This window comes from Nylanderia fulva, unplaced genomic scaffold (assembly GCF_048542155.1).
Source record: "Nylanderia fulva isolate GAGA-0341 unplaced genomic scaffold, ASM4854215v1 Scaffold139, whole genome shotgun sequence".
Taxonomy (NCBI): Eukaryota; Metazoa; Arthropoda; class Insecta; order Hymenoptera; family Formicidae; genus Nylanderia; species Nylanderia fulva.
In genome coordinates this window covers 229,333-301,421 of record NW_028189611.1, presented here as the reverse complement: position 1 = coordinate 301,421, position 72,089 = coordinate 229,333, and the positions used below count along the sequence as shown (strand labels likewise).

Here is a 72,089-nt window from a genome sequence, read left to right as displayed (position 1 = left end):
GGGGAAGGGACTGGAACTGAATGAGAAGAAGTCGAAGGTGATGAGATGCAGAAGGGGGGGAGGGAGGTTAAAAAAGGCTAGTTGGTTTTGGAAGGGAAAAAAATTAGAGGAGGTAAAGGAGTACAAGTATTTAGGATATGTGATTCAAAGGAATGGGGGGCAAGAGGGACAGGTAAGGGACAGAATAAAGAGAGGGGCAGCAATTATGGGACAGGTATGGGGAATAGGTAAGAGGAGATTTGGGAATAACTGGGGGAGGAGGTTGTGGCTCTTCGATGAGTTAGTGTGGACGGTTTTAGGATACGGGGTGGAGATATGGGGATGGGAAGAGAGAGAGGGATTGGAAAGGATACAAGAAAGGTATCTGAGATGGATGTTAGGAGTGGATTGGAGAACGCCTGGATATATGGTAAGGGAGGAATTGCAAAGGGAAAAGATAAGGACAAGGATGGGAAGAAGAGCATGGGGATATGAGAGAAGGTTAGAGGAGGGTAAGGGAGGATGGTTGGCGAAAATATGTTTGGGGGAGATTAAAGAAAGGGCAAAAAAAGGAGGGGAATTGTCAGGGTGGGAGAGAGAAAGAAGGGAATTTTTTGAGGGTAAGGGGATGGGATTAAGGGAGATAGAGGAAAGAAGGGAAAAGGGGGAGTTCAGATGGGAAGAAGTTGAGGAATGGGAAGGAAAGGAACAGAGGGAGGAGAGGGTAGGAAAAATGATAAAATCGGAATATAATAAGTGGTACAAACAGATTAAAGGGGAGGGGATTCCGGGCTATTTGAAGAAAGGGTGGGCGGAAGGTAGATGGAGGAGGATGGCAAGGTATAGACTGGGGAATGAAATGAAGGGAAATAGGTATTGGGAAAAGGAGGAGGATAGGAAGTGCAGGATATGTGGGAGAGGGTTAGAGACGTGGGAGCATGTGTGGGAGGAATGTATGGATTGGGGAAGGGAAGAGAGCTGGCAGGAAATGGTAAAGGAGATATTAGGAGAGGAGGGGGAAGGGGAAATATGGTTAAAAAGGTTAGAGGAAGCAAGAGGGAAGGGGGAAGGGGAGAAGGAGAAGGAGGTAAAAGGAGGACAGGGGGATGAGAGAGGGTAGGGATAAGGGGGAGAGAGAGAGGGAGGGAGTGAGTGTGTGAGTGAGTGTGAGAGAGAGAGAGAGGGAGGGAGAGGAAAGGAGTGGAAGAATAACGGTAACCGGAAGCGGAGGTCCAACATAGGCTAAGTAGAATGTAAGATTGCGTAGGTTAAGATAATTTAGAATAAGAAAGGTTAGGGAAAGGCGGACGTGTGTGTGTGTGTAGGTAGGGTAGAAATGCGAGAGAAGATGAGAAAGGCGGCGAAGAGGAGAGGCGTGGCGAAAAACATGTAATTAGATTAAGTTATAGATATAAGTTTAGGCTAAGGAAAAAGGGTAAAGGAAGGAAAGGTTTGGGAACGCTCCTGTAAAAAAAAAAGCGCCTTGTAATCCCCAATTGGGGCAGCAATAAATATATCTATCTATCTATCTATCAACCATTGCATCCAAAAGAATTATGGAATGAATTTCAAGTTGCAATGTCCGAAGATTACATACGACGATTTGGACGAGTCATTGGAATAAAAAAAGCTTATGCTCAAATCAATCAATTACTTCGCAAAGAAGGTTGGAAACTTAAGCAATTTCCAGAAATGAAACAAATAAAGATAAAATATGAAGAAAAAGATGCAGAACAATTGCAAAGAGAAGCTTTATGTGGTCAGCAACAGTATAGCCAGTTAAATTATGGTCAAAAAAATGTTGTTGATTATGTTTTAACTCTTTTGGCAAAAACTAACAGTCAACAAAAAAAATGCTTATACATTGACGGTCCAGGAGGTTCAGGTAAAACTTTTGTTTACACAACATTATACTATTTACTCAAATCTCAAGGCAAAGTTGTTAATACAATGGCTTTCACTGGTATCGCTGCAACATTACTACCAAATGGAAGAACAGCACATAAAACTTTAGGTTTGCCCGTACCTCTTTTTAATGATTCAACATCGAATATAAAAGTTCAATCCAAAGAAGCTGATTATTTAAAAAAAACAGATGTTTTTATTTGGGATGAAGCACCAATGGCACCGCGATATGCTCTTGAAGTAATGAATTGTCTCTTACAAGATTTAATGCATAATGATATACCATTTGGAGGAAAAATTGTTATTTTTGGTGGAGATTTCAGACAATTATTGCCAGTAAAACAAAATGCCACACGTTCTGAAACTGTAAATTTATCAATTAAATTCAGTTCATTATGGCAATATTTCAAAATTTTTTCATTAACAGAAAATATGCGTATTTTACCACATGAACAGGAATTTGCTCAATTTTTATTAGATTTGGGTAATGGTTTTCTAAATGATCAGTCTAATAATATTGAAATTCCATTAAGATGTGTAGCAAATTTAAATGCAAATATAACGAAAGATACATACGAAGAAATAATCAAACACAATCAGTATAGACTTGCAGCAAAACGTGTTATACTTTCTGCAAGAAATGTTGATGTGGATGAATTAAACAAACAAGTTGTAAATTTACTTGATGAATCAACAGAAAGAGTATACACAAGTATAGATACTACTGAAACTACTGATGATATTAATGATATTAATGAAGCTATTTTAACAGAATATTTAAATACTTTAAATCCAACAAATCTTCCACCTTATGAACTCCGATTAAGAAAATATACAATTATCATGTTGATTAGAAATCTGAATATCAGCGAAGGTTTGTGTAATGGAACAAGATTATTAATTTTAGAATTTGGAAATAATTTGTTAAAATGTGAAATTCTGACTGGTGATAAAAGAGGAGAAATTATCTTTTTAAATCGTATAACTTTATACTGTGAAGATGTTTACCCATTTGTATTTAAAAGAAGACAATTTCCAATTAAATTATTATAGCTTTTGCTATGACCATAAATAAATCACAAGGACAAACATTTGATAAAATTGCAATCGATTTAAGAAAAGATGTTTTTAGTCATGGACAACTTTATGTTGCATTTTCACGAGTTAGATCTTGGGAATCATTAGAAATTTATTTAGGACAAGAAAAACAAAGTAGATTGGTTAAAAATTATGTATATACAGAAATATTTCAATAAGAATGCTGGTATTTTACAGTGTAAATTATAATTACTTTAAATAAATTATAATAGTAAATTTTATATTATATATACATATTTACAATTTTTTAATTTTATATTATATATTATATATTTACAATTACAAACATTGTAATGATATATTTATCATTACAAACAGATATAAATTTTAATATATTATAATATAATATGTTTTATATATTTTTATTTCTTCGAAAGTGCATTCTGTGATGAAAAATGCTTTTTGAAAATGGATTATTCCATATTTCTTCAAGCATAACTCTGAGGATGCATTTTTACAATAGTAATTGTCGAATTACTTTTACAAAAGTAATTGTCAAATAAAATAATAAAAAATAATTTATTTTGTACATATATGATAAGAAAAATTATTGAAACAATAAGTTAGAATTCAATATTTAATATAAAAATATCTAAAAGAAAATAACAAAAGTATTTTAAAATTAAACATAAATTAATTTAAAATTATATTAAATATTATTTAATTAAATATTTATAACACATGATATTGTAGTATTTGTAAAATTAATAGAAAAAAAAGAATATAATGATACAAACTTTATATGTGCATGTTATATACAATTAAAATCAGAATGTTAAAAAAATTAATTTTTTATAAAAAATATTAAATTTTAAATAAAGAATTTAACATATATATAATAGTAAGGTATAAATTATAATATTGATAAGAATATTTGTTTATATTCATGATATAAATAATATACATTAAAATATACATAAGTTTTTAGATTTACAATTGTAATATATAAAAATTATATTTAAGATGATAATTTAACAAATAGAGGAATAAAATTTAATTAACGTTTTAAAGTAAAGCAGATACAGTGAGTATCAACAGATGTAAAACATAATATTAAAATAAAAATATTTATTTGCTCATATATATATATAATAATACATAGATCAAAATATAAAATTTTAGTTTTGCAATAATATACAAATTATATGCTGTAAAAAAAAATAAAATATGTAAAAAAATGGAGGATCATAGAAACACATAATAGAGAAGATGAGAAAGGCAACGATAGCAATAAAGATGACATAGAGCGTAGGAGAAAGGTTATTTAAACAGGATTTTAAACAGGAGAAGATGAATGAAGATGTTTGAAACCTTAATAGCAAGCATAGCATATTATGTGGAGCAGAGATCTGGATATGGAAGATGGAAGAAAAACTAGACAAAATAAAGAGGAAATATGTGAAATGGAGATTAGACAGAAGATTGGACAGAAGAACGCCAAATTACATAATAATGGAAGAGACGAAAATGAAAGAAATAAAAATGAGAGCATTGAAAATGGAGATCAAGTATGAGGAGAAAGCAAGAAAATCGAAAAAGAAAATATACAATAGAATGTATAAAAAAATGGAGAAAGAGTAAAAGAGGAGAAGAAAGTAAATGAGAAAGAAAAAGAAGAGAGGTATTGGAAGAGGTAGGAATTATATATTAAAATAGATAAGTTTTAGTTTTGCAATAATATACAAATTATATGCTGTAAAATATCGAAATAAGATAATCGCATTGGCGCGCGCGAAGCGCGCGCGACGATCTAGTTATTCTAAAAAAGGCATGTTATTGACATTGTTGTCGCTTTTCCGCGATGCTGATTGGCTGTCTCGATTTGTCGTTATGCGCTAGATTCATAGCATCGAGCAGCTATTGAGAAAGTTAACGGTTTGAAAGTTGTCAAAATAAAATTTATATATAAATTTTATATAAATATATAAATATATTATTTTTTGTTCTGCATTCATTCGTGTATTCGTACACATTCAGAAGATCATATTCATATGAAATATGGAATGCATTTGCTGTCATTCAACCTAATGCTATTGTCAAGAGAACAGCAGAGCAGAATATAAAGTAAGCAAATTTCCATTATACCTATACATAATTTTAATTCACCAAATTTCTATTATGTACATTATCTTAATTTTCCGAATTTCTATTATGTACATAATTTTAATTCATTGAATTTCTATGATGTACATAATTTTATTTCACCGAATTTCTATCATTTACATGATTTTAATTCATCAAATTTCTATTGTGTACATAATATTAATGTCTGAATTTCTATTATGTATATATAATTTCAATTTACCTAATTTCTATTACGTACATAACTTTAATTCCTGTATTTTTATTATATACATATTAGAAATTCGGCAAATTAAAATTATCTACATAATAAAAATTTGGCGAATTAATATTATGTACCTAACAGAAATTCGGTGAATTAAATTTATATAATAATAAGAATATTAGATCGGCTCTTTTAATATAAAACATACAATATACATCTCCTTCTCAGCCATAGAGCCAACCGCGATGTTATTGCGAAACTTAAGCAAATTAAGGAATCTGAGAATTTGTATCCTATGGTTGGAATCTCAAGAATTCTCCTTGTTCCTCTTTTTAACTACCCCTGTAAAGAAATAGGCGAGAAAAATATTGGTCCCAAAGTTGGCTAAATCGGGAATCAAACCCGAGATCATTATTGTGTGTTAGGATATGTACAATTTACTTTTGATTTCGTTTTCTTTTATTACTGACATTATTTTGAATTGAGTAATACAACACGAAAGCTTTCTCTCTATAAAGTTTATATATATATATACATATATATATTTTTTTTTTCTATTGACTGTGTCTGATTGTACTCTGTGTTCTACAATAAAGTATATTATATTTTATATACTTGTTAATATCTGAATATTCCATAAGCCATACATAATCTAACAGGTTATGGGCCCAGATTTTCTTCTGAAAATTGAAAGTCATAAGTAGAGTTCTGATAATTGGCAAAAAGCAAAGGTAAAGTCGAATACATAACCTTGCAAAAGCACAATGAAAGTTGACGGTGAAAAATACAGAATTCCGTTATTTAATGGGACAAATTTTAGTAATTGGAAATTTAGAATAGAGACTCTATTGGCTGAAATGGATTTAGTGAGTTTTATAGAACAACCATATATACAGAAATGGTAGAGATATTCGACGGAGACACAGCGGAAGAACGTGCATTCAGGAGTTGCAAATTAAAGAAAATCAAAGAAATGATCGAAAATGTAAGTCCAATAATTTAGCGCATAGATAACAGTCATCTCAAATATGCCAAAGATAAGGAGACAGCTTATGATCTATGGACGGCATTGTGAAACGTTCGAAAGGAGAGGTATTGCTAGACAGCTGCTAACACGTAAGCCACTTCTGTCTATGAAATTTGATGAGATTAAAGATAAGTTAGCTACACATTTCCTCAAATTTAATAAAAGTATTCGAAATTTGTGATCAACAGGAGCTAATCTGAAAAAAAAACAGATATTATATGTCATCTTTTACTTACAATGCTTCCTGCCTATGATAATGTAGTTACTGCAATTGAAACTTTGACTGTAGATAATCTAACACTTGGATTTGTCAAGAGTAGACTTGGATGTAGAAAATAAACGACAATGCACAAAACCAGATGGAAAAGAGTCAACTCAAACATCAATTTTTGCCTCACAGTTTCAACAAAAATTCAAGAAAGGAAACAAGAATAAAACTGTACAAAAGTCAAGTAATACGTCAAAATTCCCTTACAAATGTAATTATTGTGATAAGGTCGGACATAAATACGCCGAATGTTGAAAGAGGCTTGCTGAACAAGTTGCAAAGAAAACGTCTCAAAATGCACATACAGTTACTGGATCTACAAAGCGGAATGAAGATGAAGCCTTTTGTTTTTCTGCTACAACTGGAAGCAGAAGCTGTACTGAAGTAAAATGGTACTTGGATTCGGGTGCTACTGAGCATTTGATAAGTAATAATGTTTATCTGTCAAATATACAAAAGTTGGATACGTCTGTAAAAATAAAGATAGGTAAGTCAGGAACTTATTTACTAACAAGTCAAACTGGTGAAATTCAACTTGTAACTTTTGTTGAAGGGAAAAAAATTTCAATCACAATAAATGATGTATTATTAGTATCAGATCTGCAATATAATCTTCTCTCAGTAGGGAAACTGGAGATGAATGGATTTCGTATAATTTTCGAAGATGGTCGAGGACTTATTACAAAAGGTGATACTATAGTCGTAATAGCACATAGAAATAGAACAGGTCTGTATGAACTAAATCTCAAGAAGGAAATATACGCGAATGTAAGTACAAAACAGAATCAATTAGATTTGTGGCACAAAAGGATGGGTCATTTGAATTACAAAGATGTAAAAAGAATTTAGGATCAAACTATTGGAATAAATACAAGACTTCCAAACTCATCTCAAGATCTATATGAAATATGCATTCAAGAAAAGCAAACTCACATGCCTCATGATAAAACTCGGAAAAGAGCTACACATCCTCTACAATTGATACACAGTGATCTCATTAGACCGATAAATCCTGCATTTTATCAAAATAAGAGATATGTACTCACATTTATCGACGACTATATACATTTTACATGTGCTTAAATTTTAACGTCGAAAACAGAAGTATTGCGATACTTTAAAACATTTAGCCATAGCAACTGCTCACTTCAACATGAAGACAAGTCGGTTTAGATGCGACAACGGGCGAGAATACATATCTTCTGAAATCAAACAATACTTTGAGAGCAAAGGAATACAATTCGAGTTCACTATACGGTACACTCCTTAACAAAATGGAGTGGCGGAGAAAATGAACCGCACGATTTTACAGCAAGATGTATACTCTTGAGTTCAAGATTAGAGAAGACCTTGTGGCCTAAAGCAGTACAGACTGCAGTTTATTTAATTAATCGAAGTCCTACATCATCCTTGACAGGAAAGATTCCAGCCGCTCTTTGGTACAATGAAATACCTGATATTGAAAAGCTCAGTGTTTGGATGCATCGCCTATCTAAAATTACCGAAGAAACTTACTCCAGGAAAGTTTGATTTCAGAACACTCAAATGTTACTTTGTTGGATATTGCCCAAATGGTTATAAATTATGGAGTCTAGAAGAAAAAAAATTACAACAGCAAAAGACATAATCTTTAATAAAGAACAATTTTACTACAATGGATTACCTAGCGAGGACTGGATTTGCCATAAAGGTGAAGAGGAAGCATCAAGCAATAAAAATAATACAGTAAATGAAGATAAACCTGAAAGGAATGAATACAAAGAAAGCGAGAAAGAGTTAAACAAAAATGCTGTTGAAAGAAATATGCAGCAAGGAAAAGGAGAAAAATTAAAAAAACAAGCTTATACAGAAACTCCACGTAGAAGCGAGCGAATAAGGAAAATGCCTCGTCGTTTTGATGATTACGCAATTCTTGCTTTACATGCTAAAACATATGTTGAAGACTTACCTAATGATTTTGAAGAAATTGACATTCGGGACGATAAACAAGAGTGGATGCAAGCAATAAAAGAAGAGATAGACGCAATAGAAGAAAACAATACATGGAAATTAACTAAACTACTCCAAAGAAAGAAAACACTGGACACTAAATGGATTTTTAAAATTAAAAGAAATAAGAATGGAAGCATTGAGAGATACAAGGCCAGACTAGTGGTTAAAGGTTGTGCGCAACAAAAAGGATACGACTACGAGACCTATGCACCAGTAGCAAGATTAACAACGCTCAGAATCCTACTTGCAATAATAGTTGAAAAAGAGTTCTTTGCTAATCACATGGATGTAAAGAATACCTTTTGACATGGTAATATTGAGGAGGAGATATACAGAAAAGTTTCTGAAGGATATAAAGCAAAAGATGGTCTCGTATGCAAGTTAAATAAATCTTTCTATGGCCTCAAGCAAGCTTCAAGAACTTGGAACAAAACCTTTGATAAATTTATTATAAGCTTAGGTTTTTGGCGATCAGAAATTGATAAATGTTTGAACATCTTAAAAGTAAAAGAAGCCTCCATCTATAGTCTATTATACGTTGATGATATAATAATTACTGTAAATGATGAGAAATTGATTAATTACATTAAAGGAAAATTAGAAAATAAATTTCACATAAAAGATCTCGGTGAGCTACAATCGTTCCTTGGGATTGACATAGAAAGAACGGATCAAGAACTACGTATGAATCAACGCAACTACTTGCAACGGTTGCTACAACGTTTCAAGATGGAAGAATGTAATCCGACAAAAACTTCTATGAAAGTAGGATTTATCCCGAATAGCGAAAAGAAATTACAAACTCAATCAAAGTCTTATAAAGAATTAGTAGGCTGTTTAAGTTACGTCATGTTAGCAACAAGACCTAATTTAAGTTTCTTAGTAAACTACTTCAGTAGATATCAACATGATCAAACCGAAGCACGATAGAAAGGACTGAAGAGGATCTTGCGTTACATAAAAGGTACCCTGAATATAAGTCTATGTTACACTAAAGGGAAAACAAATGAAGTCTCTTGCTTCGTGGATGCGGATTATGGAAGCGAATCTGATAGAAAATCAACCTCAGGATTTCTTATAAAGATTTTTGGAAACAGTTTTGTGATCCACAAGAAGACAGATCACAGTAGCTCTGTCTTCTACCGAAGCAGAATACGTGGCCTTAGCTACAGCATCATCGGAATTAATCTGGGTCAAGAATCTACTTATTGACCTTGGAGTAACAGATTCACCTCCGAGGATCGGAAAATCTACGAGGATAATCAATCCTGCATTCATCTACTTGCTCGTTGGGAGCATAACAGATTAAAGCATATAGATGTAAAATACAACTTTGTAAGGGATCTGTATGAGAAGAAACTTATTAATGTCGAGTATCTAAACAACCAAGGACCAGACCGCAGACATACTTACGAAACCACTTCCGTGTACTCAACTCATTAAGCTACGATTGAGACTTGGATTAGAGGAGTAATATTTTTTTTTCTCGTAAATTGAGGAGTGTTAGGATATGTACCCAAGTAGAACAAAAAGTTATTTAAATGTCAAGATAACATCAAAAACTAATTATTTTTAGAAAGTCAAAATAATATCATTTTATGCTTTTAAGGAAACATAATTTGACTTTTTTGACTGTATTTTGACTTTCTAATGATTTTTTATGCATAAAAAATTATTAAAATCTCGTAGATACTACAAAAATATTTTGCGAATTTGCAAAAATATTTTATTTTTGAAACATTAATATCCTGATTTCCTTTTATAAGATTATAAAATATAAAAACTGAAGAATATATATTTTACAGAACATAATCTCTATAAGATTTATATTCTCTCTCTTCGGCTTTTATATTTTATAATCTTATAAATAAAAAATCAAAATATAATGCTTCAAAAATCAAATATTTTCACAAATTCATAAAAATACATAATACCTGTAAGTTCGAGAAATTTAGTAAGAAGGAAGGCAAAATAAATATAATAATTTTTATCTATTTATGCTATTTTAAAATAAAAACTTTTTATTTAAGAACAGAATAATATATGGAAACGTAGTTCCATTATTTAGCGCACATAGTCAGTTTTGTAGTATGTAATAAAAATAAATTGTACACAAGAAGTATTGCACTAAATTAATAGCTATCTACAATTCTCAGTTAGTATAATTAAATACATTTAACAAAAATAAATTTTATATTAAAATAAAAATAACATTTTATCTGCATTTCTTAATCGGGAGTAAAAAAATGTGCGGTATATATATTTATATATTTAACATTATTGCGTTTGCCTTAGCTTTTCTTCTGCGCATCTTACATAATTTATAGGAAATCAAACAATCGTGCATCAACATAATTAATTTTATCTTCTATACGTATATTTTCAAATTAAACTTATATTGTTTTTGCATTTCTCAACAACTTAAAATACACTGAAAGGTACACAATTACTTGTCACAAATAAAAAAACTTTTTGAAGATTATAATCATATGCATGCGATTGTTTAATTTACTAAAACGTTTTTAAAGCATATCAATTGCACTCATTTTTCTCTGATTACTTGTAGAAAACCAACGAGAAATTTTGATTGAACCTGTGTAACATCACATGACGGAAATTTTTTTAGCAATGGCACCTGAAAAAAGTAATAAATCAAAGTTTTTATTTCAAATATGAATAAAGATATATTAATAAAGATACGATAAAACAAAATTTCATTGAAAATTTACATTGAATTACTGTAAGAATATTTGTATCTTGAAGTTTTATTTTTACTAATCCTGAACTAGAGTAATTAATAATCCTGACAAATAAATTTGAAAATATTTTAGCCAGTAATTTTCCTACAGGTATTGCTTCCTTGCCATATGATTTTCAATATGTGTGAATTACATTAGATAAAATATTGAAACGCAATGTCATTGAAAACCATATGTCAGCATATGCTAATAAAATAAGTAAAAATGTTTTCTTTACTACATTAATAAACATAGATAATTACAAAATCTACATAACATATATACTTACAAAAATTAAAATAAATGCAATACAAATATATAATATTAAAAATATTTTTTGTGACTAACAATAAGTAATAAATAGAAAAGATGACGCAGAATGTGTTGTAATCTGAGACTATTTTTACAAATATATTAACTTAATGCTTTTTGTGCAAAGTGAAGTAGAATATATATAGTATTGCATGAATTTTTGGTTTCACTATTTTCTCTAATATCCACACATTGAAAATCATATTGCAATAGAAAAAAATCTGTACATCTCTTATCTTGAGTGTCATTTTTCTCAAAAAATACTTTGTGTTTGCTGGGATAATTTAACATTCTAATAACCTTAATAATATAAATATTAAATTAACTTACCGGTTTCATGATCACTTCACTTATTGTCAGACGATTTTCTATCGTAATGTGAGATGACAAGATAAAGTTTATTTGCTTTTTTCATCTTTTTAGACGCTATTATTTTGCTTCTTTCACCTCTTTAGACATTCATTTACTACTTAGACACTTCATAAACAATAGACGCAGTCTCTCACGTGGGTAACGAAACGATGATACGGATGATGCAATGCGCGAACAGTAGACACAGTGTGCGTTCCGTGTTGCGCATGAAGCGCGTAGAGTGCACAGAAAGTCGTTCCGAGTTAGCTATTGCGCGCTTCGAAAGCGCTTCGAGAGAGCTATGAATTCCCTAGAGTGTACTAACCGTACTGAATTCTTAGCACTCCTCCCAGCGCATTGACTGCTGCTCTTTCGACTAGAGGCAGTGGATGCGTTTGATGCGTTCGTGCGATCTATGCGCTTCTTGCGTGATTCGGAACGCACACTATATGTATATCGAATCGGCACTGGAATTGCTGTAAAGTGGTACGATGGGTGATAAATTGCAAGAATTTCCAGTTTTATTAGAAAATGAAGTCATTAGTTTATTTTTAAACAAAGCCGACATTGAAAAAGCATTAAAAGGTAAAATTTAAGAACGATATAATTAATAATATATTAATTAGAAAATATTAGGTTAACTATTGTATTGTTTTCTTATAGATCAAAAATTTTTATTAAGTCTTATTGAGAAGGAGCAGAGCTCCAAAGAAAATGATAATCCAGAAGATGAAAATGTCGACAAAAACGATACCGGTAAGATTTTATTTTTTGACTTTATTTTTGTGTCACCGATGTCTCTAAACAACTCTTTAATTTTTTGTTATTGTACAAGTATGTTTACTCAAGTTTAATTATAATATATAAATGTTAATATTTCTTACTTAAAATTTGTGTTAATTTTTAATTTAACATTTTTTTTTTAGAGAAGAAGATGTTTGTATGGCCAGACAAAGCTGTACTTTTACTACTAGATATGTACAGAGAAAGAGAAGAAGATTTCTCTAATGGTTTAAAGCGCAGCAATAAAATTTGGGCGGAAATTGCTGCCCAGATGAAAAATTTTAACCCAGAGTATGAAGTTACATCAAACCAATGTGCCACAAAAATGTCTGGATTAAAACGAACCTATAAAAACATTGTTGATCAAAATAAGAAGAGTGGCAATCACAGAAGTTCGTGGGCATTTTTTTCGGTAAAGATATAGATATTTATTATTATTAGTAGAAATTTATATAGTATACGTTTATTTTATTTTTTGTATGCAATATCTTCACATGCGTGTAATGAAATTAATATGTATATTATTTGTGTATTATTTTATACATTGTTTATATGATGTACTAGGTTATGGATTCGATATTTGGCAATAAAGCCTCAACTAGAGCTCCTGCAATTGCCACCAGTGACGGTCCATCAGACCCAAATATCGAAGGATCGTCATCATCTTTGTCATCAATCACTGAAACCCCTGAATTGAAAAGTAAGTATTTGTATTTGTAGTAATTTTTTTTTAAGTATTTGAATGTGTATTTGTAAATTTGTGTCTCGGATCTTAGGGTCAACGTAATAGTTGTTTTTGTATTATGTATTACAGGTCCACCGAGAAAGAGAAAGCGAATAGAACATGTTGTGGAAGAGTTCATTGAACGTATTAAGGTTGAAAAGGAAGAAACAAGAGAAGAAATGAAAAGAAGAGAAACAAACCAAGAAAAAGTACGCGAAGAAAAAAGAAAAGATCGTGAGAAGAGACATAACGAGCAAATGGAAGTGCAGAGATCATTAATCTCCATATTGCAGCAATTTTTAAATAAATAAATGCGGTTTGTTCCATTTCCTAGTAAATGATATGGATGTGTTTGTAGCGTTTTCAACTGGTACGGATTAATCCGTTCCGGATTTCATCTCTCCAATAGGAGAGCTTGTTTTATTTAAAATAATAGTTTACAAAACTATTTATTCTATAGTTTTGATCAGTTATGAGTTTTAAGTTCTGTTTTTAAATTTTAAAAATTTGTTCTTATGTTATACTTAATGAGCATATAGATTCCAAAGATGCAAGGATATTTTTTAATGTATTTCTTAAAGTATTTTTTTAACGTATTGAAGTATTCTGAAGGTGGTTAAGAAAAATATTTAGAATAAAGAATAGTTTTATAAGATTAAATGTGATAATAGCAATAATAAAATAAAAAATTAAACATAAAAGACTGCTTGTTTATTACATTTATTTAGAAATTTATAATTTACAATCATTGTACATTTATTCCTCAATCAATTGAAGCTTCATTTGCAATTCGTTCATTACTCTCATTCTTGTAGCATTTCCTAGTTCAGTGTTATTGTTGCGAACAGGTTGTTGTAATTCGTCCTGGTCATAATGTTGAATACCAACAGTTATTACATCATTTTGTAATATGCATATGTTATGTAACACACAACATGCTATTATAAATTGTGGAATTTTTTTGACGTTCGTCAATGGTAGACAATCTAACAGTATTCTAAAACGCAGTTTTAACTGCCCAATTGCACGTTCAACCACCATTCTCGTTGCTGACAAGCAATAATTAAAGTTTTTTTGTCTGTTTAACAAATGTCCATTGTCTCGAAATGGAACCAAAAGGTGTGGATGTATGGGATATGCAGCATCTCCAATAATATATGAGCCATTAGGAAAATATAGGTCAGGTGTCTCAAGAAAACGTGCTACGGGGGAGTTTCTAAAAACTCTAGCATCGTGCACCGATCCTACTTCTCCTGCATAACAGTGCGTGAAAAGGCCACGCGAATCACACACTACTTGCACGTTTAAAGATGCAAAACCTTTCCGATTTATATATGAAACAGCATCAATTGATGGAGCTCGGATCTTGATGTGGGTACCATCTATGGCACTAATCACTTTTGGGAAGCCACAAATGCTTTCGAATTGTTCCATAATATTGGCGGCAACATCTTCATTCGGCCACTGAATAAATCTAGGTGCGATGCAATGAAGTGCATACACAACACGTTTGACAGCTCTGAAAGCAGTTGCTTTGCCAACTCCAAATTTAGTGCAAACTGATCTAAAACAATTCACAAAGTAAAAATTAAAAAACTTGTCACAAATACAAAGTATTTGAAGTTGTGATTACTCATAAGCCCAATTCAGACTGCACGCAGCAAGTAGCAAGCATTGGAGCCAATGCTGCTCGTCCCAAATCAACACTGTTGGATTTTGGGCGCACAGCATTGGCTGCTGCTCTGATATTTGCTGCATACAGTTTGAATTAGGCTATAACGTTTTGCTAATATGAACAGAGAACTCTGTATAAAGTAGGATTTACTAACCTGTACGAATCAGGAGTAGCCATAAACCAAAGGGCAATATATAATTGTTTTTCTGCTGAAATTGGTTTCCTACCAGTTACAGTGGATGTGGCATTTAACGCTGGTCCGATCAATGATAAAACCATTTCGAATGTTGCCGGAAACATTCTAGAAAGTTAGGTTATGTTATAAGTTAAATTATATAATTTAATAAAACCAAATGAATAAGATTCCAACTTGATAATTAAACAATATGTTATATGGTGACACGCTTACCTGAAATGTTCTTTAAATACGGTATTGGAATAATTAGGAATCACGCGATCAACATACTCTGTAATTTTTTCCGTGGCAATCATTTCTCCACGTGATTTGTCTATCATTAGTATAAGATACAAAGTTTTCATGTCACTAAGCGAAATTTCATCTTCTTCACTGTCACTCGATTCGGAGCTATCACTTTCATTGTTTAAAAATATCAATGAAGAAATAATTGTTGCTGATGAAATTCGATTATTGTATCGTACGGCGTCCATTTTCAATTCGCATAGATCGCTTAGGAAATCGTTCCGAAATTCTCAAGCACTCATGCACTTCACGCGCGCATTGAAAAAACGGAATGATTTCGAAGCGTTGCGCATCAGTATTGCAGTCTATGCGTTTCATGCGCAACACGGAACGCACCCACAGTTGTTAAGATTAGAACGCGAGACACTGCGTGATAGACTGCGCGCATGCGCCGCATTTCATTTACAAATCATATTCTTATCACTGTCACGTCTTAGTGACCTTCCTACTCTCTCTATTCCTAGGCTAGAAAGAATGGGGCGCTCTCTATTTTTTATGAGGCAACCTGCTTACACCGGCTATACCTCAGGGACGCCGAGAGCACGGACTATATTGTGGAACTAGGGACCGAGTATTGGGACGTTGGGAATGGGGAATTCTAGTTATTAGTGAAAAAAGGATTTCCACTAGCGATTCTTTCTAAACTATCTAATGAATTTATCAATTGATCAACCGTAATTTCCCCGTTTAAATAGTTATTAATTAATCAATTCAATAACGAAAATATTATATAACTCTCGAATCTAAGGTCTTGAGAATCCCTCATGGGGTCCTATTATTAAACGATTATTTAATTTACTTGAGTTATCTGTTTCAGTGAAATCTCGCATGTATCGTGTGCAATGGATCAGGAATGTTATCTAAACAGACGAGAAATTGGTCTAGATCGATGTTTCCCTCTAAAACGTCTGTTAATAGGGCGATAATTATACTTATTATTGTATGAATTCCTTCGTTAATCAATTTTCGATTTTCTTCAATAGTAAATTCTGATGACATTTGAGAAATGATTCAAATATTCAAATAATTAGCGTATTGATTGATTTTAAATGAGATATCCGGACACTGTTCTTCCAAGAATTTTATTAGATCCTGAGAGATTTCCTCCTCTATTTCCGATACTAAATCGCACAGTTCCGTGAATAATGACGATTCGAAAAAGTCGTCGTTGAAATTGTAACGGTTCACCTTTCCCGACGCCGCGGATCGGCTCGCCGGTTCCAGGATTCGGGAGGAAGGGGGAGATTCAGACTCGCTTATTCCTTATTAACAATGCTTTGGTTTATTCAAAAAGAAACAAATAAACAAAATGTTTGTTGGCATAAGCCTAAATAGAGAAACTTATTGACTACTCGGTATAAACAAAATGTTTGTTGGCATAAAGCCTTAAATAGAGAAACTTATTGACTACTCGGTATAAACAAAATGTTTGTTGGCATAAAGCCTTAAATAGAGAAACTTATTGACTACCCGGTATAAACAAAATGCGGAGGCGTGTAGCCTGTAGCGGTGTCCGGAAAAGATTTACAAATTACCCGGTATAACTTAGAGATATGGTGTACGGAGGCGTATAGCTTATAACAGGAAGAAACCGGAAACCGGGAAACCCGGCGTAATGACGAGAAACCCGTCACCCGGTGTATAGCAGGAAGAGACCGGAAACCGGGAAACCCGGCGTAACAACGAGAAACCCGTTGCCCGGCGTGTAGCAGGAAGAGACCGGAAACCGGGAAACCCGGCGTAACAACGAGAAACCCGTTGCCCGGCGTGTAGCAGGAAGAGACCGGAAACCGGGAAACCCGGCGTAACAACGAGAAACCCGTTGCCCGGCGTGTAGCAGGAAGAGACCGGAAACCGGGAAACCCGGCGGTGGCGGCGGCGCGGTCAGCAGGATAGCCCTTCGGCGCTCCTGCTGCACGTCCGACCGTTGGACCGAGACCCCCGGCCGAGGGAGCCGGACCGACGCCGCTGGGGCCTGGTTGACAGGCGGCCCCTTTGGCTCGTCAGCCGTTCCTTCACTCTCCTCCGAGGAGGAGATATCACCAAAAAGCGCTTTGATGGTCGGTTGACTCATCGCAGCAATATGAGCCGGGTCATTGACCCGGCCCCCCTTATATACCCCTACGGGGGGTCTTTGAATGCGAGAAAACCGAATTCCCCCTGCGGACCCTAGCGGCGGGGGGTCGGACCTCGTGGCCCGTCTGTGTCGGTGGTTAGTCGCGGGAGCGCCGCGAGATGGCGCGCGGTGCGCTGGGGGGCCCGTAGCGGCGGGCTCGGGCCTTTGCCCGGCGATCTTATCGGCCGAGTCGGGAGGTTGATACAGGGAGCCGCGAGATGGCGTGGGGGGTATGGCGCTGGAGGAATCACGGCGGCTGGCCCTGTCCTACGCCCCGATGGTTTCCTCGTCCTCTTCCTCGGATGCCGCCTTGAGGTCCTGCACATGGATGTGGCGGTGCCATCGTCCTCGGGCGTCCTTGAGGTCAACGATTACGGGGGATACGATCCTCCGGACAGTCATCGGTCCGCTGTACTTCGGGGCCAGCTTGGCGTTGAACGCGTTGGCCTTGCTGGACAGGGGGCGGTCGCGTTTCCAGACGCGTTCGCCCAGCTGCGGTCGCCAGTCTCGTCGCCTTAGGTTGTACGGCTTCTCTTGCCGCTGGAAGGCCCGGGCGAGGTGGATTCGGACCACCTTGTAGGCGTCCTCCAACTGGGTCTGGCGGGTGCTTGGTCCTGGTGCTGGTGCGGTTCCTGGTCGATCCTCTGGATGTGGGCGGGCGAGCTCTCGGCCGTGCAGAATGTAGGCCGGAGTGTATCCGGTGGCCTCATGTCGGGCGGTGTTGATGGCGAACTGTAAGGCGGGGATTCGCTCGTCCCAGTCTTTGTGCCGCCGGCCTACGTACTGGCTGATCATTGTTTTAACCGTACGGTTCGCTCGCTCTACCGGATTGCATTGCGGAGTGTACACGGGGGATGTCCGATGTTGTATCCCGTAGGAAGCTAGCAAGGCCTTAATGCGTTGCGCGACGAACTGAGTTCCGTTATCGGACACCAGGGCGACCGGACACCCGTGCCGGTATATCAGGCGGTCGGTGAGTGCTCGGGCTACGGCTACGGCGGTGGCTTTTCTAAGCGGGACCATCTCGATCCACTTACTGAACCGGTCTTGTATGGTTAATAGCCAGGTATGGCCGCTAGTGGATCGAGGCAGGGGACCGATCAGGTCTACGGCGGCTTGTTCCCATGGTGCGCGGACGGGGGTGGCCATCATCCGTCCAGCCGGTTGTCGTTGACTGGCCTTATGCCGCGCACAATTAGCGCACCCTCGGACGTACCGGGCAATTTCCCGAAACATGCCGGGCCAGTAATATAGCTGGGCCACCCGAGCCAATGTTTTGGAAATGCCTAGGTGCCCGGCGGCCGGGTCGTCGTGCATTCGCTGAAGCAGGGCGGGTCGTTGGTCTGTAGGCACGCACTGCTTCCATTGCTCTTCGGCTGGTGTTTCCCGGAAGTCCAGATCGTGGAGTATATGCCTGTACAATCGTTGATCCTGGATTTTATAGTCCGGGTGATCGGTCGGATGTCTCCGTACTTCGGCTAGTTTACGATGGTACCACCGGCATTTCGGCCGGGTCACCGCCAAAGCTTCCGGGAGGCGGGAGAGGGCATCTGCCACCTGGTTAAGTGTCCCGCGCCGGTACTGGATGTCGAAATCATGTTGTTGTAATTCGAACATCCAGCGGGCTAGTCGTCCGGTAGGGGCCTCGATGTGTTGTAACCACTTTAAAGCTTGGTGGTCGGTCACGACGGTGAATCGGTAGCCCTCGAGGTAATCCCGCATCCGGCGTATACCCTACACGACAGCCAAGCACTCTAGTTCGGTAGCGCTATAATTCTTCTCGGCTGCGTTGAGGGTCCGGCTGGCGTACGCGATAACCCGCTCTCCTTCGCCGAGGTGTTGGGTTAATACGGCCCCTAACCCGTGGGCGCTGGCGTCGGTTTGTAGTAGAAATGGTCGCGCAAAATCTGGACAGGCGAGGACAGGTGCGGTGGTTAAGGCCTGTTTTAGTTTCCGGAACGCGGTTTCTTCTTCTTTTGCCCAGGTCCAGCGCGCTCTCTTTTTAGTGAGTCGAGTGAGAGGGGCGGCGATAGTGGAGAAGTCAGCGATGAATCAGCGGTACCATGACGCTACCCCCAGAAATTGCCGAACCCTGCGGAGGGTCGTGGGGGCAGGCCAATCGGTAATGGCTCGCACTTTCTCTGGGTCCGTCCGGATTCCGTGCCGATCGATAACGTGTCCGAGGTACCGGAGACTTGGCCGGCAGAAGTGACACTTTTCTGGATTGAGACGGAGTCGGGCGTCACGGAGGCGGCGAAAGACTTCGGCCAAGTGGCCTAGGTGCTCCTCGAAAGTACGGGATGCGACAACTATGTCGTCCAAGTAGACGAGGACGTGTGGCTCTAATTCGGGTCCTAGCACGGTGTCGAGCAGCCGTTGGAAAGTGGCCGATGCTGAATGCAGTCCGAATGGCATGACGCGGAACTGCATCAGCCCTCTCCCTGGCACCGTGAAGGCGGTTGCGGGGCGGCTCTCCGGAGTTAGTGGCACTTGCCAATACCCGCTGCGTAGGTCCAACGTGGACAAGTAGTGTGCGCCTCGTAGCTTATCCAAGGTGGCGGCAATGTGAGGCAGCGGGTATGCATCTTTCTCGGAGGCCGCGTTTAATCGGCGGAATCTATACAAAATCGGTAGGTCCCGTCTTTCTTCTTTGCCAGCACTATCGGAGAGCTCCAGGCGCTGGTGGAGGGCTCGATGACTCCTCCGGCTTCCATCTTTTGGACCTCTTGGTCGATCACGGCTTGCATGGCCGAATTACGGGGCCGATATCGTTGTTTAATGGGCGACCCCGGTTTTAGCCGAATTTGGTGCGTGGCTTTGTCGGTCGGGCCGCGGACCGATTCAAACTTTGGAAGTTTGTTATTTAGAAAGGCCTGTAGCCTTAGCGCCTTGCTGGTAGTTCCTGGGCTGATACTGGCTGTCGCGATTCCATCTTTGGTTGTTGTCTCGGTGACAGGTCTGGGCGGCGGGCGCAGCTCGACTCCTAATTTCACCCAGAGGTCTATGCCTATTAGTACGGCGTTGTCTAGTTGTGGTAGTACGGAGAAGCGGTGGCGGTACGATTTTCCGCGTAACCTGACCGTTGCTTCGATGGTCTCGGCAATGGGGACTTGCGTCCCGTCGGCCAGGCGTATCTGGGCTGCCTTGAGATCTGGGCTAGACGGTGTGCGGTTGATTCGGCGGGCCGTTTCAGCGTTTACAAATGAGATCTCTGAGCCGGAATCGAGGAGGCCCCACAAATGTTGTCCGGCGATCTGGATCCGGAGGTGCGGTCTCGGGTTGTATTTTAGGTCGAGTCGGGCTGGACGACGGCCGCGACGTCTCCGGCCCGCACCCCGTTTCCCGTCGGGGGGTGGCAGTCAAGGGTGAGGACCCCGTCCTTGCCACATCTCGAGCAGAATTTCTTCGGAGGTCGCTGGCAGTGCAGGCGTGTATGTCCTCGTTGCTTGCACCTCCAGCAACATTCCTCCCGACTGTAGACCGCGGAAGCTACGACCGGGGTGTGGCTTTGCGGCACGTCCCTTCGTCGTTCCTGTCTTCGGCGGTCGGCCTCTTCGTATTCGGTGGCTCGGATGCTCAGATCCCCGACGCTGAGCACGTCCGCCCGACGGATGTACAATTGGTACTCCGGATCCATGTTTTCGTAGAGCTGTTCCAGTTGGTCTAGGGGTGAATATCCCCCGGCGCGCCGCATCATGGTCAGAACCTCGGTGGCGTACTTTTGGAAGGACTCTTTAGGGCGTTGTTGACGTCCCTGGATCGTCCTTTTCATCTGTCTCTCATACCCGCTTGGTAGGTATTGCTGGCGGACAGCTTGGCGAAAGTCGGCCCAGCTGGCTATGGTATCGCGGATGTTGCGATACCACAGCAGGGCGTCTCCCCGTAAGAGTTCGGGTAGCCCTAACAGCATCTGGGCGTCGGTGTAGCCGTAGCCCAGGCACAGCTCTTCCGTACGCTCGAGGAATGCCAGGGGGTCCTTGCCCTCGAAGTGGCACCCCCATTTTCGGATCTGATCCATGATCCTGGCCGGTTCAACAGGTGTCGGGGTGGTAGCTTCTTCGTCTTTGGTTGGGCTTCCGGTGGCCATTTCGACGTTGATAGTGGGCACAGGTAGGTGAGTTCGAAATAGCGCGGGGTTTTGCCCGACAAATCGGCGGAGGCGTCGGCGGACCTCGTCTAAAGTTCCTTGGCTATCGATTCCGTGTCTTTTGGCCAAGGCAATAGCTTCGGATTTTGATAATTGATTTACCCACGCGGGCATCTGGATAGGCCTAAGCGAGTCGGGATCTCCACTGGGCAGGTCCCTGTTCGGGCGCCATGTAACGGTTCACCTTTCCCGACGCCGCGGATCGGCTCGCCGGTTCCAGGATTCGGGAGGAAGGGGGAGATTCAGACTCGCTTATTCCTTATTAACAATGCTTTGGTTTATTCAAAAAGAAACAAATAAACAAAATGTTTGTTGGCATAAAGCCTAAATAGAGAAACTTATTGACTACTCGGTATAAACAAAATGTTTGTTGGCATAAAGCTTTAAATAGAGAAACTTATTGACTACTCGGTATAAACAAAATGTTTGTTGGCATAAAGCCTTAAATAGAGAAACTTATTGACTACCCGGTATAAACAAAATGCGGAGGCGTGTAGCCTGTAGCGGTGTCCGGAAAAGATTTACAAATTACCCGGTATAACTTAGAGATATGGTGTACGGAGGCGTATAGCTTATAACAGGAAGAAACCGGAAACCGGGAAACCCGGCGTAATGACGAGAAACCCGTCACCCGGTGTATAGCAGGAAGAGACCGGAAACCGGGAAACCCGGCGTAACAACGAGAAACCCGTTGCCCGGCGTGTAGCAGGAAGAGACCGGAAACCGGGAAACCCGGCGTAACAACGAGAAACCCGTTGCTCGGCGTGTAGCAGGAAGAGACCGGAAACCGGGAAACCCGGCGTAACAACGAGAAACCCGTTGCCCGGCGTGTAGCAGGAAGAGACCGGAAACCAGGAAACCCGGCGTAACAACGAGAAACCCGTTGCCCGGCGTGTAGCAGGAAGAGACCGGAAACCGGGAAACCCGGCGTAATGACGAGAAACCCGTCACCCGGTGTATAGCAGGAAGAGACCGGAAACCGGGAAACCCGGCGTAACAACGAGAAGCCCGTTGCCTGGCTAGGAGGTCCGGAACAGGACTGGTGCCGGCTCATCCGTCGAGCCGGCTTATATACCCTGCCGGCGGTTCCCCCACTCTACATCGAGGCTGTGGTGGGGGTAACGCCGGCGTCGTAGTGGGGCGCCCCTGGGGTAGGGTGACCCGTGTATCGCTTATGTTTTGGTGTTTAGGGGCGCCTTAGGCGCCATAGCTTCAAGTGGCGGGCGGGTGATCGGCCCGCGAGGCGTTAGTAACGGCCACGCCGTTACAAAATCAAAAGAATTAGATAGTTCTCCAATTGAGGGTTCGATCTTTGTGCCTGGGAAGGTTCTTTCGTTCGTAAAAAAGGTTTTGTCAAGGGCTTGTCGCTGAAGCCAACGTAAGGTAGATGCGGCGCGGTTAGCACGATACTTTTTACCTGCTCTACGATTACGTTTCTTTTGATATTCGATCTTCTGTTTTCGCGTCTTCATGAGGCATAGAATAGTAGTGAGGTATCAAATTTAATAAGGGGATATTGTCAGAGAGATATTAATAAGGAAAATGTACTGATGGAGAATGCATCAGTGTCGTATTAATATCTTTGTTAATTTACCGTTGGATCTCGTCAATTGTATTTAGGTAGACAATAGGAGAATAGTTACATATTTAAATAATTAGCATATTGATTGATTTTAAACGAGATATCCGGACACTGTTCTTCTAAGAATTTTATTAGGTCCTGGGAGATTTCTCCTCTATTTCCGACATTAAATCGCAAAGTTCTGTAAATAATGATGATTCTTTTGGCAAGGATTCTATTCCGGAGTCAAGGGGAACTCTTTTGTCTGAGATTGGTGATAACTCTTGGAAGTTGGGTCCGAGATCAAAATAATTAAGTGTTTCTTCTATTAAAAAATCGATTGAACTTGTTAGTTCAGGAGTCGTGAATTCAAGGGAATTAAGAGGTTGGTTGATTGAGGGTTCGATCTCAATATGAGGGGGAGTTCCTTTGTTCGCTGCGAGCCTATTGTCAAGATTTAGCTGAATAGATGAAATCTTCAATCCTTTTATAGTTTCCGGAGAAAAGGTAACTTTTTCACACGATTTGACGCGAGGTTTATTATCTGTTGACCGTCGCCCGACACAACGTAGAGTAGATGCGGCACGTTTAGCACGAACCTTTTTTCCTGCTCTGTGTTTTCTTTTATTCTGACGTGCGATCTTCTGTTTTAATGTTTTCATTTATAATACGTTATGGAATAGTAGGAAAATGGTTATCAATTTAATATAAGGGTACAATTGAGAAGGATATATTGGGAGGGATTGCGTTTATTGAACCAATTCAAATTAACTAAGGAATTTATTAAAATAATGTTTGTTAAATTATTGATCTCCTAGTATCATTTTATTAGGAAGGGGAGAGGTGAGGAAAATGTCTACAATACAGTGCAGCGAGGTGCACGACATAGACAATGGCGCTCTTAGAGGTGAGGGAAATGTCTACAATACAGTGCAGCGAGGTGCACGACATAGACAATAGCGCTCTTAGAGGTGAGGGAAAGTTGGTGGGAGAAAGGTCTTTGGTGCGTTATTCCGAACTCGGTGCGATAGAAATATGAGAAAAAGAATGAAAGGAATCATTAGAATGATAACAGAAGATTTGTCTTTATGTTAGAATCTAATATTTATGTAATTTCTTATTGATAGGATATTTGGAAGGTGATTGGATAATGATTTAAATAAATCTACGCGACCTTCGAAACTCGTTCGAATTTTTATGTAATGTCGGAGTGTCGGATGATCTATGTGATTAACAGAGTCCTACCTTTAAGACGACAAACTCTTCATAGACCCGTGATGTGTTTGGCCAGCTTCGCTCCCTCGCAAGGACCTCGGTCGTGGGGCTTATGGCGAAATCAAACGCTCGGTCGTACGATGCTCTGAAGTTCTTTATTCGTCTTTTAATCCGGTTACAAATTGTGCGTGATTAAAAGTTAAGAAGTCAGCGAGTTCGACGGCTAACCCGTGACTTGAACAATGTATCAAGTTACAAATTTACGCTGGGCTACAGCAGTTAAGTGTCGTTGACAAAGTTATATATTCCAAGATTCGCGTTATAGATCGTTATGATAATTTTAGGATGGTACGAAATTGTTGCTACACTTCTTGGCTAGTGACAATTTAAAATGTACACTGTAACTTTCTATGATGATATGCGGTCCCGTGATTATGATGAAATGCCGTCGTTCGGCCAGATTTTCTAGGGTTTATATACCCCTCGAAACCGAAAAATCTTGGTGTCGAGTGCGAATTTTTGGGTGGGAGGATTCCCACGAAAACGCTTTTCCAGTTAGATATCATAATAAATTTTCTTATAAAAGAAGGGGTGGTTTGGGAGTCCTGAGAAGGCAACGAGTGAGCTTTTCTTATGACCAAATATAGTCAAAAGAGTCTATCATGACCATATAAGATGATAGACGACGAGAAAATCTAAGAGAGAATAAGTCGTAAAAGTCTATGATTTGTTGGTTCTCGAGGTTCGTGACGTGCAGGTGTTAGCATCCCGAAAGACGCGGGGTTGCTTATCGTATTAAGATTGGGGGCGGTCCGGGCGACAAAGAAAGTTCAAGCGGTAGCCGCACGTTCTATTGTTCGCTTGCTAGCTTCTATACGTTTCTGAAATCGTTCTCTATATAATTCTCTGCTATATTCTAGTTGTTGCAATTTTTATATAATGAAATAAAGTTATGATTGCTAAATTATTGCTAAGTTATGATTTCAGAATGTGATATGTTCTTATACATATAGTTACGGTGAAATGTTGTTATATTCATGGAATCCTTATTTATGTAAATATATTGAAAAAGAAGAATAACATCTCTGATACTAAGTTGCAAGAATCTGAGTAGTTTCAATCATTAATAATAGTGATAAAGATAGTAAGGTTCCATAAATATAATTACAATTGAGGCGCATCGTTTTCGTTATCTTATAATTTAAAGAAAAGATTTTATGGAATATTTTATGACAAATAGTCGGTCATTAGAATTTATCAATTTTTATAATTCATTCACCATTGTGTGATTAAAATATTTATTCAGACGATTCATCATTCTAATTATTCCATAAATAAGATTATACAATTTCAAACATGTTGATTATAGGATTCACACATTGATTAATAGATTTGCACACATTGATTATATTTCGCATTTATCGTTCATACCGTTAGGGTTGTAAGAGATGGCGACGTCTAGTAATTTATAGATATACGCTTGTTGTGTTGGATTGGTCGCGTTGCTAGTCCCTAGACTAGTTACAACTAGAAGATTCCCTATGCCGGTATTACTAACGATAAATAATAAAAACGTCTAACTCTAAGTTAAATCATTTTCAAAATAGTTAATTATATGGGTTCTCGCAAGAAATTATGTAAAAGCGAAAAATTTTGGGTTTCGACCAATGGCGGGACGTCACACCACAATATAATCATTTTTGTTAAAAATATTTTATATCTACATAACACGATATTTAAAGCCTAATATGTACAATTATGATTATCCGAAATAATCTAAGTTCAAATTATCGTGAATGAGGCCAAACAGCATCTCTAAATTTCAAAATCATAATTTGATCAATATTCTGTCATGATCAAAATATGACTATTATTAATCATTATGATGTCATTTTGATATCATTTTGATATTATTGTGACGTTTTGTTCTGCTTAGGTACAATTTACTTTTGATTTCGTTTTCCTTTGTTACTGACACATTATTTTGAATTGAGTAGTACAGCACGAGAGCTTCCTCTCTATAAAGTTTATATATATATATATATATATATATATTTTTCTATTGACTGTGTCTGATTGTACTGTGTTCTACAATACAATAAAGTATATTGTATACTGTATTTTATATACTTGTTAATATCTGAATCTTCTATAAGCCATACATAATCTAACATCGTGTTTTATATTAAAAGAGCCGATCTAATATTCTTATTATTGTTTATTTGCATCTGGGCCTAATTACGACGCTTTCCGGGGGTAAAAGCATTGAGAAAAGTATTGTTTCGTAAGTGTCTGAATAGCTCAGTTGAAAGAGCATTCGCCCGGCAAGCGGAAGATCTCGGATTCGATTCCCGATTTTAGCCAACTTTCGGACCAATATTTTTCTCTTTTATTTCTTTACAGGGAAAGTTAAAAAGAGGAACAAGGAGAATTCTTGAGATCCCAATCATAGGATACAGATTCTCAGATTCCTTAATTTGCTTAATTTTCGCAATAACATCGCGGTTGACTCTAAGGCCGAGAAGGAGAAGGTGTATATCGTAAATTTATATACATAATAGATATTCGGGAATTAAAGCTACGTATACAACATAGTAGAAATTCAGAAATCAATTAGAACATAATGGAAATTCGAGAAATTAAAATTATGTAATATTAATTCGGCGAATTAAAATTATCTATATAATAAAAATTCGGCAAATTAAAATTATGTATAATACATAATAGAAATTCGGGAATTAAAATTATGTCACATAGTTATTTCGTTTTTATACTATCATGTTATTATATCATATTATATTCCAAGATCAAATTTTTGTTTTTTAAAAAAGTTGTGATTTACTTTGTTTTAAGAACATAGCACTTGATAAGGGCCGAAACTCACGGCCGAAAAGTTGTGAAATTCAATAAAATTACTTATTTTCCTGAGTTGGTCGATTAAATCACTACCATTTTTTAAAATTATGTCCCTTTTAAAAAATGCATTCTCGCAAGTTATTGTTGCATTAGTATTGTTGCCACTTTTCTGCGGTGCTGATTGTTTATCTCGATTCACTTTGTTGTTAAATTGAAAGTATCAAGTTTTGTCATCGCCAAGATTAATAATTTAAGAGTTATAAAATGAAAAGAAAAACAATACCAATAGCGCGCGCGAAGCGCGCGTTGTGTTGTCTTTTTTTTTTTTTTTTTATAGTCAGGAAATTTGCCTAAACCAAACTTCGCCGTCCTGACCCCTGAGGGAGGGCCAGGAGGCTTTGTGGTGGATTCCCGCCCGTAGTATCCCGAAGGACTATCGGACGGGGTACCGATTTAAAACCTGACTGAAGCCCCTGGTCGTATGGGTATTGTCCACCGCGGAACCGCGTTTGCATTACTTCACGGTGGACACCCGACCGGCGTCCTTTAGGAAGGACACATCCCCCGAGAGGATACTACAGGTATCCCCCCGGAGAGGACATCCCTTGCCCCGAAAGGGCATCGAGGGGAGCCGGGCTACTAGCTCCCCCCGGACTTCCCAGGGTCGACGTGCAATGAGATCGGGGCCCCCACCCCTTTCTCTGCCAACCCGGTAAGTGAGGTGACCGCAGTCACCCACCCACACACAAATAACGTCACAAGACGTTACAAAAGACTAACAATGCACGACATGTACACAATCGAAACATAGTAGGGGCCACAGGCCCAGCCCTCTAGGGGCCCACAGTAAGGCACTATGGCCAACCACAGTAAAGGTGGGAGGGTTGTTACTCCCACCTGTAACAAAAGACAACAAGACAAGGATGACATAACTTGGCGCGGGTAAAGAGGCCACGGAGTCACCTCTCGGCAACCTCCCCGGCACTCAATCACCCATCGCCGCAACCTACAACATAAACTTGGCGGGGCAGGGAGACCACGGAGTCGCCTTTCGGCAACCTCCCCGGAACTCCCCGCACCTACCGCTACACTCTACGACAAACAGAAGACAAAACCAACACTAAACACTAAACATCGGGGGCAGAACTGCAACCCGGCACAGGGGAGCCACCTCTCGGCGACTTCCCCCGGCGCAGACTGCAGTCCACCCTCGTCCATTCCGGGCTCGCAGGCCCCCCATCAGGGCGCCCCGGAGCCTGAGCACGTTCTGCAGGGGTGGTCTCCCTACCACCTTGGTGCCTCTTAGGAGGAACGCGCGTTTTCGCGCACGCCGCCGAACCCATCCGGTGTCCCGCCAGCTTCCCACGGGATGCACACAATAGACAGCGGGGGGGCGCCACACAATTAGCAGCCCTATGCCCCGTATCACCGCACCTATAACAGGCGCCACTCCTGTCAACCTCAGCGCCACATCTACTGGCCGCATGCCCAAACTCGTGGCACCTATGACACTGGAGGGGGCGACGGGCCAGATGAACGACATCCAGCCTCTCCCACCCCCCGACATCACGATACTCCCGGCAGCAACGAGCTTCCGCGCCGCTTTAGTAGGGCAGCGGATCCACAACGTACCGAAGCCCGACCCAGGGGACAATCGGATCACCCCGGCCCTGAGTTCCTCGGCACTACAGCCTCCATCCAAGGCTACCCTTTCAAGGACCTCCTGGCGACTAACAAAAGCCATTGTCCCCCTTATGCGGATGTCCTCCGTACGAGAGGGGCGACCAACTTTAACCGTTCCTGACGACTGGAACACCTCTTTCATTTTATTCGCCAGCGCATCAGCCTTTACCGGTGAGTCCTTGCCCCTAACTGACAGCAAAATGCTGCCAGTTACTCCTCTACGCATGCGCATGGACTCGATTCCCAATTCCTTAGTATTAATTTTAGTCTTAGCCTCAGACAGGACCAAGGCATAAGACTTCTCGCGGCCCCCCCCCCCTCAATCGTCAGCGAAATCACCGACGCAGAGGGAGGGGGAGGAATTCGGCTCCTCCCCTGAGCAGGAGTGCCCAAAGGAAGGACCCTCTTAATAGAGGCCCCCCCACGACGACGGCGACGTTTACTCCTTTTATTAGTCCCGGGGGCAGAGGCATCCACCGAAGCCTCCGCAAGAGCGGAAGCGGCAGAGCCCCCAGCCACGGGACCAACTGATGACACGCGGTCACCAACAACTCTTGCCCTGGGCACACGCCTGGGGGACGCTTCCGAAGAAGAGACCCCAGCCCGCCCAGTTAGCAAAGGCTTAATATTGGCCAACACGGCCGAGGATATGTCAGCCCTAAGATCGGCAAAACGCCTGTCTAATATGGAGGACAGATCAGCCATGGTGATGGGATGACTCCCAACCAAAACCGTTTCCGCCTCCATCTGTCCCGATGGCGATCCAGGAGATGATGCCGGACAAGGTCGCTTCCTTGCACCCTTGTCTCCGAAAAAATACTCCTCCCCAATTGAGGAATGGCCGCTCTGAAGCTTGCCATTTCAGCGGCAACCCTATCCCGTTCGCGCTCCAAGGCCGAGACGCGGTCTCGCAAACCCTTGTTCTCACTCCTCAGGGCCTCCGCCTGAGGATCCGCTACACCACCTACTCGGTCTGACATCTCTTCGAAGATACTCACAAGTCTCATCGAAGATACCCGAAGATCCCTGGCCACGACCTCATCAAGACCAGAGACATCGGATGCCTTCTCCACTTGCAAAGTGGACAACTCTTGGAGCCTACTAAGTTCCAAGTTTGTAACCCCTTTAAGACTTTGCCTAAAAGCCTCAACCGAAGGAAAATTCTTCCTGCCAACCGCAGCGAGATCTGGGCCCAAATTGGGATCTAAAAGTCTATTGAGGTCCTTTAAAAGGACCTCCTCTCTTTCCGCACGCAAAATACGCTCCTTAGCCTCCGCAATGTTCACGTAGTCCCCCGTTGTTTTAGGGCGACCACGCTTCCCGGTGCCGGCGCACTTACCTTTAACTTTCTTACGGGGATACTGTTTTCTCCCAGTAAGCAGTCGCTTGTCCCGAACCTGGAAGTCTGCGTCTTTCCCGTCGTCCTCCAGTGAACTCGGCGAAGAGACCGTGATGAAACTCACCCCCGGTTCACATTCACCATCACTTTCGCCACGGATCTTTTCCGGTGACCAGGGAATCTCTGAAGAAGAAGAAACCCTCACCGACTCCCCGGACCCATTCACCTCTGAGTCACTCAGTTCAATAGGGTCGAAAGACCGCACACACTTATGTGAATGGCAAAACGGTGATTTGCCATTCACGCAATCCTGCAAGAATTTCTCGGTGTGTCTGACAAGCCGAATATACGCACCGAGAAACCGAAACTCGCGGATGTCATTATCCTGGAGCAATCGGTGAATGTCGACCACAAGTTCCCTTGGGTCGACACCCCGCTTCAAACCCTCCAAAGTTGTTGTCAGCTCAATGAGCTGATCCTCAACTTCGTCCATATCCAGCTCACACGGCACTGTCACATTTCCATCCGCGGACCCAGCCGGCAAATCCGCGGACGACCTGTCATCTGATGACGACGAGGAGGGAGCCAGGCCTACACCCCCCCCACGCCGGTTCCTGATATCCGATCCCAGGACGATCGCTTCTTTCTTCGTGTCTCCCATATCTGAAAAAAGAAAAGTGGTTTTTTCTGTCGGGGGTTTTCCTTCCCCTTAGGAGGTTGCCTTACTCAGCTAACGGGGCCTCCCTCCCGGGTGTTATCTTCGGTGTTTTCCTTCACCTAGTGCAGTGGACAAGTCCTTTTTAGGGCCTGCACGCCCATCACTCCTCGTTCATCCATCACCATTCACTCCAGCTAGGGTACCTCGGGATTGCGACACCCGTACACTACGGGGATGAGTCCGTAGTGCCCCTGAGGGAGCGTTGTGTTGTCTAGTGTTATAAATAAAATAAATAAAAATTTTCAAGATTTTTATTTTTAATATTTGATATAATTAAAAATAATATTTAATAATATAATTTTTATAATAATTTAAAATAATAATTTAAAAATTCAATCAAAGTAAGAAAGTTAAATGCCAGTAAGTTTAAACCAATGGGAAAATATTTAAACGACCAACTGGTTATTATTAATAGTGTTAATTTATTTGTGCCGCAACGTTTCGACCCTGAATTGGGTCCTCTTCAGGCTGATGTTAAACGTCAATATTAATTAATATATCTTAAATAACGAGATAGTAGGTATTTGTTCACAATCGTGATGTTAACAATGTTTACCATGAAGTGATACAAAACGAATGAAACCTTCTTTACTTCACATGTGCACTTAAACATGCAATTTAACATTACCTGTTAATGTTAAATTAACTGTTAATGTTAAATCATGTTTAAGTGCACATGTGAAGTAAAGAACGAGGTTTCATTTGTTTTGTATCGCTTCATGGTAAACATTGTTAACATCACGGTTGTGAACAAATACCTACTATCTCGTTATTTAAGATGTATTAATTAACATTGACGTTTAACATTAGACTGAAGAGAACCCCATTCAAGGTCGAAATGTTGCGGCAACAAATAAATTAACACCATTAATAATAGCCAGTTGGTCGTTTAAATATTTTCCCATTAAAAATTAAATGTTAATAATAATTTAATATTGAACAAATTTATTTTGATATAAGTGATTGAGTATATTACTGCGATCTAAGTAATGATTGAGGAAAGCGCGCGTGTCAGCGCGCGCTGCGAGCTAGAAAAATTATAGACATCGAAGAATTGAAAAAAAAGAAATTAAAAAAGAGGAAATGAGAAAGGGAGGTGAAGATTTATATAATAACAGTAATTTTTCCCAATTTTAGGACCCAATGTACGAATCATTATGTTAGATCCCAAACAACACAAGATATCCTCAGGATGATCCTGAATATATCCTAAATATCCTCGGATATATGTGGAATACATTTAGGATATATACAAATCCAAACACCTGAGGATGTTTTTTGGATCTCTTAAGGATGTCCTGCGTGGCTATATATGAAGCATTTTAAGGATATTCTTTTGTGTTTTTTATTTTTTTTCAGAAATAAAAGAAATAGCAAATAAGAAATCTTCACAATTAATTGTTGATTGCCAGTGATAAATTTTAACAAATAATAAGATGCAATTTAATTTAACCAAAAACTGGTTATTCATTTATTGAAAATATATAAGTACACACTATAGTGTGTACTTATTGGATCCTTGATTATTGGAATTTGACTGATTGGATCCGTGTTCGTATCTTGCCTTGACTGGCTGGATCCGTGTTCGTATCTTGCCTTGACTGGCTGGATCGTGTTCGTATCTTGCCTTGACTGGCTGGATCGTGTCCGGATCTTACCTTGACTGGCTGGATCCGTGTTCCTATCTTGCCTTGACTAGCTGGATCCGTGTTCGTATCTTGCCTTGACTGGCTGGATCGTGTCCAGATCTTGCCTTGACTGGCTGGATCGTGTCCAGATCTTGCCTTAACTGGCTAAACCGGGTTCGTATCTTGCCTTGATTAGCTGGATCGTGTTCGTATCTTGCCTTGATTAGCTGGATCGTGTTCGTATCTGGCCTTGACTGGCTGGATCTTGCCTTGACTGGCTGGATCGTGTTCGTATCTTGCCTTGACTGGCTGGATCGTGTCCGGATCTTGCCTTGACTGGCTGAATCGTGTCCGGATCTTACCTTGACTGGCTGGATCCGTGTTTGTATCTTGCCTTGACTGGCTGGATCGTGTTCGTATCTTGCCTTTACTGGATGGATCGTGTCCAGATCTTGCTTTGATTGGCTGGATCCGTATTCGTATTTTGCCTTGACTGGCTGGATCGTGTTCGTATCTTGCCTTGATTGATTGGATCCGTGTTCGTATCTTGCATTGACTGGCTGGATCCGTGTTCGTATCTTGCCTTGACTGGCTGGATTGTGTTCGTATCTTGCCTTTACTGGATGGATCGAGTTCGTATCTTGTTTTGACTGGCTGGATCGTGTCCGAATCTTGTCTTGACTAGCTGAATAATGCTTGGACTTTGCTCTGATTGGTCGCAGCATGTAAAATGAGACTATCGGAAAATGAATATTTTAAGAAATATTTTGTATTTTTATCAAAATGTAGTAACTTTCGAGCTTTATAACTCGAAAAGTACGCAATGGAAAAACATTTGACTATAGTGTTTTGGAAAGCTCTCGAGGTCAGCTACAAGAATATGTAATAAAAAATAGGGGGTGCCATTTAAAAAAATTGAGGTGACTTTCACGTGATCTTCAAATGAATATCCAAGGTCAAACCAATGGCATCTTATAGCTCCTTCGAAACCATACAACACATGTCTGAACCATTTTTCGATATTTCGCGTAGTTTACGAAAAAATCGATCGTATTTTTTGAAATGGCCCACCCTGTATATACACACATATATATATATATATATATATATTACTTTTATTTTGTGTTTGCTGGGATATACATATATATATATGTCCAGTGGCAGTTTCCGGTACAGAAAATAAAAATGGTTCTAAAATATTTCTCTTGCCATTTAATAACTCCTACTTAAATAAAAGAGATGTATTTTTATCCTTTCTAAGGAAAAATTGAATTTGGCAGTTTCCAGGACATTCACAGACTGGTAGATTCCAGGACATGGCAGTTTCCAGACCATTCACAGACTGGTAGATTCAGGACATGGCAGTTTTCAGGCCATTCACAAACTGGTAGATTCCAGGACATGGCAGTTTCCAGGCCATTCACAGACTGGTAGATTCCAGGACATGGCAGTTTCCAGGCCATTCACAGACTGGTAGATTCCAGGACATGGCAGTTTCCAGGAAATTTATATATTAGTAGATTCCAGGACATAACAGTTTCCAGGACATTAGATTCGGAATAGTAGTTTCCGGGACATTTTCACCCTTTTCATACTTTTGATTTATTTCAAGACATAAATATATTTAAATTAAGTAAATAATTGGAGGAAATAAATTATTGGAGAATATAAATATAGGATACTGATAAAAACTGCTAACAACAAAAATTTGCCAATTCTTTTTAATTAATATCTCAATAATTATTACAAAATTTTCAAAAAAAATAAAGAACTTTTTTCTTCAGTTTACTATACCTTTCTCCGCTCTCACGAGCGTTGATACAATTCTTACTAGACATTCTGTATATATATATATATATATATATACGATATACATATATATAAAAATGTAATTTTTACTACCTTTGTGACTTGCTATCAGTCATATTGAATTTTCATGAAATGGGCCGAATGTGATTGGTTGATCTACTGCGCATCCATGAAAATGACTCGCTTTACTTTCTACCGATATCGTTATTATGGTCCCGCCGCGGGAAAAACCCGGCTCGTCTTAACAACTAAAGTTCTTGATGTATTCCATCACGAACAACCGTTAATTTAACTTACTGAGTGTTACGAAAGAATAAAAATGCCAGCAAAACGTAAGAAAATATTTTATTAATTACGTCTGACGTGTAATAATTTACGTTATTTTCTCTGCTTGTAATAAAGCGTGGTCTACAATACGTGAAAAGTAAGGTTGGCGTAAGGATCGAGTAAGAGTAGAAAAATAAGAAGATTATTTTCGGTTTAAACAAGTTGAATTAACGGCGTAAACGAAATAAATTAATTGTATTCTTACTACTCCTACTTTTACTCTTACGCTTATGTCCTTAATCCAGCTTTTTAAACTGAAAATAACCTCCTCGAAAATATTATTACTCTTTACGCCAGGCTTACTCCACGTATTGTAGATCACGCTTATTATTTCCATAATATTTTGAAGAGTGATTTTTTAATGAAATTAGAAAGTAGTTTGTTTTTCATATATTACTTGATATAATATTTTCATGCACCTTAATCTTTTATAAAAATATTTCTTTAAAATTGCTAATTACTTCAATTTTATTATATTACGTATAATATACTTTTAATGCATATATTACTTTACTTTATACTATAAATAAATATATTATTTTTAAATAAAGGTACTAAACAGCGACCTATAAATAAGAAAAACATTGATCATCCAAGCCAATCAGTTTCAGAAAAAAATTTTAAAATACGAAATGTAGCAATCAAACTAGTAGACATTGCAAAACATAAAGAGAAGACAAGTTTAGCTAATGTGGATAATAACAATTTTATTACAAGTAGCAATTGTGAGCCAGAAATTACTTTAGATGACAAAAGAATGGAGACTTCTTTAGATGTCAGCGAAAGAATACAGACTACTTTAGATAACAGCAAAAAAATTAAAACTACTTTAAATGTCAGTGATAGAATGAAAACTACTTTAGATGTCAGCAAAGAAACAGAAACTACTTTAGAGGTTAATGAAAGAATGAAAACTACTTTAGATGTCAGCGAAAGAACAGAAACTGCTTTAGATGTCAGCGAACAAATAAAAGCTACTTTAGATATCAGCAAAGGAATAAAAACTACTTTAGAGGTCAATAAAAAAATAAAAGCTACTTTAGATGTTAACGAAGGAACAGAAACTACTTTAGAGGTCAATGAAAGTGTGAAAACTACTTCAGATGTCAGTGAAAGAATAAAAGCTACTTTAGATATTAGCGAAGAAACAGAAACTACTTTAGAGGTTAATGAAAGAGTGAAAACTACTTTAGATGTCAGCGAAAGAATAGAAACTGCTTTAGATATCAGCGAACAAATAAAAGCTACTTTAGATATCAGCAAAGGAATAAAAACTACTTTAGAGGTCAATGAAGAAATAAAAGCTATTTTAGATGTTAGCGAAGGAACAGAAACTACTTTAGAGGTCAATGAAAGTGTGAAAACTACTACAGATGTCAGTGAAAGAATAGAAACTGCTTTAGATGTCAGCAAAAGAATAAAAGCTACTTTAGATGTTAGTGAAGAAACAGAAACTACTTTAGAGGTCAATGAAAAAGTGAAAACTGATTTAGATGTCAGCGAAAGAATAGAAACTGCTTTAGATGTCAGCGAAAGAATAAAAGCTGCTTTAGATGTCAGTGAAGGAACAGAAACTACTTTAGAGATCAATGAAAGAGTGAAAACTACTTTAGATGTCAGTGAAATAATAGAAACTGCTTTAGATGTCAGCGAAAAAGTAAATTTAGATGTCACTGAAAGCACAGTGAATGAGTGCAATGATAAAGCTAATACATCTAGCAATATAAGTGATATTATAGATTCAAGTTTAATATTCATTTTAAATAAAGAATCTTCAATATCAGAAAATATGTGTGAGTTACTTTTTAATATTGATCAACAAACGCATAGCAACGCAAATAATGAATTGACTGAAAATAATTTAAATGGAAATTATATGAATAATAACAATTTTGTTGTTACTGAAAATAAAGACTCGCCAATGCATATACATAACAATGAAGAATTAATATCAATTGATCTACAAGATAAAGAGAATATAAATCAAAACATGATTAATATTGGCTCTCCTATTATTCATGCAGAAATTAAAGGTAAATTATTTTTTAAAATATTTTGTATATTAGATTAGTATAAATATTAGTGTAAATTTTTTAATAATTGTTTTTTGTATTCTAAAGACACACATCAGAAAATCAGTACGCATTTTAATGATTGTAATTCAAAGAAAATAACGCCAAAAATTACTGAAAATATTGTATGTAATAAATCATATGCTATCTTAAAAACAACACCAACAAACATTGAGATGGAACGAAAAAGAATACTTAAATCTACAACAAGAAATAAATATTCGAAATTTAAATTATCTAATGAGAAATCTACATCATTTTTAAATTTATCAAACTGTGGTAAGTGGTAGAAAATAATTTATAAAGATTTTAGATATTTTATATTTATTTATAAAAATTAATTATATTTATTAATTTATTTTAAAAATAAGATACTGGAATATGTTTTATCTGATATAGTATATATTTACATATATATCGTGTGTTTCACAACTAGAGTTCCTCTTCTTGATGACAGATTATTGAGGCCATTTGGAGATTTTTTCTCTGCGAAAGTGTCATTACTTTTTTTACAAGATTATATTTTTTGTCGCCATGGGCTTTCTTAATTAAACCTTAAAATTCTATTAAAATAAACTCTACTTGAAATTAACTGAATAACTTAATTTTATTAACATTTTATCTCTACAGAGTATAATTTACGAAACACCCTTCTTTCTTAATTAATTATAATTAGGAAACTATTGGTGCCTCGACATTTTCACAGAGGAGAAATCGTTTCCAAATGATTTTAGGACATCCTATATACTAAATTGTTTAGCTACACGATTTTAGATATACTTTTAGATATACTGTTTATATACATTTTTTATTTTAGATGATAGCAATAAGAGTTTAAAAATGAGTGAAACTCAAAATACCAGTGAATACAACCCAACTGATGAAACTCAATGTTCATCAGAAATTAATAATACAGAAGTAACGGCAAATGATTCTGATATTAATAATAATAGTATTAATGAAACAAACAGTGCATCCGAAAGCGATGAATATAGTCAATTAAAATTTAATGTTCCTGGAAATAGTGCATGTAATGATTTGGAATTAACTGCTGAAATGTCAAATGGTCCTAAAGGTGATAACAAAAAAAATTTTTGTGTATTTTGCAAGACTTTACAAACTAAAATAGCGCGTCATTTGGAAAATAAACACTGTGATGAAGATCAAGTTAAAGATTTCTTAAACTTACCAAAAGGATGTGCTGAACGTTGGCACAAAATAGCAAGCATAAGAAAAAAAGGAAACTTTATTTTCAACGCAACAAAGGACTATAATCATGGGAAATTGATAACTGTTAGAAGACCTACAAAAGAGACTAAACGGAATGGTACAAATTTTGTTAATTGTCCTTATTGTAATGGATTTTATGCGCAAAATAATTTAAGACATCATGTACAACAATGTAAGGACAATAAAAATTCAAGTTCAAGTTCCTCTCGACAAATTTTACAAAATGCTCGAAGGGTTCTTGGCAGATATCATCCAGAAACAAGCAGAAGAATGAGAGTAGAAATATTACCGGTCTTACAAGAAGATGAAATATCCAAAGCTATAAGATATGACCGTGCAATTATTTTATATGGAAATAATATGTGCAAAAGCCAAGTTCATCAACATCAGAATAATTATATACGAGCTCATTTACGCCTTTTAGGTCGTTTCGTACTAGCTTTGAGAAATCGAAACTCCGAAATTAATACTATAGCTGCTGCATATGATCCACAATTTTATAAAACAGTAATTGAGGCAATTAATGATATCGCAGAATTTGATTACAAAACAAACATGTATAAACGTCCAACTAATGCATCTACTCTCGGCACTTGTATAAAAAAGATCGGTAAAATCTTAGATGTTACATACATGGTAGACAATGATTTAATAAAACGGAAAAATGTTGAGGATTTTATGAAGATTTATGATGTAGATTTTAGTGGAACTGTAAATAAAGTGGTGATAGAAACTCATACAAAAGTAAAACGGCACAAAAAGATAGTATTGCCTCGAACAAGTGATATTAAAATTTTAAGTGACTATTTGAAAAAAAAAATACACGAAAATATTAAAGTATTATCAAAAGAATTTTCATATGAAGTATGTAAAGCACTAGCTGAAGCAACACTCATAGCCATTCAAGTATTTAATCGTCGTAGAGCCGGAGAAACTGAAAGAATTTTAATTAATGACTATAAAAACCATGAATGCGCCTGTGGACCTAACACTATATGTAAATTTTCTACACAAACCGGCACAACTCATAAATATGTTAGATTTACTATTCGCGGTAAATTAAATAGAACAGTTCCAGTACTATTAGATGCGCAAATGTTCAAAAGTATTCAACTTTTATTACAATTTCGGACAAATGCTAAGGTGCCACCAAATAATCCTTTCGTGTTTGGATTACCTAGTGTTAACAAAGATCACTATAAACATTTAAGAGCTTGTAAACTAATGCGAGGTTTTGCAAGTGAATGTGGAGCTAAAAATATTTCCTCCCTTCGTGGTACTGCTTTGCGCAAACATGTCGCAACAAAATGTGTGGATTTAAATTTATCAGATAATCAAGTAACAAGGGTAGCAAACTTTATGGGTCATCATGAACATATACACAAAGAAATTTACAGACAACCTGTTGCTAAAGTTGATATACTAGAAATGTCAAAAATTTTAGAAAAAGCTCAAGGTGTGGATACGACAACCTCTAACGAAACTGATGTAACTATGAACAATGAAAAGGATAATCTTTCTTTCAATAATCAAGGTTATAGCAACTATACTTAAACATTACTAACTATAATTAAAGATTATTTTTAATTTACTAATTATATTTTTGTTTATTAGATATAACACAGACAATTGTCGATTTAAATGAAGTATCTACTGATATCTCACAAACATTTGTCGATACAAATGAAGAAACTATTGATACCTCAGTAGAAACGAAAAAAAATAAGGAAATACCGAAAAAAAAGAAACAAGAAATAAAGCAAAAACAAATTCCGCAAAATAAAAGAAAACAAAATAACGTGATAAAAAAAATACAAACCGAACAGAAGAAGAATAAAGATAAAGGTATATTGTTTTTATATTATTTTCTTTTATTAAATAATTTTCCTTTTATTTATTATTTTGATCTATATAAGATGTATCCCCTTAAAAAGATTTTAATAACAATAAAATTAAAATTAAATAACATTTAAATTTAATCTAGAAAGAGACAGAGAGAGCAAACAAGTTTCAAATCTACGAAAGAAACGAAATATTTATTCTAAAAACAAAGGTCTAATTTATCGTAAGTATATATATATATATATAAGTATATATCAAAATTATTTGTATCAATGTGTGAATTAATAATCAAAAGTTTTTTTATTACATATTTATATCTAAATAAAAACAATTAGGTTAAACAAAATGTATATTTTAAAATATAATTTGATCTCTTTTTCTTATTCTCTTTACATTTGGATTTCATGTTTATATTATAGTTTTTTTTAATAGGAAAAGATTCAGATAGTGACATATCAGATTATGTAATGAATATGAGCTCAAACAGTTCTAATGAAAGTATAAACAGCGAAAACAGAAAAAGGAAGCGCAAAAATCAATCATGTAACTATATAATAATTAGATGTTACATCAAGATCTCTTTCAATTATTTTTTATCATGAATTATTTGTATTACAGGTCGTGAAACATATAAGAAAAAAAAACGATGGACAAATGAAGAGATAAAAAATGCAAAAACATATTTTTCACATTATACACGTAAAGGAATATTACCACCTTTATCGGAGATAGAAAAAGTTAAAATGAAATATAATGTTCTAAGAGATAGAAAAACTGATGTCATAAAAACATGGTTACACAACCAATTAAAAAAAAATAAGACTTTTGAGTAAATGTATCTACATTTAATTTTTAAGATGTATTGTTATATTTTATGGCATCCTATTTTTGATTTTTGAGTTTATTAAGATTTTGATTTTACAAATTTCAATTATGCCATTTTAGATATGCATTTTTATTTTTTAAAATAATATGTTTTTAATTTTTGAGTCTATTAACTTTTTGATTATAAATTTTAATTACTAAAATTAAGATATGTATTTTTATTTTTGAAGGCAGAATGTTTTTTATTTTTTAGTTTCTCTATTGTAAGTTTCAATTACTGCATTAATTTGTTATGAAATGTCCAAGTTTATTTCTTATTATATATATGCTAATATTACTTATTAGCAATAAAAGTTAACAATAAGTTTTCTTTTCTTATAAGTAAAGCAAAATACATTTATTACATAATATATTTAATAAAATAAGAAATTATAAAATTGAAATTTAAGTTTCACTTTTAAGTTTTGAATTATATGTTCTTGCGAAATTGTTAGAGCATTAGCGATCCACATCTGCTATAACAATTGCTAAGCTAGCCAATTAAGACAAAATGTGGTGTCGCCGTTTATAACGTTTTTGATTGTCTCGATCGATCATCTATATTGATTTATAATTAGTTATCTCTCGCCATATTGATATAAAAGTTTGTCTCGTGCAAATACACGATGTGCAGTATTATATTTTTTCCTGTGTGATTTAGATATCGCATATCTCGTTCTGTCAAATAAAAATTTTAATTTTTAATTATTAAATTCTACTTCAAAAAAACTTGTTTACATATAATTATATGTTGAGAGCTAACTTTTGAAGTAAAATCATATGATTTGAATCTTAAATTCGGATATATAATAACGTCAATAAATTTTAGTTTAGGTTTTCAAATACACATTTGCATTGAAACTTGAAGTAGTTTTATTTTATTTTAAGAAGGCTACTGGTATCGGGGATTTTGCTTCAAATAATTCTGCTATTAGAGTGAGTATTATGTTTTTAGGTTATAGAAAAATTATTTGCATTATTGAACGTACGGCATGTTCCGGGACGGATAAAATTTTTTAAATGTAATGTTTCTTTGTATTATTTCGGTATAAATTTTAACTTTCCGTTATTACATTCTACTTCAAAAGACCATATTTACATATAATTAACTGTTAACATGTTATTGATTTTTATATTAACACCATGCGAATTGAATCGATCTTCTTACATAAGAGTAAAGTTAATAATTTTGGTTTAGGTTTTTACACCCACATTTGCACTGAAACTTGAAGTAGATTTATTTTTAAGAAGGCTTCTGGTAAGTCTAAAAAAAGTCATCGAGAATTTTGTTTTATATAATACTGATATTAGAGCGACTTAATAAGTTTTAAATTCTGGAAAAATATTTGCATTTTTGAACACATGGCATATTCCGAGACCGCTACAATTTTTGTAAAGTAATGTCTCTTTGTATTATTTCTATATAAATGTTAATTTCAATTATTAAATTCTACTTTGAAATATCATATTCACATTATAATTAAGTGTTGAGAATGGATTTTTAAATTAAAACGAATTAAATCATCGGATATAAAATGCATTAGTTTTGGTTTGAGTGTTCACACACATTATTTGCTTCTGGTAATTTTAAAGTTATCGAGGATTTTTTGTCATGTAATATCGCCATGAGAGGGACGTTTTAAATTCAGAAAAATTATTTGTATTTTTGATCATACGGCATGTTTCGGGATCGACAGTTTTTTTAAATTATCGCTTTTTTGTATTTCATTATAAATTTTAATTTGCAGTCATTAATTTTTACTTTAAAAGATCATATTTACATTATAATTACGCGTTGAGAGCTGATGCTTGGATTAAAACTATGTAAATTGTTTTCGCATGTAACAGTAAAATCAATAATTTTTTGTTTAGTTTTTCACATTTATATTTGCATTGAAACTTGAGAAGTAGATTTATTTTTAAGAAGGCTTCTGGTAAGTCTAACGTTATCAAGAATTTTGTTTTATATAATCTTGCTATTAGAGCGACGTTATAAGTTTTAAATTCTGGAAAGGTAATTGCATTTTGAACATACGACCTATTCCGGGACCATTAACATTTTTGTAAATTAATGTCTTATGTATTTTGTATTATGTCTACATAAATTTTAATATTCAGTTATTAAATTCTACTTCGAAATGTCATATTTAATTAAATGTCATTTGTGATTAAGTGTTGAGAATGGATTTTTAGATTAAAACGATTTAAATTAAATCTTCGGGTGTAATGCATTAATTTTTATTTGGATGTCCACACACATTATTTGCATTAATGATTGAAATAATAATTCTATTTTTAGAAGGGCTTCTGATAAGTTTAAAGTTATCAAAACCTTTTTGTCATATAATTTCGCTATGAGGGGAACGTTTTAAATTCAAATAAATTATTTGCGTTTTTGAACATACGACATGTTTCGATATATTCCGACACCGTTTTTTTTTTTAAATTATATAGCTTCTTTGTACTGTTTCTATATAAATTTTAATTTCCAGTTATTAATTTCTATTCGAAAGATCACATTCACATTATACTTATATGAGAGAGCTAATTTTTGAATTAAAGCTCACCTACATTTGCATTGAAACTTGAAGTAAGTTTATTTTTAAGAAGGCTTGTGGTAAGTCTAAAAGTTATCGAGAATTCTGTTTCAGATAATCCTGCTATTAGAGTGACATAATAAGTTTTAAATTATGGGAAGATATTTGCATTTTTGGACATACGGCATATTCGGGGACCGCTAAAATTTTTGTAAAGTAATGTCTCTTTCTATTATTTCTATATAAATTTTAATTTTCAGTAATTTCTATTTGAAAGATCATATTCAAATTATATTTACGTATTAAAAAAGCTTCTGATAAGTCTAACGTTAACGAAAATTTTATTTTATATAATCCTGCTATTAGCGACGTAATACGTTTTAAATTCTCGAAAGATGTTTCCATTTTTGAACATATATATAGCATGTTTCGGGACCGACAACATTTTTTAAATTATCGTCTTTTTGTATTATTTCATTATAAATTTTAATTTGCAGTTATTAGCTTCTACTTCGAAAGATCATATTCACATTATAATTACGTGTTAAGAGCTGATATTTCGACATTTGGATTAAAGCTATGTAAATTGTGTCTTCGAATATAACAATCAGGTCAATAATTTTGGTTTAGGTTTTCACATCCATATTTGCATTGAAACTTGAAGTAAGTTTATTTTTAAAAAAGCTGCTGGTAAGTCAAAAGGTATCGAGGAATTATTTGTTTCATATTATCCTGCTATTAGAGCGACGTAATATTAAACTTTGGAAAGGTTTTTGCATTTCTGCGCATACGGCATATTCCGGAATCGCTAAAATTTTTGTAAACTAATGTTTCTTTGTATTATTTCTATGTAAATTTAAATTTTCAGTTATTTAGTTCTGCTTCAAAATATCATATTCACTTTATAATTAAGTGTTGAGAATGGATTTTTAGATTAAAACGATTTAATTTGAATATTCGGATGGAATGTATTAATTTTTATTTGGATGCCCACACACATCATTTGCATAATTGGTTAAAATAATTATTTTATTTTAAAAAGGGCTTTTGTGTGTGTGTGTGTGTGTGTGTGGTAAGTTTAAAGTTATCGAAGAGTTTTTGTCATATAATATCGCTATGAAGGGGACGTGTTAAAATCAAGAAAATGATTTGCATTTTTGAACATACGGTATATTACGGTACTGCTAAAATTTTTATAAAGTAATGTCTCTTTTTATTATTTCTATGTAAATTTTAATTTTAAATTATTAAATTTTACTTTGAAATAGCATATTTACATTATAATTAAAAGTTTGTCATGTAATATTATTATTTAGAGGGGGACGTTTTAAATTCAGGAAAATTATTTGCATTTTTGAACATACGGCATGTTTCGGGACAGAAAAAAATTTTAAATTATTGCCTCTGTATTATTTCATTTTAAGTTTTTAGTTATTAATTTCTATTTCGAAAGATTATATTGACATTATAATTAATTATTGGAGAATCGATTTTTATAATTAATTTATAATTAATTATTCGAGAATCGATTTTTGGATTAAAACGATTTAAATTGAACATTCGTCAGTATAATTTCAATTTGATTTTATATCATTTTTTATTAAAGTAGTTTTTAGAATACTTTTGATAAAAGTCTAAGATTATACAGATTTTTTATATAAGCTTGCTATTCAAACGAGATATAATGTTGTAAAGTTTTAAAAGCTATTTGCATACGATTAGTGTACATACAGCATGTTCCGGGACCGATAAACTATTTTTTAAATAATTTTATTTTGTATTATTGCAATATTGTTAGAGCATTAACGATCACATCTATAACAATATTGCTAAGCTAGCCAATCAACGCGAACTGTGGTGTCGCTATTTATAATCTTTTTGGTCGTCCCGATCGACCATCTATATTAATTTATAATTAATGTTCTCTCTCGCCATCGCCATATTGATATAAAAGTTTGTCTTGTGAAATACACGATGTGCAGTATTCCTGTATGATGTAGTTATCCAATCCTTCTTGTTGTGTCAAATATAAATTTTAATTTTTAGTTATTAAATTCTACGTGAAAAGATCATATTAATACATATAATTATATATTGAAAGCTAGCTTTTGAATTAAAACCATGTGAATTGAATCTTCGGATATATAATAGTAACGTCAATAAATTTTGGTTTAGGTTTTCAAATACACATTTGCATTGAAACTTGAAGCAGTTTTATTTTAAGGACGCTACTGGTAGGTCTAAAGTTATCGAGAAATTTGTTTCAAATAATTCTGCTATTAGAGCGAGTATTATGTTTTTAGGTTATAGAAAAATTATTTGCATTATTGAACGTACGGCATGTTCCGGAACCGATAAAATTTTTAAAAGTAATGTTTCTTTGTATTATTTAAATATAAATTTTAACTTTGAGTTATTAAATTCTACTTCAAAAAACTATATTTATATATAATTTTATGCTAAGAGCTTACTTTTGAATTAAAACGATATGTGAATTGAATCTTCGGATATATAATAGTAACGTCAAGAAATTTTGGTTTAGATTTTCACATACGTATTTGCATAGAATCTTGAAGTTTATTTTTAAGAAGGCTTCTAACAAGTTTAAAGTTATCAAGAATTTTGTTTCATATAATTCTGCTATTAGAGAAACATAATAAGTTTTAAATTCTGGAAAGATATTTGCATTTTTGAGCATACGGCATTTTCCGGGACCGCTAAACTTTTTATAAGGTAATGCTTTTTTGTATTATTTCTACATAAATTTTAATTTTTAGTTATTACATTCTACTTCAAAGTATTATATTCACATTATAATTAAGTGCTAATTGAGAATGGATTTTTAGATTAAAACGATTTAAATTGTATCTTCAGCTATAATGCATTAATTTTGGTTTGAATGTCCACACACATCAATGCATTAATGGTTGAAATAATAATTCTATTTTAAAAAGGGCTTTTGGTAAGTTTATAGTTATCGAGGATTCTTTGTCATATAATATCACTATAAGGGGGACGTTTTAAATTCAGAAAAATTATTTGCTATTTTGAAGATACGGCATGTTTTGGGATGTCATTTTTCTTAAATTATTGCTTCCTTGTATTATTTTATTATAAATTTTAATTTTCCGTTATTAATTTCTACTTCGAAAGATCATATTCACATTATAATTATGTGTTAGGTTCTAATATTTGGATTAAAAATATGTTAATTGTATCTCCGTATATAAGAATAAAGTCAATAATTTTGGTTTAGGTTTTCACACCCACATTTGCGTTGAGACTACTGCGAGAGAGAAGTAGGTTTATTTTTAAGAAGGCTTCTGGTAAGTCGCAAGTTGTAAGAAACTTTGGCTTTATATAATCCTGCTATTAGAGCGACATAATAAGATTTAAATTCTGGAAAGATATTTGCATTTTTTAATATTTGGCAAATTCCGGGACCAATAAAAAAATGTATTAAAGTAATGTCGATCTGTATTATTTCTATATAAAGTCTAATATCTTGTTATAAAATTTTATTTCAAAAAATCGTATTTACGTTATAATTACGTGTTGAGAGCTGATATTTGGATTTTAAAGTTAAGTAAATCTCTTTGGATATAATAGTAAAGTCATTCATTTTGGTTTAAGTTTTTTCACACACACATTTTCATTGAATCTTGAAGTAGATTTATTTTTTAGAAGGCTTCTGGTAAGTCTACATTTCACGAGAATTTTGTCTCATATAATCCTGCTATTAGAGCAACATAATAAGTTTTAAATTCTGTAAAGCTATTTGCATTTTTGAGTATATGGCATTTTCTAGGACAGCATAAATTTATGTAAGGTATTGCTTTTTCGTATTATTTCCATTAAAATTTTAATTTCTAGTTATATTTTACTTTAAAATATCATATTTACATTATAATTAAGTGTTGAAAATGGATTTGTAGATTAAAACAATTTAAATTGAATATTCGGGTATAATGCATTAATTTTTGTTTGGATGTCCACACACATCAATGCATTAATGGTCGAAATAATTCTATTTTAAGAAGAGCTTCTGGTAAGTTTAAAGTTGTTGAGGAATTTATGTCATATAATTTTCGCTGTGTGGGGGACGTTTTAAATTCAGAAGTATTTGCATTTTTAAACATACGGCATGTTTCGGGACCGATAACATTTTTTTTTAATTATCGCGTCTTTGTAGTATTTCATTATAAATTTTTATTTGCAGTTTTAATTGCTACTTTAAAAGATCATATTCACATTATAATTACATGTTGCGATCTGATATTTGGATTAAAGGTATGTAAATTATGTCTTTGTATATAACAATAAAATCAGTAATTTTGGTTTAGGTTTTCACATTTACACTTGCATTGAAACTTAAGAAGTAGGTTTATTTTTAAGAAGACTTTTTTAAGTATACAATTATCGAGAATTTTGTTTTATATAGTCCTGCTTTTAGAGTGACATAATAAGTTTTAAATTCTGAAAAGATATTTGCATTTTTAAACATACGGCATGTTTCGGGACCGACAAAACTTTCTTAAATTGTCCTCTTTGTTAATACAAAATGAAATAATTTTCATTATAAATTTTAATTTTCAGTTATTAATTTCTACTTTAAAAGATCATATTTACATATAATTATTTATTGAGAGCTGACTTTTTTTTATTAAAACCATGTGAATTAAATCTTTGGATATAATAGTACTCTCAATAAACTTTGTTTTAGGTTTTCACATACACTTTGCATTGAAACTTAAAGTAGTTTTATTTTAAGAAAGTTACTGGTAAGTCTACATTTATCAAGGATCTTATTTCAAATAATTCTGCTATTAGAATGAGTATTATGTATTTAGATTTAAAAAATTATTTGCATTATTGAACGTACGGCATGTTCCGGGACCGATTAAATTTTTTAAATATAATGTTTCTTTGGATTATTTCAATTAAAATTTTAACTTTCAAGTATTAAATTCTACTTCAAAAGACCATATTTACATGTAATTATGTGTTGACAGTTGATTTTTGTATTAATACCATGCAAATTAAATTTTCGGATGGAATAATATCGACAGTAAATTTTGGTTTAGATTTTCACATACACATTTACATTGAAACTTGAAGTAGTTTTATTTTAAGAAGATTTCTGATAAGTCTACAGTTATCGAGAAGTTTTTTATAATTCTGCTATTAGAGCAACATAATAAGTTCTAAATTATTCAGACATTTGCATTTTTGAACATACACAGCATGTTCCGGGATTAGTAAAGCTTTTTTTAAATATTGTCTCTTTTTATTCTTTTATAAGTCTTAATTCGAAATTATAATAAATACTACTTCGAAAGATCATATTTACATTTTGATTAACTACTGAAAGCTGATTTTTTTAATTTAATACGGTATAAATTGAATGTTTATATATAAGAATAATATCACTAGTTTTGATAATTTGTAAATTTGCACACATTATTTGCATTTACACTTGAAGTAATATTATTTTGAGAAGGCTTCTGGTGAGTTCTTCTAAATTTGTCGACGTTCTTTTATATAATCTTACTATTAGAATGACTTGTGTTTTAAGTTCTGGAAAATTATTTGCATTATTGAAAATACGGCATTTTCCAGGACCGTTAAAATTGTTTGAAAATATTGTATCTTAAATTTGTATTATTTCTATAAATCTTAATTCAAATTCTGAAGTAATAAATTATTCCGCGAAAAATATTTTCATTATAATTAGTTAAGTACTGATTTATTTTTGTTAATTTTTATTTAAACTTGAGCTTGGTGAATATAACCATAATGTAAATAATTTTGATTTGCGTTTTAATAAGTTTTCATTAACATTTGGAGAAATCTTCTGACATGTCTAAACTTTTTGTGTTTATTTTTTCATATAATTCTGTTATTAACTATGTATTACGTTTCAAGGTTTGCAAAGTTGTTTGCATTCGTGAATATTTCGGGATCAGTGTAAGTTTTCTTAAGATAGTGTCTCTTTGTATATGTAGAAATCTTATTTCTATATCAATAAATTTGAAATATCATATTTTATTATAATAATCTTATAATAACTGATGTTAACTAATGATTTTATTATTGCTATAATGAAGAAATATGTTTCTCTCTTTTCTCGGTATTGCAATAAAATCAATAATCTTCATTTTATTAAATTCTTATTATTTTTTATTACAATCTGGTTGTTTGAATATAACGACAATAACAACAATTTTAATTTCTTTTCATCATTTCTTACTAACATTTGCAATATTGCTTTTTTAAAATTGCTTTTAGTAAGCCTAAAATTTTGAAGTTATAAAAATATATCAAGTAATTATATCTTTGCGTTTAGAAATCATGTATATTTATGAAATGTATATATTTGTATATGCAATAATTATATATTATAAAAAATTTATTATTTTCTTTGTATAGGTATATCTTGAAAAAGATTTATGTCCTACGGCAGTTTCCAGGACGTTCTGGAACCTGCCATTTAGATACAATGGCAGATTCCAGGTCTGTACATTTAGATGTATATACATTTACCTGGAAACTGCCATACACCGAAACGTACATGTATACATTTAAATATATGGCAGTTTCCAGGTCTGTACATTTAGATGTATATACATTTAAATGTACAGACCTGGAAACTGCCATATAGTTCTAGATTAAATGTACAGACCTGGAAACTGTCATACATCGAAATGTACATATATACATTTAAGTGTATGGCAGTTTCCAGGTCTGTACATTTAATGTATATACATCTAAATGTACAGACCTGGAATCTGCCATTTCATCTAAATGGCAGTTTCCAGGGCGTCCTGGAAACTGCCGTGGGACCTAAATTTTTTCCAGGTCAGTCCTGGAAAATGCCAAATGTCCCGGAATCTGCCAATACGGGATGTCAAAAGTCCCGGAAACTGGCCCGGGACAAACATATATATATATATATATATATATATATATATAAAACATAAAATATTTGCACAAACGTAATAACGTTTTTTTTATTATAGAATGGATAAAAAAGAAGCTAAGAGAAAGTTGGAGGAATTAATGGAGAAAGAAAAAAAAATTAAAAAATAGGAAGAAAGAATTGGAGGAATTTTTAAAAGATAGTGATGAAGCAGATGATGAAGCAGATGAAGAAAGGTATATATATATTGTTCTATATATATGTTTAAATATACTATATACAATATATTAAAATATTATATTTGTATATAATTACACGTACACGCGCGCACGCGCGCGCACACACACACGACTCACACACGCACGCACGCATATATATATAAACATATATATATATATATATATATATATATATATAATATATTTTTGATATCTTTTATTATTAGAGAAGAGAGGCGAGAAAGAGACGAAGGACAGAGAGAACACCAACAACAGCAACATCAGCATTGGCACGACGAAGACGATTCCCGTACGCAGCGTCGGGCTGGAATAAGACGTGTTGAACGTGATGCGAGGTATGTTTATTAAATTTTGAATTAAATTTTGTGTATATATATATATATTTTTTTTTTTTTTTTTATCAAGCTAGAATATAATACAGCATTTACGCATACATGCAGTATAATATTGTCTCTCTAATTATTAATAAATAAATGAAATAAACAGTTATATATATGTATAAAAAAATTAAATAAATAAAATCTCTCTATGCTTTATAGATATAAATGGTCTGCGCGTAGGAAAGAATACAGAGACGAAACACGTGAAGGAAATGGAGAAAGAAGAGGAATGGAAAGCAAGAGGAGGAAGAGGAATGAGAAGAGGAGGAAGAGGAATGAGACGAGGAGGAAGAGGAATGAGACGAGGAGTAGTAGGAAGAGGAAGCCGAACGATTATTTTTAATTATAATTTTTAATTTTTTTTTATAAATAATAATAATTTTTATAAATAAATAATAATATAAATAAATAAAGAAATTTTTAAAAATTAACAAAAATGTTTTTATTAATTCTATAATATATCTAATATATTAAAATATAAAAACTTTGGGAAAGGTATAAAAAGTTTCAAAATATAAAATAAGAAAGGTACTAACAATTAATACAATGTAGTTAAGAAACATCTTTCTATAGCTACCTTATATTGTCTTAGAGAGAGCATATCAGTAAAAGAATTTTGCACCAGAGAACTGTACAAATTCCTCAACTTTATAAAGTCGCTTTGTCGCGAGCTTCCACTCGTTGTATGTGTTTCTACACAATATATAAATATATTATTATAAAATTATCTTTGATATAATAATGATTAGATAATTGATAAGAATTATAAAGATTATTTATTCACTTCCCAACTATGTTTCAAACGAGACACAGATTCGATATTTTTCCCATACTTTTGCTCCTTTTCTTCCAATTGTTGTCGCAAATCATCCATAAAGCTATATTGATGCTCTACTTCGCGAATTTTGTCTTGCAAATTATTTTGTGTAGCTTTATATTTGATTTATCGATCTATAAAAGGTAAAATCGGAGTAATGTATATCAGTATAAATACATAGAAAAATTGCATAAATAAGAAAAATAATTTAAATTTTTTAAATATTACATTGTTATTTTATGATGCCAACCCCGTACGGAAAGAAACTATTGAATTGAAAACTATAGAACTATTAGTGCACACTAGATCAATAGTAATTTCGCGCACTATTGAAATTTGCACTAGTAGTGTTACATCCACACTAGTAGTGTTACATCCGCACTAGTAGTGTTATATCCGCACTACTAGTATTACATCTGCACTAGTAGTTTTACATCCGCAGTAGTAGTTTTACATCCGCACTATTACGTACTTGGTAAGGTATGTATTCGGGGAGATTATATATATATATATTTGTATATATACAGGGTAGGCCATTTTAATCTTTCCACTAAAATTTCTCAAAATCCAAAAATTTAAGACAAAAATGTTTCAGATAAAAGTTGTATGGTTTCAAGGGGGACATGAGATGGTGTCATTGATTTGACCTTGAATAGCCATTTGAAGGTTACGTGAAGGTCAACTTCAATTTCTTAAATGGAACACTATATTTTTTCTTGCATACTTTTGTAGCTGACTTCGAGATCTTTCCAAAACACTACAATAAAATATTTTTTCATGAAGTATTTTTCGAGTTATTAAGGCTGCAAATTTGCAGTATTTTGACATAAAATACAAAATATCTTGGGAAATATTCATTTTTCGATTATCATACCTTAATACTTTTATGCACAGAATAATGAGACGAATCAATTGGTGTAAAGAAAACACATAGTTGTCTTAAAGAAAAATTATCTAACTGCTTATTGCAATTTTCATATTTTTTTTTAAAGGTAACTATGTGTTTTCTTTACATCAACTGATTTATCTCATTATTCTGTGCATAAAAGTATTAAGGTATGATAATCGAAAAATGAATATTTCCCAAGATATTTTGTATTTTATGTCAAAATACTGCAAATTTGCAGCCTTAATAACTCGAAAAATACTTCATGAAAAAATATTTTATTGTAGTGTTTTGGAAAGATCTCGAAGTCAGCTACAAAAGTATGCAAGAAAAATATAGTGTTCCATTTAAGAAATTGAAGTTGACCTTCACGTAACCTTCAAATGGCTATTCAAGGTCAAATCAATGACACCATCTCATGTCCCCCTTGAAACCATACAACTTTTATCTGAAACATTTTTGTCTTAAATTTTTGGATTTTGAGAAATTTTAGTGGAAAGATTAAAATGGCCTACCCTGTATGTATGTATGTATATATGTATATATATAATCTCCCCGCGATATATATATATATATACATATACGATATACCCTCCATATAATAAGTTTGGAAACATCTCACGTTTTACAGATATAAATAACAGTCGCATGGCAGCGATCTGCGCAGATTTTTGATATGAATATATTGTAAGACGTTCTAAATGGAAATATATCGTCATTTAAACGTCTTACACGATATGTCCATATACCAAAAATCTGCGCCGATATCACTGCCATGCGATTATGCTTTATCTGTCTCTAAATACTCTAAAACTTTAGGTGTTTCCAAACTTATCTGGACGGTGTGATGTACTGGTATATATATATACATTATATATATATACATTATATATATATATACATTATTATTATATATAATATATTGCTATATAGAAATAAAGCAACACTGATTATTTATTTTACATTAATTACTAGTTGTATTTTTATTCGCATAATTAAATTCAAATAATAATATCATGTTAATAATTATAAATATTGAAAAATAATATATTTTAGTAGAATAATTTTATAGATAAAGAGAATAATAATAATTTTAATAAATAATTAATACGAATTAATAATAATAATATTGTTTCAATGTGATCGAGATATTTAAACTATCTTGATGTAGGGTGGACGCGCTCCGAATTTGGTGCGCGAAGGAAATGGCAAGTTAGGCCAGTGCCGAATAAAAAAAAATTCATTGAACATTCAAGTTTAACACATTATCAAAAGTATTTATTACTTCACATAGCACACGTTAAACAAAAAAAAATGAAATCGTTAACAAGGTTATTTCATTATTCTCTTCACAACAATGCGAGTATAATACACTGAGTATGCATACGTCGATCACGCTTGTTATTCATGATCATAATTTCGAGTCTGAAATTCGAAGGAATTTTCGATAACCTTTGTTCGTCGTACACATAGAATGTTTTTTCGCACTTGTTTGTTCGTCGACTATGTTTGATTTGAAGGACACTGCTAATCTGTACGCGCAAAATATCCTCCTACACAAATATTAAATTTCCTTTAATTGTTCTTACATACGATTTAATAATCGTCATGCGAAAGAAAAACATGAGAGTAATTTCACTGACACGTGAACTTGCTTAAGTGTGAGACACTTATGTACGGTCACTGACATGTGAACCGAGAGCTGATTGAGAGTGATCATTAGGAACTATACAGTTCGTATTTAAACAATGAGTTGCGCCCTGGTTGATAGCGCGAAGCCTCGTTTTTATTGCCGGACTATTCGCGGCAATCTAATTGTATGCACAATACTCCGCGTAACTCAGTACTCGCACACAGTAATAGTCTTAGGTTTTGATTTATATCATTTAATCCGACTTGATTAATAATGATTTTCAATTGAAGAGAGCGCTTACTTATGTCGACTTTACTCTTGGAGAGACTTTCAACGACTGACTTCGCTTTTACTGCCGAAAAACCCAAAGGAATTTTGTTTTCGTGGCTTGCTACTTCTCACGTGTATTCTGCGTGATTGGTGAGAACAATAGCTATAAATACGCTTGCCGGGAGGTGCTGCCTCTCTGGCTTCATGCGAGTTATTATTGATTCGATTATCGATGCTGTCACGAAATCGATTGAATCCGTAACAAATATAATAATAGTAATTTTAAAAATAAAAATAATAGTTCTAATAATAATAATATAATAATTTTAGATTAATCATTCTTTGTTTTTTCTTCGCTTTCACATAGCTGGCTTACTTCTTAATTTCATCTCCTTTATTATTTGGCCCTCTATTTCGAGGAACTGCATTATTGCACTTCTGTTGCACTGCTTTCCGGAATATTTTATCAAAATCTTTTTCTGATGAAAATTTGTTCTTAACGTATGCTGAAAGCACATATATACATGTATTTATCGGTTTTCAAATTGTTACCTATGCGAAATCAATACTTCATCGCACAAATTATGATCACATACTTTTCATAGCTTCAATTTTCACCGTATCGAGTTTCTTTTTAGCGGCTACACCTTTTTTGCAATGAAAATTTGCCACAGTTCCTGTAAGCGAGGAAGTAGCCAACTCTTCTTTTGAAAATAACAATGACATCATCTCGCATATCAATTTAGAGGCAGATGTGTGATTGCACAAAAAAAGACGAGTAGCATTCACCACACAAAGTTCTGGTCCTCCCAGGTCGACTGTTTTTTCCTGTGATTTTGTACAAAAAATATGATAAAATAACTTTTAAATAATTATAAAATGTAATGATATTCATATTCATCGCAAAATTGCATCAGATAAAAATTGAAAACCAACTACCAATTAATATATTTATACTATACACTTAAAAATCAAAATTTCAATCGAAATTCTAAAAATATTAACTTCTATATTAAATAGCGCATTATAAAATAATTGAAATAATTTTTAGGCTTGCGTACTGCGATTGATTGATGCTTATCCGCAGGCTTTATTTTATCTACTGCATTCGATTCGTGTACGTTTTCCAATTCATGTGTGTTGACTACTTTTATATTTTTATTTCTAACGTCTGGATGAGTATAAAAGAAATCTTCCGGTGATGATTCTCGGTTATAATTTTGCGGTAGAATATGTCCGGATGTCGAAGGTTTCGACTCACGTGAGGATGTTGATTCACGAAACTCATCTGTATCCGATCTTTGAGACGATTTTACTCGTATTAACTTATCGCTACTTACAATTGGCTCTAACTCGTTATTTTGCACTATCAATGTTGCAGGCGATACATCGATTTGATTTCGAAATGATTTTAACTTATTGTTTGGTAGATCCAACTTATTGCTGATCCAGATCGGATCAGACTCTAGTGTCATTGCTGGAGGCGGAGTATAATCTTGCTCACGTTCAATAATGCAGTTACTTATTGCTTGTACTTTCTACAAAACAAATAAGCACAATTAGCATATATCGTTTCATATTACAATATATTTACAAATATACGATTTAATGCAAATAAAAGTCAAAATTACATAATATATACCTGTTGCAGTTTATCAATCTGATTATTGAGAAATTCGGTTTTCCATGAAGCACATTGCAAGTCGGCCGTAACATCTTTCATAAATTTATCTATCTTTGGCAAATCTAAAAAAATACATAACGGTGTGATTGTATTAAGAATTGTACTAACAAAATTGAAAAACGCTCGAAAAAGTAGCATATAAAGAAATGTATTTGTAAAGAAATGATTAACGTTTGCACTCGTTGTTTAGAAATCTGTCTATTTATTTGGTGAATTGCTGATAAATGCAATAATTCGACAATTATTTAAAAAAAACTATCGAGATAAAAATTAAAGTTTATCTGTAGTAATGCAATTTGAGTTATACTGAGTAGTAAACAAATTGAAATACTCTGAATAATAATAATATAATTATTAATAATAATAATATAATATAATTCTAATTAATTTTCTTTAATCATTTGACTTTATTTCATAACGGAATATTTAATTTGATTTCTGAGGATTATTAAGAGGAAAATATTCAACAAGAATACCTTCGTTGACAGATCGTAATTTGCGCAGTCTTTCATTGTCTCTTCGTAATCTTTTGTTTTCCTCATTTAATACAATGACTGTATCTTTTAATTGTGACTTTGATTGTTTATCAATGAGAGATTTTTCGTTTTCTTCACCAGATTCGTCGTCGCTGATATCTCTCGATTTATTCTATAATATGGTATAAATTATATATCAACCTATTTTGTCACGTTTCAAAAGGAAAAGTCTAAAGAACACATTATATACATTCACACACACACACACACACACTCACACACACACACACACACACACACACACACACACACACACACACGCACGCACGCACGCACGCACGCACGCACACAAATTAAAAAAATACCTGTGACGAATATTTCTGCTTTTTGTGTTTGTATTGTTTTAAAAGTTCTTTTCCTTTTTTTACATTTAGAATACATTTCTATAAATAAAAAATCGTTATACTCTCTTATTCAATAGTATAAATTTATTTTTATAGCATGCGATTTTTAAAATCATGATTTATATCTATATAATTATGTATGTTATACCTTTTGTTTCGCATCCTTTTTTGTTTCTTTTACTCCTGATTCATCATTACTATCACATTCTGTATGGTTATTTTTACTCGTGAACTGTTTTCTATTACTTCTGTCAAGTTCAGTGATACCATACTTTTCTAAATTGTCTCTGATCTCACACATTTTAATCCATCCTAAAATTTCAATAAAGTGTTATCTCATATCTCTCTTCCTAAGCTCTTATCTAAAATTTTATAAAACTATTTTTATTCAATATTATTGATGCGCGCTTACCTCCATATGCCCGTAATTTTGTTGCAACCACCTCCCATTGACAATTGGCCAATTTTTTTTTCATTGTTGTTGCTACAGGGCCCACATCACAGTCTTTTGGCCATCGAACTTTCACTATCGTCCCGTGTTTAATTACATCATCTAATTCAATGTTTGTGAATTTATTTAGATATGATAAACATACGTTGAGAAAAAGTGGTAACTATTTCCTATATTTACCTTTAAAACAGCAGTTGCGCGACTTTGTAAACAGCGACAAATATGTTTTGCTTCAAAAAGAAAACGATAATTATTCTGATATAATTTCTGGACAAGTGTATACATCTTTAAAAGATTCTGGGATAATTCAATTACATGATATCACGCTGCAGATCAGTTCTGACGGAGTTCAAGTGTTTCATTCATCGTCTGTATCTATGTGGCCTATACAGGTGATGATAAATGAATTGCCGTATAGAGAAAGGAGAAAAAATATGATGTTGTGTGGTTTGTGGTATGGTAAAGAAAAACCTGATATGAATTTGTTTTTATCTTTACTCGTCGAGGAATTGATCTCATTGCATGAAGTAGGCATTACACGTAACGTGCCAGGCGAAGAAGAAATTCATATTAGAGTACACACAATCGCGTCTCCTGTAGATTCTGTCGCGCGACCTTTATTACAAAATATAAAACAATATAATGGAAGTTTTGGTTGCAGCTTTTGCCTGCATGAAGGTATTCACATTGAAGTCGGTAAAGGAATGAAAAGAGTATATCCTGGTTACGTAAAGGAACCGCGCACATTGCATCAACATGAAGTAGATTGTGAAATTGCTGTGCAAACTGGAACTACACCTCACGGTGTGAAAGGACCAACAGTTTTAATGCTACTACCGGTCTTTGATATTACATCTTCGTTTACACCTGATTATATGCATTCTGTTTTATTGGGAGTTACAAAAACTTTTACGGATGCTTGGTTTAACTCGTCAAATCACGAAAAAAACTGGTATATAGGAAACAAAGTAGATCTTATTGACGAGAAGCTGTTGCAAATAAAACCACCGTGTGAAATTACTCGTACGCCCAGATCTATTAATGAAAGAAATTTATGGAAGGCATCAGAATGGAAGAACTTCTTGCTCTATTACTCTCTTATTTGTCTACAAAACGTAATGCCTTTACAATATGTAAGACACTGGTTTCTTTTTATCTGTAGCATGCACATATTTCTACAAGAAAAAATCAATGGCGTAGATTTTTCGACGGCTAAAAATGCATTGAAAATGTTCGTGTTTAAAATAGAAAATCTATATGGCTTAGAATATTACAAGTTTAATGTACATTTGTTATTACATATCCCAAAGTTTGTTAAACAATTTGGGGCTCTATGGGCTACATCTACGTTTCCTTATGAACATTATAACGGAGTATTAAGGAAAATGTTTCGAAATTCGCAAGCTGTTCCGGAACAGATATGCAAATTATATATGAGATCAAAGCGCATTGAAAATTCATGTTTGAAAGTATTTTCAAGACCCGATTGTTTCGAAAATGCAAAAATTTTATATTATAAAATGAGTGAAATGTATCATTTAAAAAATTATCTAGAATATGAACCTTATTTTAAAATATTTGGAAAACTGGTTCAAAAAATGTTAACATTAATGGAGCAAACTTGTATAGAAGCTCTTTTACATGAAAATATATTAAACGAGTGTGATTGTTACAAACGTTTCATTTTTCGAAATGTATTGTGGCATGTCGAGAACTATGAAAAACTTCAAAGACGACAAAACAGTACAGTATTGCTACAGAATGGTATGTTTATAATAATAACCGGCATTTTTAATGTTCGTATTGTGCGGACAAATTATGTACGATGCGTTATTATTGGAAAGATTCTTAATCCTATTATTGATATGGAAATTTGTAAATCAAACAATCCAATACTTTCATCGAATCGTTTTTTTCACATTACTCGCATGACTGATTCTCTCATCGCTGTCTTTCCTGACATGTTATATGCCAAATGTGTAAAAATTCCATACAATAATGTAGATAATAAGTATTGCATTGTGCGCCTCGTAAATAATATTGAACGTGATTAATATATATACATATTGATATATATTATAAAATATATATATAATATATATATATAATATATATATAAAATATATGTAATAATTGCAATTATATATATATATATATATAAATATAAATTAAAAAAGATTATTATTTTTATATATAATTTTTTTGTTATTAACCTCTTCTTTTACCTTTAAAACATTTTTTTTGTTACGACGCACTGATTAAAATATGCAATTTAGTGCACATTATTAGTAATACTCTCATTACTAATAAGGTAGGACGAAATGTTCAACTGTATACACTATACAGAATGTGCACTATTAGTTGGTTTAATATTGCAAACTTGTGCACACTATTAGTTCACACTATTCAATGATTGGTATGATAGCAGTGTATACTGTTAAATCTTTGTACTAGTGATATTTCAATAGTACGCACTATTACATTCTAATAATTCACATTGGTAATAATTAATAATTGTGTAGTGGACACTAGTGTTGCAATAATTATTACTAGTGTTGCAATAATTATTGCAGTAGTAATTACTGCTTGTAACTATTGGCGTTTAATAGTTACTATTATCATCCTAATAGTTACTATTAGCATTTCAATAGTTTCTTTCCGTACGGGACCTTGTCGTATCTATTCTTCAACATGTTGCAGTAGCATCGGAAATTGCTTTCTTTGTCGCTCTTTCTTGTATTTTGAATTCCCCTGTTGCGCATTGTATAGCTTGCTAAATTTTTGGTAACTTTCGAGTAGCGCGCTGACATACAAACCAATGTTTTTCCTTTTCCTGTATGAACTCTTTTATTTAATCCTACACAGATATATAGAATATGTATAAATTATTTTATTAATAAATAATTTTATCAATATATAATGAAAAAAGAAAAGATATACATTGAGAGATCAATAACTGTGTGTAAATTGTGCCTTAAGTCTCTAAAACGCTATAATTAACAAAAATGTTTTTATAAATTCTATAATATGTATCTAATATATTAAAATATAAAAACAAGAAAAACGTGATATGATCGCCAGTTAAATTTTTAAAAAACCAAATTAGGCAGGAATTGATTGACCAACACCGGCAAAGTTTAAATTTTTTTTATTAGAAAAGAAACGACGTTTCGATCATCAATTAGGTCCTCTTCAGGCTATAAAAATTACATAATACATTTCGGTAATACAATAAAATAAAAACAATAATAAAAATATCAATGAATAATCGATGTATAAGAGAACTCAAAATTATAATAAGATATACATAAATACCTATTGAATTAAAATACATATTCTAATCAACGAATGATCAGGTAATTGTCAGTTGTAACACAGCAGAAATGACATTCTTAAAAGTGAAAAAGAGAACCGATAGTTCGCACTGACATGTAAATTGACACTGTAACATCATCGACAGTCTTTCGCAAATAAGTCTGATTATAAAATATAGAAATTGAAAGTCGTCTCATAAGTTATAATACAAAAACAATATATAAACATGAGAGCCTTATAAACATTTTTATGGAAGGTTACTAAGGTTAATAAATACAATAAATTTTATAAAGTATAAATAAAATAAATAAAAATTATAATAAATAAAAATAAATATAAAGCGACAAGGATCCAAATTAATAAAAGTATATTTATTTAAAACAAATCGAGAATATCGTTGTACATGTCATTTAAGTTATCAGTGTCCTTTTGCAAATTAATAGAGTTTATCTGTTTTTTAATAAAAATCATCTCACTTATCTCTCTCGTTTTTATATGTGCCTTGTCGTGTAAGATGGACACATTAGACCAGTCAAATTCATGTTTAAAAAAGGTTCTATGTTTACTGATAACAGAATGGCATGTTTCATGTTTTTTAATATCAAAGTTATGCTCTCTGATTCTAGTTTCTAAATGTTTGGTTTGCCCAATATAACAAGAATCACAATCAATTGTGACGTGACAAATTGAAATTGTCCGTCACAAGGGCTGAATGGCCCGATCGGGGGAGGGCACGGGACCTCTGCTCTCCCGAGACAGCGAGAGAGAGAGAGAGAGAGAGAGAGAGAGAGAGAGCGTGCGTGCGAAAAGCGCGGGACCGGACGCGATCCCGCTGCTACGCGTTTTCGTATATTTTTTTTTGTTGAGAGTTAGGATTATTTCGGCGGCAGACAGGATGTGCGACGAGTCTCAGCCGAGAGAGAAACCCTGGAGGAGAGATAAGAAGGCATAGGAAGCAGGACGACGGAAACCCCCTTCGTCAGAGACACGCCCGGTAAGCCCAAGATTCAAAATTTCTTCACCGAACATCCGACAACGGAGTAGGTGCCACTGCCTAAAAATTTGTACCTTCCAGGAGCGAGCAGGGGATGGCCACTCGGGTGCAACCAGCACCCGAGTCCCCGCATACGGAGCGCCGGCAGGAGAGTTGCCGCCCCCGGGACATCCGGAATCCCGAAGGAGAACAAGGAGCGGCCCTGCCGTGCGCTGCCGCGACGACCGCCTACGAAGGGCAACCCGCGGATCAGGACTCCGCGGGTAAGGATAATTAAGCGCGCGGCCGCAAGGATCACCGAGGCCGCGCGCGCGGCCGACCTGATAGCGCCGCGAGTGGCCTATCTAGGTAATTGGGTCACCGACGTGTCTCCTGAGGGCCCCGGTTCGGCACTGTCTAGCGAGCGCCCGAAGAGAGTGGAGGTCCCGAGACGGAAGCGCGACTTAGAGAGAGCGAGAGAGGAGAGGACGATAAGGATCGTTACAGGACTGGTGAGACGACGTGGTCATTCTGCTGTCGCCAAATTAAGGTAGCAGGGTGGATGGGTCCCGAATTACCTATCGGTTGCCGGTCCGTTATAAAATGGCGAGAGATTAGTTTTATTGTCGAGTCGCGGTATTAACGTAACGGAACTCTATTGGGAGAAACTACGACCCATCCACTCTCTTGCGTTTCCGCATATTCTCTCTCCCGCGTGGACAGTCTTCGCGCGTAACATTGTCGCGCGAAAATTACCGCGATTTACGCGTTGCCGAATATTGTTCGAGGCGCAAAATCGGGGAGCTCATAAACGCTTTCGGGCTCATTAAAGTATTGATGTTGTCTTAAAAGAAAAGGCGTGATTACGTTTAATTTTGTGTATGGAATTTATGTACGGCGCACGCGGTGCGCCCTTACGCCGGCCCCTTTGTTGTCGCGCATACCGCGCGGATCACGCGCCCGCGGCGTGGAGTAAAATACCCGGTGGTGCATCGCCGATTTAATTAATCAATTTTTCTTTTGTTATTGGAGACACTACCTCGTTGCCGCGAATTAGTTAAATATTATTCATAACTCGGCCCGGCGAACCACCGGTCGTATTGCCTCACCAAACTCTCAATCGTGCGCCTGTGCACGCCGCTTATTTCTGTATGTTATATACTCATGTGTCTTATGAACAAAATTTAAATATATGTTTTATTAACTTTAAATTCCTCGGGTGATTTCTCGCCACCACGCACCCGAACCCTTACCCGTACAGAGGCTAGCCGAGCGGGAAAGCTGCCGTCGCGATCTTTCTCTCTCTTCCGTGATTGACGCCCGCGAGAGGGCTGGGACAATAAGTCCGAGTACATCAAGACTTAGCGTCCCGCGAATTTATTAATTGAGAGACGGTGCGGCTGCCGCACCTGGCGCTTAACTAAATCGAGATTTTAGTTTTTTTTTTATTTTTTTTTGTTCTAAATTTTTTTTGTGATCGGACGGAGAGATCGCGCCGAAGGGGACCGATATTCCGCAGGAGATGTTTCTCCTTACGCGACGAATTGATATTCGCTGCGAGTTCCGCGCGATACGGTTGCACAATACAAGAAATCTTATACACAATATTAGTTCTTTTGCTGATTTGAAGTTTATTCTTTCCTTTTATAATCAATTTGTCTAGTTTGCTATTAACCTTGAACAAAACTCGTAACCCTCCCCTTTTTAATATTTTTTGCACATCCTCACTCAAGCCTTTGACGTAAGGAAAACAGACAATGTTAGAAGTGACATATGAAGTCCTTCCTCCTTGTGGGTGACCATCCAATAATTTTAAATGTAATTGATGTAATCTTTTGCTAATAATTGAGTTAATTAAACCCAATGGATAACAGTTATTCACGAGAATCTGCTTCACTAAGGAAATATTTTGCGGATGGAATCTACTGTCTGACAATCTAATAGACCTATCTATGAGACTGAGAATGGTATTAATTTTGTATTTGTACGGATGACTAGAATGATAGTTGATGTATCGCCCAAAATAGGTGGGTTTACGGTACCAGTTAGTAATTAATGTTTGGTTTTCTCTTATAACAGACATATCAAGAAAGCCAATGCAACCGTTGGCTTTCATTTCATATGTAAACTGCAATCGGGGATGATACCCATTAAATTGCGTCAACATATCGCCTATTTTCTCCCTCGGTACAATCGTAAAAATATCATCAACATATCTACAATAAACAGACACAGGAAAGGATAAAGCATTCAAACAATAAGTTTCCAGATCATCCATAACAATATCCGATAAAATAGGGGACAAAGAAGAGCCCATAGGCATTCCAAAAATCTGCTCGTAATATTCATTGTTAAATGTAAAACTTGTGGAATCAATGATCAACTCCAACGCAAATATAAATTGTTCATAAGAGAAAGTCGTATTTGGAGCGATGTCTTTCCATCTCACTTTAATCGCTGACATCACAAGATTTTTTGGGACGTTTGTATACAAGGATTTAACATCAAGCGAAATCATGCACTCACTCTCCTTGATGCCCACGTCCTTAATGCGCCTAACGAACGACCAACTATCCTTTACGTGTGAGATAGGTTTAATGATAGATCGAGTGAGAATGTCACATAGAAAAACTGCCACATTATACGTGGGACTTCCAATCAAAGAAACAATAGGACGTAAAGGGCAATCGATCTTATACACCTTTGGTAGACCATAAACTCTGGGTAGATTCCCATTACTGCAAACCAAACTCTTACAAGTTATATCATCGATTAAATTATTATTCTTCCAAGTGCGTACCATGGAATTAACCTTGTTAGTCAACTTTTTTATAGGATTATTGTTAAGTTTTTTATACGTTTTACTGTCCTCAAGTGATAATGTCATATTCCTAATATAATCTACCTTATTTAAAACCACTGTAATTTGACCTTTATCCGCTTTAGTGACCAATAAGTCTTTATTTTCTCTAAAAAATCTATCACAATTATGAAATTGAAAACGAATTGTGTCATCGATATAATTAGCATGTTTTTTATTATGCAAGAATTTTTTGATGGAATTGATAAACCTACTTCTTATAGATTCTCTAGAATCCTCGGGTATCTTGTAACTGTTAATTTCAAAATTTTTAATGTGTTCTATGATAACAGAACTACGATCTTTTTTATTTTGATATTCACTGATATTTCATTGATATTTTTATTATTGTTTTTATTTTATTGTATTACCGAAATGTATTATGTAATTTTTATAGCCTGAAGAGGACCTAATTGATGGTCGAAATGTCGTTTCTTTTCTAATAAAAGAAATTTAAACTTTGCCGGTGTTGGTCAATCAATTCCTGCCTAATTTGGTTTTTTAAAATATAAAAAGTTTTAAAATATAAATATAAAATGTACTAAAAGTTTAATTTTTATTTCATATTATAATATTGTAATATTTAAAAGACTGATTATTTTAAATATGATGTTTTCTAAATCGGCCAACAGAGCCAAAGCACGAAAAATTAATTATTCGGAACTGTATCTCTTGGTTTGAGATCACAAAGTTCCATATATAAATTAATCTCGAAACTTACATATGGAGAAATAGGCGCAAAAAATATAGGTCCGAAAAGTCGCTGAAGCGGGAATCGAACCCGCGTCTTTCACTTAATGTAAGTAAATGGAAGAGAAGTGAGATCGTACCGCTCGAAGAGCCGCGATCGTTTTATTCGTTCCGCATTAAATGCCGCGAGTAAATGTAAAATAAGTCAGATCGTACCGCTCGAAGAGCCGCGATCGTTTTATACATGTAATATGACAATTTTACATATGTTTTATGTTCTTTTTTTGACATTATGTTCTAGTTTTTGACATTTTGTCTTTATTTCTTTTGATCTTTTAGATGCTATATTTATTTCTTCTCTTCCTCCATTGTTATTTTTTTTTGTAATTGCATATATCTTGACTCTTAACATAAAGTCTAACATTTCAATTCTATGTGGATAACACTCGTTGTTCTCGTTAAACCAATCTTCATTAGCATGTTGGACGTATTTTACACAAATCTCAAGGAGCTTTTTTTTCACATCTTTTAAGTGCCAATACATCTTGTAATATGAATTTATTCTCAGCAAACACGGTATATAAATGTTATATACATCAAGCATGTTACATGTAACGTATATGTTAGTTGTAATTTCCCACTCATAGATGTAACATTTTTAATATAACATATATTACATTGTAGTTATATTGTCATTATATCCCAAGATAGCACTGACTTATCAATACATCAATGTGCTATTTGGTATATAATTACAATATAACTCCAATGTAATATATGTTATATTAAAAATGTTACATCTATGAGTGGGAAATTACAACTAACATGGATGTTACATGTAACATACACGTTATGTTACCTGTTACATTCCGTTTTATTATAGCAATGTAACAGTTATATATCGGTGTTTGCTGGGTTACTTCAAGTTGTAAGTTAATAATATTCAAAAATGAATCTGTTGGCCTTGATAGCCATTGTACTTCAGGATCATCTTCATCGTGATGTTCATATTCGTGTAGCTGAATATAGATTTCATTATCGTTTGATTTTTCCATCGGTGTTTTTAAATTTTTTTCACGGCAGCTATCGCACTTTGTATTTTTGTAACCGTAGCGAGCAATATAACCTGCAAAATATAAAATTGCATTTACTTCATATGCCTCTGTTTCTAAATTTACATCTTCCTTGTTGGTCTTTTTATTTCTAAATTGTCAGAATAATTTTGTTCTGAATATTTTGTAATTTCTTCAAAGGCTGTCGCAATGAAATTATCAGAATCGTCATCCATTTCAGTTAAATAAATAAATTCTTCTTGTAATGGAATACTGTTATTTTCCATTTCATCACAAACTTCCGATGTACCATTCGTTAATGAAAACGTTTCTTGACAAGTTACATTTCCTCTGTCGCTTCCATAAATATATCCACTAGATAAAATGTGTCGCAACGTTAATCGTACCATTCTGGCAGTTGGATTACGGTTGAATCCTCCGCGTCCTCTAATTTTTCCAAATGTATGTTCTACAGAATCTTGGTTGCATAGTGCAGTGGCTAGCTTGAAATCCGGATAGTGTTGTTTGATGGAATGATACATTGATAAAATTGCTTCCACAGTCGTAATCATTCCATCAAAGCACGGAGGTCTCGACACCCAGCAAACACAATATATAAATGTTATATGCTTAAGTATGTTACATGTAACGTATATGTTAGTTGTAATTTCCCACTCATAGATGTAACATTTTTAATATTACATATATTACATTGTAGTTATATTGTCATTATATCTCAAGATAGCACTGACTTATCAATACATCAATGTGCTATTTGGTATATAATTACAATATAACTACAATGTAATATATGTTATATTAAAATGTTACATCTATGAGTGGGAAATTACAACTAACATGGATGTTACATGTAACGTACACGTTATATTACCTGTTATATTCCGTTTTATTATAGCAATGTAACAATTATATATCGGTGTTTGCTGGGCATCTTCTTGGGGGAAGTACTCCACTTCGAACATCATTCAATGAAAGACGTTAATAATTCTTCAACCATTGAATTATCATCTGATAACGGATCTTTTACTCCTTTCCAATTATTTAAATGATATACATTCATAGCATCTATTACTTTATTCATTTTGTAAACAAATTCTGCAGATGCTTTCCATGAAGAACTTTTTAACGTATTGCTTTGGCCTGCTGTTGATATTGCTGCAGCAAATCTTGCACTTAACATTTGAAATGCTCTTTTCACATTCATGACTTCAAAATTGTTTGGGTAAAAGTGCGCGTAGGTAATGTGATTCAATAAATTACAAGTATTTAATTTTCTGTTAATTTGCCATGTTGCAAATAAGTTAGAAAAGACATAATAATTTTGCCATTCACATAAATATACTTATGAGATCTTAAGTGGCTAATCAACCGCTTGATAAGATGAGGCCAATCAAAAGAACCAAAATAAGTTTCATTGTTTAATGAAAAAGATGGTTTATGTGGAGAAATTTGACAAATATTAAAAGCTTTTCTATTTGCTCCTTGGTCACATGTGATTATCTGTACATTTGCTCCTACATCTTTTAATTTCTTTAAACATATCTCAGTGAGTTCAATAATCTCCTTATGTGTTGAACTTTTTCCAGCCAAAAAGTATGCTACTATTTGCCGCCAAGAATTTTCCGCATTAATACTATCAAGGCAAAATAGTAGAATATGTCCTGCTGGTTTATCGTGTCGTCCTAAGGGTCCGAGATCTATTAATCTCTCGATGATATCATATTTTCGGCTGTATTCTTCAAATTTTTTTATTGACATCTCATCGAATTTTAAATAGCCAACTCTTTGAGAAGGTGGTAATTTGGACAAATTTTCTTGAATTTTATTAAATATTTCTTCGCAAAATCCTGGTCGAATTTCTGTTTCAGATATCCAATTTCTAACAGAAAATTCCGATGGAAGATTTAGTCCAGCTTTTCTCATTCGTGAATATCCACTTGCTGAATAATAAAATATTGTTTTTGCTAAATCTTTTTCTTCTTTTGTGTATTCTTTTCGACCCTATGTAGTTGAAGTTTTATCATAGTTCTCGCAACTGGTTTTTGACATTTCTTTCCATCTAAAAATTCATCAACACTGTGTTTGCAAACGTTTTTGTTTTTCCGAATTGCAATATTACGTTTTTGCAACATAGCAGTTATATTTTCTTGTTTTCTCTTCTTCTGCATAAGAAGTTTTTTTAATCTCGAATTTTTTTTTTAATTTTTCAAATTCAGACAATTCATTTTCATTATATATTTTTTTAGGAGCAGACTTTTTTTGCGGTTTTTTTATTCGCTTTTTTATCGTGTTCGCTTTTACTTCTTTTTGCGAATAATTATCCAAAAATAGTGGAAGATTTTCATTATTAAACCACTCATCGTCTGCGAAGTCATCTCCGAAATTGCAGAAAAGTTCTTTTCCGGAAGGATAACATCTCTTAGGGGCCATTTTTATTGTGGCTACTTGATTTGTATTATTTTCTGCTTCTTCTACGTTTACTTCAAAATCGGTATGCGTTTTGACTTCTATTAGAATGCAGTCTTCATTTTCTGAATTAACATTTTCTAGTATACTTTTATTTGTTCTGCTTTCTTCTGTAATCTTTTCAGTTTTATCTTCGACAAGCTCTGGAATCTCAATATCCTTTGAAGCCCATAGTAAGGGGTTTTTTCTAATATGTAATTTCGTACAGTTTATAAAATCTTCTTTATTAAAGTGGGCTGCACATAATCCCGCCTTTTGTATTGATGCCGGGGACTTATGTAACTTTTTATTACCTGTTTAAATAATTCTATAGTTTGCATAATGTGTTTAGATCTGACTTCAAAGTCGAATTATTTCAAACAGAGCGAACTAATTTGCTCTGTTTGACCTAAATCTCTCCCTTTATTTTGATACACATCTTAGCGCTGGGACAAATAGTCCCTGTGCATTACATGTGATGTGCTCGTGCAAATGATTATCCGCTCGGCTCCGTTTCCCGACAACAACATTCCGACTCCCGAAAATAATCGCGCGTAAGTCAGTCGAAGAGAGGCAGTCAAAGCGTTCGTGTCGATTTTCAGCATCGTCCTTTTGATTCGATAACTTCGTATCTCTCGTCATCAAGTTATACCTCAACGACGACCACGTTCCTTTCAATGCGCTTATCGTGTGATCCATGTCAGTGCGGCAAATAAAATACTATCGAACTTAAAGTGAGTGTATTTGTTCTTGACCAACAACGCTACTATACCTTCGTCTCCGTCTTCCAATAATTTCATTCAATTGACCGGCGTATTAAAATAATATATTAAATATGATTCTACGTCTGTAAAGGTACGTGCCCCCATCATAATGCGTAATTAAATTTGTTCGATAAATTGATTCGTGATCGAGCTTTTCATCCAATACGCTTGTAAGTAATATCTTTTTATACTTAATATTTAAAAAAAATTTCATGTTTGTTATAAGACCTAAAGAAAGACACATGTTCAATTAGTGCCGTTAGCGCAGCGGCAGAGCACAAGAATAGTAATTTAGGGATCCTAAGTTCAAGACTGAGCTTTCATGAGTTTTTTAATTAAAAAAAAATTTAATTATTTTATATGTCATGTAATATGTATTATTTGTTACGTAGAAATAAATATTCGGCATATATTTATTGTTAGATACGCATATATTTTCTCACATATTTAAAATACATAAAATAATCGTAATATAAAGATAATATTCTTGCAGAGAAATATTTTTAAAAATATTTTTACTTTTGAAAGATATAATAAATAATTAAAAAATAAAATAAATAAAGAAATAAGACATAAAAATGTTTTTGTTTATTTTTTAATTATATTGCACCGGTTGATACAAATAATGAAAACATAAAACATTCCTTTTTAAAAATATTTTATTTATGTTACGATTATTGTATGTATTTTAAATATATGAGGAGATTATGCGTATATATCTAACAATAAATATATGTTGAATATTTATTTCTACGTAACAAATAATGCATATAACATGATATACAAAAGAATAAAAATTTTTTTAAATTAAAAAACAAAAATAATTATGACAGCTCAAATTTTGAATCTAGGGGATCTCTGAATTATTATTTTTGTGCTATTCCGCTGTGCTAGTAGCACCGATCAAACATGCATCTTTCTTTAAGTTTTATACCTTCTTTAAGTCTACAACAAACATAAAAATTTCTCTAAATTACAAGAATAAAAAATATTACCAGGCGCATTACACGAGAGAGAGAAAATCTCGAACACAGATCAACTTAATTTTAATACAAATTTATCACAAAAAGAGATCGATGAAGAGTCAACCACGACCTCTCCTTGATAATATACTTAAAAAAAATTGTAATTAAATTTTATTAAATAAAGTTACTTGAAATTTTTAAGACAATTGTTTTTTTATATTTCACAAAATTAAGTTTTTTTTCGTTGTCGTCAAATATTTTATATATTTTCAAGAATTTTATTAATTGAAGATCAATAATCGACAAGATAAAACTTCTAATTTTAGGTCAGCAAAGGCCAATAAAACATAAAAGAAGAAGAGAAAAATTTTGTATTTTTACTTACCACAGTTTTTTATCCAAATGTCAAATCTTTCATCAGTCTTCCGTGGAAAACGAAACAACTTACAGTTGTCTGATTTAATATTATTATAGTCTTTGTATGCACATCTGTCGAATATCGTCATTTTCTTCACATTATTGTTATCCATTTTGATCCACGAAAAATATCTGCAAGAACCAAAAACAAATCGCCGACCGCGAACAGAAAACGCCGACAAAGCACACTATCACTACAAATTTCTACGAATCTCGTGATTTTATCGAAACTACAATTTCGTTAAAACTATAGATTCGTAAAATCGGATCACTGCACACACACACACATCACAATATTTTTCAATAATAACGAAAAAAATCGTAAGATATTGAAAGTCGCAAACGAAAGCACAATGGGAATTCGTTCTGTGACACGGTCGCGACGTGGTCACTCGGGAACGTCAGAAGCTTGTGAGCTTACAGCGATGAATAAAAACAATTGCGTATCTATTTCATTGCGTTTATCTGTTTAAACGCGCGCTTTAATTTTTCCAACATTTTCGCCTCTTTATATTTTAAAGATCCTCTCTTCTAAAAATCTTGTTTTAAAGATCCTCTCCGCGAGCAAAATTCGAAAACATGGATTATTTAATATTTTTACTTTTTTATTTGTAAATCCTCGGTAATTTCAAAATTTTTCTATTTGAAAATTATTAATTTTCTATTGCCAATTAATTTTATCACAGACTTTACTCTTACTCCCATTGCACTTTTGTTTGCGGCTTTCAGTATACGATTTTTTATCGTAGTTACTGAAAATTATTATTGTGAATTATACTTGTGCAGTGATTTGAAGAATTCACAATTTCGTTGAAATTGTTGATTCTTCAAAAAAATTACGAGAGTTTATTTTTGATTGTTGCA

The 72,089-nt window shown here is 34.5% G+C and overlaps 4 protein-coding genes and 1 long non-coding RNA gene across 19 annotated transcripts; 4 read left to right on the top strand and 1 right to left on the bottom strand.

The window, feature by feature from the left end:
• The first annotated feature begins 10,390 nt into the window (after window positions 1–10,390).
• LOC114930420 (uncharacterized) lies at window positions 10,391–14,165 on the top strand. Its single transcript, XM_029302189.2, has 5 exons — window positions 10,391–12,542; window positions 12,621–12,713; window positions 12,884–13,152; window positions 13,305–13,440; window positions 13,555–14,165. Exons 1-5 carry the CDS (start codon window positions 12,449–12,451, stop codon window positions 13,773–13,775), a joined length of 813 nt encoding a protein of 270 aa, XP_029158022.2. The 5' UTR covers window positions 10,391–12,448; the 3' UTR covers window positions 13,776–14,165.
• Window positions 14,166–34,883: 20,718 nt separating this feature from the next.
• On the top strand, window positions 34,884–41,649 carry LOC114929834 (uncharacterized). 2 transcript variants are annotated; one of them, XM_085480031.1, is made up of 8 exons: window positions 34,884–35,024; window positions 35,571–37,052; window positions 37,140–37,370; window positions 37,909–39,855; window positions 39,936–40,166; window positions 40,306–40,386; window positions 40,596–40,706; window positions 40,782–41,649. In XM_085480031.1, exons 1-8 carry the CDS (start codon window positions 35,012–35,014, stop codon window positions 40,994–40,996), a joined length of 4,311 nt encoding a protein of 1,436 aa, XP_085336157.1. In that variant the 5' UTR covers window positions 34,884–35,011; the 3' UTR covers window positions 40,997–41,649. The 2 variants fall into 2 exon arrangements, with proteins under 2 accessions (XP_085336157.1, XP_085336158.1); XM_085480032.1 differs by lacking the exon at window positions 40,782–41,649 and having other exon boundaries at window positions 40,583–40,679.
• A 3,833-nt stretch (window positions 41,650–45,482) lies between these two features.
• On the top strand, window positions 45,483–51,539 carry LOC114935997 (uncharacterized). Of its 14 annotated transcripts, XR_014924121.1 has the most exons (11): window positions 45,490–45,933; window positions 46,107–46,297; window positions 46,411–46,526; window positions 46,821–47,393; window positions 47,500–47,612; window positions 47,784–47,854; window positions 48,288–48,345; window positions 49,490–49,531; window positions 50,584–50,719; window positions 50,929–51,057; window positions 51,262–51,539. It is a non-coding gene; the product is annotated as an uncharacterized LOC114935997 (long non-coding RNA). The 14 variants fall into 14 exon arrangements; XR_014924120.1 differs by lacking the exon at window positions 49,490–49,531 and having other exon boundaries at window positions 45,491–45,933; XR_014924119.1 differs by lacking the exons at window positions 48,288–48,345; window positions 49,490–49,531 and having other exon boundaries at window positions 45,492–45,933.
• Window positions 51,540–55,464: 3,925 nt separating this feature from the next.
• LOC114936007 (uncharacterized) lies at window positions 55,465–57,844 on the bottom strand (the record flags this gene model as incomplete). Its single annotated transcript, XM_029308973.2, has 7 exons — window positions 55,465–55,536; window positions 55,770–56,246; window positions 56,351–56,454; window positions 56,869–57,040; window positions 57,234–57,311; window positions 57,421–57,584; window positions 57,685–57,844. Coding segments are annotated over 7 exons (1,227 nt in total), but the record flags the coding sequence as incomplete, so codon positions are not given.
• Window positions 57,845–57,998: 154 nt separating this feature from the next.
• Window positions 57,999–62,309, top strand: LOC146724314 (uncharacterized). Its single transcript, XM_085480035.1, has 2 exons — window positions 57,999–59,254; window positions 62,114–62,309. The coding sequence occupies exons 1-2, from the start codon at window positions 58,101–58,103 to the stop codon at window positions 62,307–62,309; spliced, it is 1,350 nt and encodes a 449-aa protein (XP_085336161.1). The 5' UTR covers window positions 57,999–58,100.
• Window positions 62,310–72,089: the final 9,780 nt, after the last annotated feature.

What these genes read in the sequence shown, in the direction of transcription:
- LOC146724314 (XM_085480035.1), top strand. Translation starts at nt 58,101, where the DNA reads ATGTGGCCTATACAGGTGATGATAAATGAATTGCCGTATAGAGAAAGG. An exon ending in TATTATAAAATGAGTGAAAT is followed by an intron (nt 59,255 to 62,113) that starts GTATCATTTAAA and finishes TGTACCTTCCAG; the next exon opens with GAGCGAGCAGGGGATGGCCA.
- LOC114929834 (XM_085480031.1), top strand. An exon ending in TTTAAATTTATCAAACTGTG is followed by an intron (nt 37,371 to 37,908) that starts GTAAGTGGTAGA and finishes TTTTTATTTTAG; the next exon opens with ATGATAGCAATAAGAGTTTA. An exon ending in AAACAAAGGTCTAATTTATC is followed by an intron (nt 40,387 to 40,595) that starts GTAAGTATATAT and finishes TTTTTTTAATAG; the next exon opens with GAAAAGATTCAGATAGTGAC.
- LOC114930420 (XM_029302189.2), top strand. Translation starts at nt 12,449, where the DNA reads ATGGGTGATAAATTGCAAGAATTTCCAGTTTTATTAGAAAATGAAGTC. An exon ending in TGTCGACAAAAACGATACCG is followed by an intron (nt 12,714 to 12,883) that starts GTAAGATTTTAT and finishes TTTTTTTTTTAG; the next exon opens with AGAAGAAGATGTTTGTATGG. An exon ending in TGAAACCCCTGAATTGAAAA is followed by an intron (nt 13,441 to 13,554) that starts GTAAGTATTTGT and finishes TATGTATTACAG; the next exon opens with GTCCACCGAGAAAGAGAAAG.